General features: G+C 42.9%; 2 protein-coding genes across 3 annotated transcripts in view; both read left to right on the top strand.

Moving 5' to 3' along the window:
• The window catches only part of SUPV3L1 (Suv3 like RNA helicase), a 13,474-nt gene extending 1,297 nt beyond the window's left edge, over positions 1-12,177 (top strand). Inside the window, exons 2-15 of the mRNA XM_069979111.1 lie at positions 1,407-1,484; positions 2,037-2,144; positions 3,839-3,953; positions 4,241-4,409; positions 4,600-4,711; positions 4,796-4,873; positions 5,348-5,439; positions 5,883-6,063; positions 7,336-7,429; positions 8,827-9,046; positions 9,392-9,472; positions 10,400-10,576; positions 10,753-10,901; positions 11,752-12,177. Coding sequence (XP_069835212.1) covers positions 1,407-1,484; positions 2,037-2,144; positions 3,839-3,953; positions 4,241-4,409; positions 4,600-4,711; positions 4,796-4,873; positions 5,348-5,439; positions 5,883-6,063; positions 7,336-7,429; positions 8,827-9,046; positions 9,392-9,472; positions 10,400-10,576; positions 10,753-10,901; positions 11,752-12,151 — 2,054 coding nt within the window. The 3' untranslated portion in view covers positions 12,152-12,177. The remainder of the gene's footprint in view (positions 1-1,406; positions 1,485-2,036; positions 2,145-3,838; positions 3,954-4,240; positions 4,410-4,599; positions 4,712-4,795; positions 4,874-5,347; positions 5,440-5,882; positions 6,064-7,335; positions 7,430-8,826; positions 9,047-9,391; positions 9,473-10,399; positions 10,577-10,752; positions 10,902-11,751) is intronic.
• A 6,093-nt stretch (positions 12,178-18,270) lies between these two features.
• Positions 18,271-52,265, top strand: LOC138799372 (hexokinase HKDC1-like). Of its 2 annotated transcripts, XM_069980431.1 has the most exons (18): positions 18,271-18,444; positions 21,617-21,779; positions 24,379-24,527; positions 24,676-24,792; positions 30,436-30,531; positions 32,795-32,894; positions 38,924-39,107; positions 39,611-39,766; positions 39,878-40,111; positions 40,886-41,187; positions 41,750-41,898; positions 42,324-42,443; positions 44,900-44,995; positions 46,263-46,362; positions 47,403-47,586; positions 49,264-49,419; positions 50,309-50,542; positions 51,472-52,265. In XM_069980431.1, the coding sequence occupies exons 1-18, from the start codon at positions 18,382-18,384 to the stop codon at positions 51,620-51,622; spliced, it is 2,754 nt and encodes a 917-aa protein (XP_069836532.1). In that variant the 5' UTR covers positions 18,271-18,381; the 3' UTR covers positions 51,623-52,265. The 2 variants fall into 2 exon arrangements, with proteins under 2 accessions (XP_069836532.1, XP_069836533.1); XM_069980432.1 differs by lacking the exons at positions 18,271-18,444; positions 21,617-21,779; positions 24,379-24,527; positions 24,676-24,792; positions 30,436-30,531 and having other exon boundaries at positions 32,802-32,890.
• Positions 52,266-72,089: the final 19,824 nt, after the last annotated feature.

The raw sequence follows: 72,089 nt of genomic DNA, 5'->3' as shown, positions 1-72,089 counted from the left end.
GCAAACCTCTGGCTTGTGATAGCCCTTTACCCACAATACAAGGGTTGCATGACTGCATCGGCTAGAGGTTGCCTTGGTGTTTAAAGGGATATTTGCCTGGTAGACATTAATGATATAGCTGCTGGATATGACATGTGTCTGAGAGGCGGGGAGATGGGGCCTGTCTATTGTCTTCTATGTCTGAACAGGAAAGTGGTTTAGTTTACCTCTGTTTCTCCCATAGAAATGAATAAAATTAGTTTTACTGTCCCTTTAAAAAATAGTGACATGTCACACAGGTACCAAAAGAACGCACCAGGGAACTTAGTCCGATATGGCAGTCATAGTGGATAGATGCATGCTGGAAGACCCACAGTCCAGATGCGAGCCCTTAAAGAGTCACTTTCGTTTTGTTGTTTTTTTGCAGAAATCAGTAGTCCAGGCGATTTTAAGAAACTTTGTAATTGGGTTTATTTGGCAAATATGCCATTATCTGCATTCAAAAAGCCTTTCCCCAGCCCCCCCCCCCCCCCCCCTCTCTAATTCACTGCTCATTGTCAGGAAATCTCGACTAGTTTAGAAAAAAAAATGTAAAGGACAGTGGCACTTGAACATAGCAGAAAAGTCCTGTAGAATCTGTTGTATAGTAATTGAAGGTTTATTTACATGATCCAGTACAGAAATGCAACGTTTTCACGATAAAGACCTGTGGGATCAAAATGTTGCATTTCAGTACCAGATCATGTGAATAAATCTTTATTAATTATTCTACGGATGCTGCAGGACTTTTCTTCTGTCTTTGATTCACAGATGTGTCAAATTTTCAATCGGTTTGGGGGTTTAGATTCCCACTCATCACTAGATACAGCTGGTAGAAGTGCATGGCTGAATGCCTCACTCAGCTGCTATACCCATCTCATTGTAGGTTCTGTACTAAATCTATAGAGCCCAACTCCTCTAATTACACAGGGAGAGCAGCCTTTTTTAAAGTGACAGTAATGTTTTAAGGAAACAAAGAAACAGCTGTGTTGGCTGTTCATGTAATCATGGCTCCCTGTCTGTTCAGTCCCTGTCTGGATGCAGCTGCCGTGACAGCAGGTAGGATTACAGCAGGGAGCATGTGTTCTGGAGATAGATACAGGTCCCAGAGGTGGATTCCACATCAATATGTCATGATTATGCAAGTAGAAAGATATAGTCTCATTGTATATAATTAGTCCCTGAGCCAAGTCATTGATTTATACACAGTTACATATGAGTGTGGGACATGTTCATAAAGCTTATTGGAGAAAGACCCTTATCTTGGGGCAAAAGGGGAGTTTTATTTGTTTCCTAAGAGTTCTTTACTGGTAATGTGTATATGGTTCTTTGAACTTGCAATGAGCCTCTGTTACATTTCCCTTAATTCTAATATCATTGTTTTCTAGGTGAAGTATTGAACATTTTAAACAAGTTTTACAGAAGAAAAGAAATACAAAAGCTGGCTGCCGAGAATGGTTTGGATGGTAAGAAAGTTTGCGTAGTCCTTGTCTAGTAGTGTATGTAGCAGAGCTATTACACAGCTGTAGACAGGAGTCCTTCATATGACTTGGGATGGTTTACTCTCTGTACAGAATGTGTTTCTCTCATTCCATTCAGATTCAATTCAGAATTGATGTCACTGATTAGAAATGCAAGGCTGGTTGCACAGGTTGGTTGCACTTTTTTCATCCGTTTTATGCAAAAAAAGACGGGGGATGAGAAAACATCTGCATTTGTGTGCATTTTCCTTGACTTCCGTTGTAAAAAAGGATCAAAAAGCATCTGTCTTTCTAGCGAACACAAAGTGGTAAACCACTTCGGCTTTTTGGTTAGTTTTTTTTTTTTTTTATAATGGAAGTCAAAGAAAAATGGATACAAATGAATACATTCAAAGGCAGCCGTTTTTTCATCCATTTTTTGCTTAAAACAGATTGTAAAAAGGCAGTGTGAACCCTGTCTAACTACGCTATAACTCAAATGACTCCGCATTAAACATCACATGTGCTGAATTCCTATTTTATTTGCTCTTCTTCCAGCTCGTCTTTTCCATCAAGCCTTTATAAGCTTCAGAAGATACGTTATGGAAAGTGACCCTATACAAGTGGATTTACACATTGTCTTGAATGATATTTGCTGCGGAGTTGGTATGTCCACTGTAATTCATAAAGAAGCTTGTCATTTTTTTTTCGATTAGATTTGCTTATGTAATGTCTGCTAACCATCACATTACAACACAGAGGTATATAATAACATTGGGAAATCTGTAAAGAGGGAATCTCATTGACTGCTGTGGTGAAAGGCTCCAAAAAAAAAAGAGATATCCTTATAGACAAAAATAAGATAATAATGTGCATTTACATTTAAAACTTATTTAACTTTATGGGGGGCGCTATCAACAGGTTCTTGAAGGGATCATTGGTCTAAATATCCAAAGGTGGGACCACGTATTCCTTAGGTCTGAACATATTTTGACTTTTTAAAGGCTCAATTCTCTAAGGGGACCTGTCAAGTTAGTAATGCAGTGCACTCTACAGGCATATTAGACCAGAAACAACATATGATCAATCAATTCTTTTCTTTTTTTTTTTTAAATAAATAAAATAATCACATTGCAATGAAAGAGATTTCCAAAGTATGACATATTACGACACTAAGGCTGCATTCACCCGTTCCATATTCCGCGCACGTGCAGCATCTCTCACATGATGCTAAGGAACTGTATGAATAGGCGCCACGCTGTAATGACAGAGCTGTGTGGCTGCTTAAAGGGGTACTGCAGCGAAAAGCTTTTTTCCAGTAATTGAAACCCATTACAAAGTTCTATAACTTTGTAATATTCTTCAATCACCTATCTGCCCCCCTTCCCTATCTTTTTCCCCCTCAACCCCCCACCAGGAAGCGAAGTAAACTCATTCTTACCTAATGACTGTTGACCCCAGGCTTTTCTGTGGCAGCCATTTTGTGACAATGACATCATCAAGAGGGAGGCGGGTCTAAGCCCTGTAAGGCCAGCCTTCCTTTGTCAGATGACTCAGGTTACTCAACTCTGATTGGCTAAACAAGCTGTAAGCTATCTAACAGTTTTACAGAGTCAGTTGGACATCACAGGAGACAAAGGGCATCATGGGAAACCCCAAACCAGTAAGCTGTGCCTATGCAGATGATGTCATTGTCACAAAATGGCTTCCATAGAACAGCTTGAGGTCTACAGTCATTAGGTAAGAATGAGTTTACTTCACTTCCTGGTGGGAGGTTGAAGGGGGGAAAGATACGGAAGGGGGGCATATAGGTGATTGAAGTTATATAACTTTGTAATGTGTTTCAATTACTGGGAAAAAGCTTTTCGCTGGAGTACCCCTTTAATTACAGAGTGGCGCATATTCATAATGTTCCTTTTGTGGATCCGTGTGGCTGCTTCATTACAGTGCCACAAATATTCAAAGACTCCCAGCATCATATTGGTAGATGATGCCATGGGTACTCCATCACACGGCTACCACGGACAGCACGTCCGTAAAAAACACTCAACCTGTGTATAAGGCCATAGAGAGAGAAATGACAGTTGTTGAGCTTTTCCCACAAAATTCTATATAAATTTGCCTCACTCTTTCCACTTTATATAACCTGCTGTTTGCAGTTTGTACTGGATTCCCTTCAGAGATGATTTTCCACTTTTTTCATTTTTTCCGTCAATTTTTTTTTTTAATTAAAAAAAAAAAAAAAAAAAAAGCAACGCTGTTTCTGTAAATTGAAGCACTGTGCCAACACGCACCTCTTGCATTCTCAGAACCTCCTCTCCTTGATAATCAGTTCTGTTACCTTCTTTTTTTTTTTTTAGGCCACATGGATGATATTTTCCCATTCTTTATGAGGCATGCTAGACAGGTCTTCCCAGTGCTGGATTGTTTGGATGATCTTCGGAAAATAAGTGACTTGAGATTACCTCCTAATTGGTATGGTTGTCTTATTTCCATTTGGTCGTATTACTGTAAATACCTCTGTTATCGAACACAATCCATTTTGGAAGGCTGTTCCAGAACAGAACTGTGTTTTCCCATGGGGAACAATGTAAATGTATTTATTTGATTCTTACACTCCATGAGTCAGGTACCGAACAAAACTTCAGGGGAAAATGTGGTTTGAATACTGAACCGAGGTATTACTGTATTGTAGTTTTTTAATATTTGTAAACTTTGTAAATATGATGCTTACAGTTCAGTCACTTTGATTTTTGGTGCAGGTACCCTGAAGCGAGGGCCATTCAGCGCAAAATTATTTTTCATGCTGGACCTACTAACAGCGGCAAAACTTATCATGCAATTCAGAGATACCTGGGAGCGAAGTCTGGGATATATTGTGGCCCATTAAAACTGCTTGCACATGAGATTTACAAGAAGAGCAACGAGGCAGTAAGAATTGCTTTATACTTAATATTTTGGCTTTACATTATCTTCTATTACTAGCACTATGTACACTAAACAATAAAAGTATTTTTAATCTGTAGCCAGCTAGAATGCAAGTTATTACTTCTAGTGAAAGTACATCTTCCTTTGTTTTCTGAGATATTTCTTTATGTGACATGGTCTTCTCTTTTTGAAGGGTGTCCCTTGTGATCTAATCACAGGGGAGGAACTGATACACGTTGATCCAGAAGGAAAGCCATCGGCACATGCAGCATGTACAGTAGAGATGTGCAGCATGAACACCCCTTGTATGTACCTTTAGTGGTTAGTAAATACATGAGATCCCTATTTAGGTGGTAGGGATACCAGTGATGTTCTTTTTATTTTTATAGATGAGGTAGCTGTCATAGATGAAATTCAGATGATACGAGATCCTGGTAGAGGTTGGGCTTGGACAAGAGCACTTCTAGGTAACATTTTTAAACTACTTACTACAATTTTCCATTTGTTTTTATTAGTTTGTTGCTGCCTGGTAATAAGGATGGTCTGTTTTCAGATTGGTCATGAAAACTCTTGACACCACTGCTGATCAGCAGGGCCTTAACTTGTCGCTCTTGTATGCCCTGCCCCTTCTTTTGCCTATACTATGCATAGCACTGTAGGTACTACAGTGTTGTCCCATTCAAGTGAACTTTGCAGTATTTTGCATTTCCACTATTAAAAATTACAGCAAGTTAACATTCAAGAGGCTGCACGACTCACATGAGTGCTGTGGCCCCTTTAAACAGCTGATCAGCAGAGGTGTCTGAAGATTGACCCTTGCTGATCTAATACTGATGGCTAGATAACCCCTTTAATTTGTGCCTCCCCCCCCCCCCTCCTTTTCTCTGTTTTTAGCCATGTATCTTTTTTTTCAATTGAAGCAGCTTAATTTTCATTTTCAGGCATTTGTGCACAAGAAATCCATCTATGTGGGGAGGCAGCTGCTATTAATTTAGTGACTGAGCTGATGTACACAACTGGTGAAGAAGTAGAGGTAACATTACTTTATATCCATCTTTTGTTATGTTATTATAGTTCTCTATAGCTGCTTTTCCTGACATAGTAAATGGCTATTAACAGTGTCTACAAATTCTTTATAAAGAGAGACTGAAATGAAGCACATGTCAGTAGTTTACCATGGCTTCCATGATTAAGGTATATGTGTGCTTGAGCCCTTATGTTGACTATATGAACAAATCCACAAAACATTCAATGTCTGTCTCATATGCTCGATCAGATAAAGTTACTTCTTATGCACATGGAAGATGCTGTGACCAGAAAAGCATCATATCTTGAAAATAAATCTGCCGGCAAAGTAATTACTATAGCGGTGATTTCTATTATGTACAGTACTAGTACTAATCAGGGGAAGAAATGTTCATGGTTATGCTACTTTGTTATTATATAAACAGTATTTTTTTCTTTTTTTTTCTTGAGGTACGGAATTATGAAAGGCTGACTTCTCTTAAGATTTTGGATCATGCACTTCAGTCACTGGATAATCTAAGGCCTGGCGACTGCATAGTTTGTTTCAATAAAAATGATATCTTCTCTGTTAGCCGGCAGATTGAGGCGCGGGGTTTGGAATGTGCTGTCATTTACGGCAGCCTTCCTCCAGGTGAGTATTTCTGTGTTTGGCTTGAAACTTATGTACTTTCCCTTTAATATTGTGAGACAGTAGCGCTTTGTATTCATCCATTATCGACATAGCTGCACTCCGTTTGCTCCACACGCAGGCAAACACTTGCTCTAGTGCCTCCTCTGCTTGAACCATACCTTATGAATTCATAAGTAACAACTAACAGAGGTCACTCAGCGGTTTCACATAGTGACAGATAAAGTGTTCTCTTTTGTGGACAATTCCTGCAGTTAGAGCAGCTTATACAGGAGAATATATCTATTGACTAGTTAATTCCAACAAATTAAAGATGGGATATCTGTACTTTTCCACATGAGAACAGTCAGCTTTTTGGCTCTACAGGAGAAGGCAAAAGAAGATCTTTTCATGGTATTCTGGAGCTACTGCATTAATAATACCATGGAGACATACTTTGGGTTAACTATGGTAGAAAAGGCGAAGTGGGTGTGTAAAAAGCCAGTACTCCAGACCGGTATGGGAGCAGTTTAGTGCAGGGCCATCCTGGAAGATCCCTATCCCTTAAGCAAATTCTGCCTGGATTAAGATGAATGAATGTAAAAAATGTACACTATAGCACTTCCCCACACAGACCCTCTGGTCTAAGTGTACTATCAAGCACAAAAACTATATAAGGAGATGCAAAAGTTACCTGTCCCTGTGTCCTGTAGGGACAAAATAATTCAAGTCCAATAGCGTGGTAACAGCATCTCACTCAGGCGGAAATATGGAAAAAAGAAACTTTATTCCAGCATGGCAAACAGAGCGACGTTTCAACCTTATAGGTCTTTCTCAAGGCTTGAGAAAGACCTATAAGGTTGAAACGTCGCTCTGTTTGCCATGCTGGAATAAAGTTTCTTTTTTCCATATTTCCGCCTGAGTGAGATGCTGTTACCACGCTATTGGACTTAAGATGAATGAATGGCTGCCTTGCCACAGTGCTGTCACTCTTGCAGTAGAACCACTACTTATGCCAGCACCAGGCCTTGGCAGCTTCTTATGACACTGGTCAGAGGTAGCTGCTCAGAAACATCAAGGCTACAAAAACAGGTTTTCTCCAAGCCTTTTTGCGGATATCACTTTTAGACTTTTGCAAAACCCTTTTTTTTTTTTGTCTAATAGAGTGCTTTGCACCCAATATTCTAACTTTCAGTATTTTATAGATGTCCGTGCTTACAATGCTGCTGTTTTGTGTCATTGGCACGTTGCCTCTTCACAATAAGCGACTTTGTTAACAAAGACTTCTTATTTTAGGAACAAAAATAGCTCAGGCCAATAAGTTTAATGATCCAGATGATCCCTGCAAAATCCTGGTGGCCACAGATGCCATAGGAATGGGACTGAACCTGTGAGTAAATGTCATTATTTTTTTTTTATACAGTCATGTAGTACAGTAATCATTCACAGATAATAATAGTATAAATAAATATCTGACTTGACCACATGTTTATGATGTGTATTACCTATGTATGTGTAAGACCTCTTTTATTGTGTACGTGAACAGTGTATTGCTTTTATCCTCTTGTTGCGGCTAGGCACCCTTGCCGTGTCACCAGTATTCTAGTTTGTATGTAGCCATTAATGCTTAGTCAAATACATAGGAAGGGCATGGGTCACTTGATAAAAATGTATGTGCTTCTACAATGAAGTTCATTTCTACAGTTTGTTCAGGCAATCAGAAATCTTATCATAGTAGTCATTGTAAGCGAGAGAGGGACATTGTTGGCATGAACCAGTACTGTAGGGTAAAGGTTCTCCGGTGATTCACAGGGGTTATATATATTGTTATACTATTGCTGACAAATCCTACATAGTATATTTATTGCAGCTACTGAAGGAAACAAGCACGGTTATTTTATTTAGGAACCACTGTGAAATATACTTGGCCAACTCATACAGATTAACCCATCATGGTGGTTAGCAAAGTATACAGATGGCTGGGTGCTACACTGCCTAGCTGGCCACCCAATCTGATTTAATTGCCGTAGTCTATCTCCCTTGTGTGCCATAGTCTATCCGTGTGTGATGCCTGACTGCTATAAGTTGGATTGGGCAAGGGTTTATCACATACCCGCATGCCTCCATTGACTATTATTCAGTGTCAAAATTCAAAATTTACTGTCATTGTCATTTAAAAAAAAAAAACAAAAAAAACTTTTTGACATGTCAAAATTAACCAATCATGAGAGCAAGCCTGGAGAAGACTGCATTAAGTTGGGCTCATAATGTAAGTCTGTGAAGTCCAACACTTACACTGACACAGAACGGGGATTGGACTGTGCAGCAGTGCGGTTCTCTTCCCAGCTTGTTCTCTCCCGGACCAATCAAAACTTTTGACGTGTCAAAAGTTTTTTGTGTTTTTTTTTTAATAAATGACACTTTAATATAAATAACAGTACCTCCTTTAACTTTCAAGCCAATAATCCAGAAGTTTCTAGCAAAGAGTGCACGAAAAATGTTGACAAAATTATAAGGCAACACAGAGAATCATTTGTAAGCCTACGCTTGACCGAAATTGGCATTCACTTTGATTAAAAAAAGTCCAATAATCTGGGAAGAAGCCTCAGACCATTAATGCCAGTTTAAAGGTGGTTCCCTTACAAGCATGGTGGAGCAGCAGGATCCAGGAATACCTTTGCCCTTGGTCACAATGGCTAGCACTTCAGCAAATACCAATGTTGTGCTTATATTGCAATCTTTTTTTGTTACAAATATTACAGTTTACGTGTCATTTTCTGCTATTAGGAGCATCAAGAGAATAATTTTCAATTCATTGCTAAAGCCATCAATCAACGATAAAGGAGAGAAAGAGATTGATACAATTACCACTTCCCAGGCTCTACAAATAGCAGGCAGGGCTGGCAGGTTTAGTTCCATGTTTAAGGAAGGTGAAGTTACCACCATGGTCCTGGATGATCTACCTCTGCTGAAGGAAATTTTGAACAAACCGGTTCATGATATACAGGTATAACATACAATAAAGACTGAGGCTATAAGCGCCATGTTATAGCATCTCTTAGTACTTATTCTGTAAGAAATCATCTCCAACATTCAGCTTGTCACTGCTGGCCCAAAATCAGTTGAGGGCTCCATTTTGTCTATTCAAATAAATGGAAAACTGTATATTACTTGGCCAGGTTAACCAGAACAGATGCTGCTCTTTCATAGCAAAGGGCCCTCTCTGATACACCAGCTATCAGTGCTGGCTAGTTATTTTATTGTAGTGAATTACAAATACCCATTTAATCCTATAGAAATTGTGTAGCAGCTGCTTTTCTTTTGTTTCTCTGACTTTTTGCCTCTCTATTAGACTGCAGGGTTGCATCCCACAGCAGAACAGATTGAAATGTTTGCTTACCATTTGCCCGATGCCACTCTCGCCAACCTTATAGTAAGTATGCTGCTTTGTGATATTTGATTGTGTGATTTATAATTATGTCCAGGGTACCCCACACTAGGGTGCAGCCTACCCTTTTTAGTGTGTTAGTACTGACCAGTGTTAGGGGATACTGTGGCAGCTGCCATTCAGTTTTCAGACTAATCAATCTCCTGGCGCCCTACTGATCTTCGGTAGAAATTTAAGGTCACAAAATTATCAAGTCCCCATTCTCATCTCATCATTTGTCGTTGTCCATTTATTATCATTAGAAAGGGTACACCGGTGCTATAAGGGCAGGCAGTGCTTCTAACTGGTTCCCCTTAGTGCTACTAATGGTCTTACCGGATAATGCTGAGGAGGAAGGTTAAGAAAAATACCGTCCTTCTCAGCACCTCCTGTGCAGTAGGGACATATCTGCAGGTTAGAATCATCTAACCTGCTGATAGTTTTGCTTTACTACTTTCATGGGTGCCCAACCTTGTAGTGTAGCTTATCTTATGCCACCTATACACATTAGGTTATTATTGCAACCTAATGATGATGATGATGATGAACCATTTTCCAGATATCTGGGGAAATGAGAATTAAACATGTTGAATTTCAGTAGGTGCGCAGTTGCAGGGGGTGGTTTATCAGAAATGGGAGTATAACCTTTACCCTGGATGCTTAATATGGAATGGTCACAGGAATATATATATATATATTGGGTTTGTCTGAACCTGAGTGTTCGGCATTTGATTACTGGTGGATATAGCCCAAGGGGAGTCCTGGAAAACATTGGCTGCATCCATGTTTTCCAGACAGCCTTAGGGCTGCATCCAACATCTTCAACCACCAGTAATCAAATGTGGCTTGCTGGGTTTGCTCATCTACAATGTTTATTAATGATGGTTCAAGTAGTATTTGTATAGGTCATTTACTACTTCTCTCCAACTTTAGGACATATTTGTCAGTCTCTCTCAAGTGGATGGACGGTACTTTGTGTGCAATATCGATGACTTTAAATTTGTTGCTGACATGATCCAACATATACCGCTAAACTTAAGAGCACGTTATGTGTTTTGCACCGCACCCATAAATCGTAATTTGCCATTTGTTTGCACTTCACTACTAAAGGTGAGTATGACTTTCTTGTATCAAAACTGTTATCACTTTCCCTGTGTTTTTCTTTCTTTCTTCCAGTAATTAATAAAGCTTTAGCATTTTAACAATAACCTGATGCTTACAGAGTTAGTACAAGCATTTGTCAAAACAAGGATTTCTGTTATTTAATCTACAAACTCTTTTTGTAGTTTGCCCGTCAGTTCAGCAGGAATGAGCCACTTACTTTCCAGTGGGTTTGCAAGCATGTCAGCTGGCCTGTGTCTCCTCCGAAAACCATCAAGGATCTAATACATCTAGAAGCTGTACATGACATCCTTGATCTTTATCTGTGGTTAAGGTGAGGTGAAACACTATCCTCTCCATAGACATGCATGCTTGAGGAGGATGAGTTTTCATTTTTATTTCATTAGGAAACAAATTGCTGCCATTACACTTTTGACAGTTCCTACTGACAATTATTGAATGAGTATACATTGGTACCTTGGTTTTCAAACTTAATTGGTTCCAGAAGGCAGTTTGAGAACCGAGCAGTGTTTTCCCATAGGAAATAATTTAATTGTGTTTAATTGGTTCCAGCACCCACCAATAATTACCTACAGTACTCATATATTACATTGATAAGTGTTCGGTGTAATCTCTACAGTACATTACAGAACAGCACTATACTGTACAGGACATTATACACAAGAAACATTCAACAAAACCAGCAATTATAGTACAGTAGTCACTAACTCATCACTCATCCTTTACTGTATAGTGCACTGTAATGGATGGGAGATGGTGGTGCACTGACTGTACTACTACTGTACTGTATATGCACTACAGCAGTCTTATACTGTACTGTATGTGAAGCCTCTCCAGTGCTAAACTCGCCACCATCCACACTCGCAAAAATGTTCAGATACCAAGTAAATCAAGACTGGGGGCCTGAAAAGTGTTTGATAACCGAGCAAGAGTTTGAGAACCAAAGCAAACTTTCCTTAAAAATACAGTTTGAGTTCCAAGCAGTTTGAGAACCGAAGAACCATTGTTTATGGTTTAAGGCATATGTGCACCCATGGTTTAAGGTCATAGACATAAGATAACTATCCTTTTCCATTACTCTGATGAGTAGGGGGTAGAGTTGTACAGTGCAGACTTTTTCTGTCCATGCTGCATATTAACTTAAACATCTGTTTCTTTATCAGCTACCGCTTTATGGATATGTTTCCGGATGCAGGACTCGTCAGGGCTATTCAGAGGGAGCTGGATTCAATCATTCAGTCAGGCGTTCATAGCATAACTAAACTTATTAGAGCCTCCGAAATCAGGACAGCTCTCCAAATCATTGATGAAACATCCAAAGACTCAGAAAGTGTTTTGGCTGACGCTGAGAGACCTGGACCTAGAAGAATTAGGGGTGCTAAGCCAGCAAATTCTGAACCCCAGAAAAGATCTCTCACATCTAGATTGGTTCAAGATGGACTCCTTACACCAGACATGTTAAAACAGCTGGAGAAAGAATGGATGTCTCGTCAGCACAGCCGTGGAAGCCAGGCCAAATCAAATGAACTGGACATTTTAAAAAAGAACAGAAAGAAGAAATAGTATACTAGATTATATTCACTTTTTATATTTTATTATGTAAAATAAAAAAAACTGTATAAAGAAAATAGTTATGTTTTTGTTTTACGTTTTTGAAGGGGTTTAGGTTCAGAGCACTATATAGATGTACAGCCTAGGACCGCACTGTGCCGTAACATCCAGATGCAAGGTTGCCAAGAGGCAGAGCCAATCCTCAATTTACAGAACTTTCTCCTTTGTGCAATATTGTGGGTGACTGAAGTGTCTCCCCTCAAGGCCCTTAGGTTCCATATACAGACACATGAAATGTGCTGAATCCCATATTAATTTGATAGGTCTGTCCCTATTTGAGGTTAAAGCTCTTATATAAAACCTTTTATTCAAAGTAGTATTTTTCCTTCCGTTTTTACTCACCAGAAACTTCCAGAAGTTATGGCCAGAGCCTTTGTCGTTGCTGTGGAATGTGGTGTCGAAGCGACTCTGTACCCACAATCTGCCCCCCCAAACTGCTTGTACCTTCGAATAGATGCTTTTAATCCAAGATCTGTTCTGGGGTCCAATCAGCAGGTGATGCAGTTATTGTCCTAAAAACAACTTTTGAACTTGCAGCCCAAAGGCCGGGGCTTAGAATGTCTATGCATTAGGCTGGCACAACCTCTGTCCCTCCTCCCCACCCTCTTCATCATTAGGAATGCTCCAGGCAGATTGTCTCCAATTCCTCAGCTGTGTGAATACTGAACATGTGCTGGATCGTTAAGGCACCTGTGCAATGTTCAGACAGGAGAAAATGTTCCAGTGGCATTCCTAATGATGAAGAGGGTGGGGAGGAGGGACAGAGGGGTGGTGCAAAGTTAGGGCACAGATACTCCATTTGGGCACGGGGCTGCAATTTTGAAAGTTGTTGTTTTAGGACAATAACCGCATCACCTGCCGAATGGACCCCAGGAGAGATCTTGGATTAAAAGCAGCTATCCGAAGGTACAAGGGGTTTGGGGGGGAGGGAGGTCAGATTGTTGGTACAGAGTCGCTTTAACAGGACCTTTTTTGTCTTTCCAAAAGTCCCACCTTTCACTCAGTCCACAGAATTTGATCTCTGTGATCATCTAGTTGTGATAAATGCCCCATGCTTTACATTCTTGGTGAAATTTTGGTTGAATGGCAACTCCAGCTTGTGCATCACAAATGGTTCACCCTGACTCACTCAGCCTTACATGCACTACACTGTTTTTGAAAGTTGGCTGGAGCACTGTTGAAATATGCACTTTCTGCCATTAGTTTCAGCCCTATTTCCTCATAGATTGTAAGCTCTTGAGAGCAGGACTATCATGCCTCTTGTGTAGCTATTAGTGCGTATTTCTGTAATGCCTGATGTTGTCTGTACATATATATATCCCCTAGAATTGTAAAGTCTTATGGAATATATTGGCGCCATAAATTGTTCCCTTATCCATCTGGATAAAGTTGGCTTAAGTTAGATCCTTGTTCTTCACTGAGAAGCAAAGAGACATTGTGAATTTTATCTCTGTGCTCCATGTAGTTGTTGTGCCCACATCAGGAGTGTGGTGTCTCTTCTCTTCAGCAGAGGGATCGGGTAGATAAACTGGTTATTCAACCTACTGACTGATGTTGAAGGAGAGCTCTTTAGAAGTGAATGAGGGTAAAGTTCTCGAACACTGTCTTGAAGAAAAATAATATTGTCAATGGTTGCTAAACCCTCAATCAGGGGTGAAACTGCTGTGGCAGCTATAGCGGCTACTACGGGGCCCACCATATCAGGGGGGCCGGTGCCCTGCTTAGCCCTGTAATGTCCCTGGTTAGCCATTTAGGACATTTGTTCTAAATCTGGCTAACCAGGGGTGGTGTGTACTATAGCAGGGCCCCTACTACACTAGGGTGCCCGGCACTTCAGACTCCACTCCTCCCGACTCCACTAACTGGTGTGCAAACAATGCAGAAGCAGCACACAGAGAGGAGAAGGACCTGATCACCTGACAGGGCAGGTCCTCAAATTTATTGTGTGAAGATCGGCCTGACTGCAGAAGAGGGAAAAGCCTGAGGTGTAACTGCTGTGTGTTGGTGAGTATATGTATGTGTGTTTGTGTCAACCACTGTGTCAGTGGAGTGTGCTTGTGTATATCAGCAGTGTTTAAAGTGATAGGTTTGTTACTGTGTATGCTAAGCTCGGATTTTTAGTTGAAACCCCCCACCACCACCACCTCATTACACAAGGAAGATGTCTCCCATATACATTGCCCCATTTTGCATGTCAGTAGTATTTATCAGGTGATAGACTATAAAATGCTTCTGCTAATTGGACATCCCCCCCCCCCCGTCTCAATTTTGAATGTATCAAGAGGTGTATATCTTTCAATAAATCCAGCGCATCTATGGCTGCCATGCGGCAGTTTCGGGAATCTGCCACCTCACAACATTGTTGCGTATGGCGAGGCTTTGTGCAAAGTTTAGTGATTTTTTTTCCACTTTAGGGTGCCTTCACACCTACCGACTCGCAGCGTTAATAACGCTGCGAGCCGGCTAGGTCCTGGCAGATCACAGTCAGTACATACACACAGAGGTCTGAACGACCGCTGCGTGTATGTAAATCTGCTGGCCGCTTAACTCCTTCTGATGCCGCCCGCCTCCCGCTCCACTCTGTATACATACCTCCTCGCTCCACAGGGTCCCGGCATCCTGCTCTCCCACCCGGCCAATCAGTGTGTTACCCTGCCGCAGCCACTGATTGGCCGGGCGGGAGAGCAGGACGCCGGGACCCCGTGGAGCGAGGAGGTATGTATACAGAGCGGAGCGGGAGGCGGGTGGCATCAGAAGGAGTTAAGCGGCCAGCAGATTTACATACACGCAGCGGTCGTTCAGACTGCTGCGTGTATGTAGTGACAGTGATCTGCCAGGACCTAGCCGACTCGCAGCGTTAATGTCGGTAGGTCTGAAGGCACCCTTAAACTTATATGGGCTACTCTGGGCTGGGGTCTTTTTCTGTGCACGGCCAGGGAGGGGTGGATATAGAAGGCGCCGGTCACTTACCTCCCCGGTTCCAGTGCCAGGTCCCAGATCGTGCCACCGGGTTCTCCCATCCGGCTGCTGCTTCCTGGTCTGGGCTGCGGCTTGAGACATGACTTCTCAAGACAGCTCAGCCATTTAGTGGTCGTTTAGATGTCACGTCTTCTATATCCACCCCCTCCCCAGCCGTACACAGAAAAGGACCCCAGCCTGGAGTACCTCTTTAAGGGTGCATTCACACGTACAGGATCCGCAGCAGATCTGCAGAAGATTTGATGGTGCAGATTTGATGCTGCGTTCAGTTACTCAGCTCAAATCTGCTGCGGATCTGCAGCATGAAATCCGCTGCGATACAATATATGTGAAGCTACCCTTAGGGTGCGTTCACACATACAGGATCTGCTGCAGATTTAAAGCAAATCAATTCTGGGCCATCAAATCTGCTGCAGATCTGTTGCGGATCCTGTGGTGCGTTCACACGTACAGGATCCGCAGCAGATTTGATGCTGTGTTCATTTAAAAAAAAAAAAGAAATCTGCAGCAGAAAATACGCTGCGGGTCCAGTAAGTGTGAACTTACCCTAAGGGTGCATTCACACCTACAGGATCTGCAGCAGATTTGATGCTGTGTTCAGTTATTTAAATGAAATCTGCTGCAGAAAATCAGCTGCGGTGGTCCTCATATTGCAACCAAAACCAGGAGTGGATTGAAAACACAGAAAGGCTCTGTTCACACAATGTTGAAATTGAGTGGATGGCCGCCATTTAATGGCAAATATTTGCTGTTATTTTAAAACAACGGCCGTTATATTGAAATAATGGCAGTTATTTACTGTTATATGGCGGCCATCCACTCAATTTCAACATTGTGTGAACAGATCCTTTCTGTGTTTTTAATCCACTCCTGGTTTTGGTTGCAATATGAGGACCACAATACTGACTGAAATATAAGTAGTGTGAACATAGCCTCAAGGTGTATTCTCAACTGCCTGCTCCTGGTATGCTGCTTATTCTCTCCTATTGTTGACAGCTTGTCGTTTAGGTTACAGACCGCCACATATATATTTTATAGCCAAAATATAGATGTATAGAAATATAATACTGTATACCATTTATAAATCTGTGTATTATAGTTATATAAACACCAGCCAGACCACACATCTTTATTTTTTGCCATGCCTGCTGGTTGCTGCTGTTAACACAGGGCCTTGGCAGGTGAAAAGAACAGACTCCTAGCCTGTGGGGCCTGCCCCCTGGGTGACTTCATCTACTTCTTGCTCTGTTGTGGGTACATAGGAGGAGGGGCAGGGGAGCACCATGCTGGCTGTCAGTAGGAAGGGGGGACCTGTTAGCACATCAGATCTAAGGAGCTTATTCATGAAAAGTAAGTGACTGTTTGCTTTTGTCTTTGGGTGTGAATGCATATGTGCAAAGGGAGAGTGTGTATCTATATAGTATGTTTAAGTATTTAATGTGCACAGTGTGTAAAGAAATTATGAATATATGATATATGTACATAAAGTATGTGAGTGTATATTTATATTGCGTATGCATGCCTTATGTTTGTTTAGTATGTTTATGATGTGTGTATATATATATGTGTATGTATGTGTAGTAGGCATGCATATATAATGTAGGTTTGTATAGAATGTGTTCATATATGATATGTGCATATATTAATCAAAACCTAGAGGACAGCATCTACTTCATGCAAAAAATGTCTTTTTATTCTGACATATTGCACATACAATATTATATATATTCTGTATATGCAATATGGCAGAATATAAAAACACACTTTTTGCAAAAAGGAGATGCTGTCCGAGTTTATAGTCTGTGACCGGGATGCCATGGTCTGCTTGTAGTGTGCCCAGCCCAGGGAATTTGCAGTAATATAGTCTGTGACAGGGATGCCATGGTCCGCTTGTAGTGTGCCCAGCCCAGGGAATTTGCAGTAAACAGCTCTACACTGTGTATTAGACAAAGGTGCTGACATGTCCCAATACACAAACTGTAGCGTCAGCACAATCTGTTTAATGCCAGCTACTTGTGTATGTATGCACGGTGTGTGATGTGTGTGTATGATGTATGTATACCATGTGTGATGTATGAATGCGGGTAAGCAACTCTTTTTAACTAAGCTCATCCTACAGTGCTTACATCACTGGAATAAACTATATTTAAATGTGACTGTAATTGTGTGGTATGTAGGATTCCATAGACAACATTTTATATTGAATATCCATGATACAAGACGCTATTACCATTACATTCTGCACCTGTTGATAAAAATGGTGTCTTGCATTATGGATCCATTATATAGCTGTGAATTTTAATACCCCAGAATGAAGTGCTGAAACTTTGTCTGTGAGGCTATGTTCACACACACTTGTTATTAGTAATGGAGCTGTAGGAAAGGAATGGGACCTTGATTATAAGGGAAAGCTACCTTGATAATGTGGTGTAAGAGCTGCTTTGCAGTTTATCCAAATACCATGTGTCATGATCTGCAATAACATGCTGTTTAGGGTGCCTTTACACTGAGAGATTTATCTGACAGATTTTTGAAGCCAAAGCCAGGAACAGATCATAAAGGAAAGACTGAGATTTTGTCTCTTCTTAAATCCTTTCCTGGCGCTGCCTTCAAAAATCTGTCAGATAAATCTCTGTGTAAAGGCACTCTTAGTCCTGAAGGGTTATACAAGTGGCTGCTGCCTGTTTCGGTCACACCCTGTGCTCCAGCAAGGACATAGTTAATCCTGGATGTGTTCCTCCAGGCTTCATTCTGCTAATTCTTGTTACTCTTCAGGTTCTGCTACTAAGACCTCTTACCCTGAGCCCTTGCATGAGAGTCTGTTCACCCTGCAACCTTGGCTGAAAGCTCTAAGACTCTGTGTGTGCTTCATCTACAGCGTCCATAGCTGCCACCTCCAGATTTCTGGTCCCATCTGGTACTGAACATCCTGCAGACCTTACACCATGCATTTCTGTGCTGTACATGGACCCTAAGACTGTCTGCTGTGACTCATTCTATGGAGCTTAATCAATATCTAGTCCCAGCAATAAACCAAGAAAAGAGTGTTAATGATTGAACCAGCATAGTGAATCACTGCAGCCTTTGTCTTCATGTTTTCCCAGTCTTGTTGTAGCAGTTGGACGTGACCGGACTCTTGTGCTATATGAACTTCATAAGAACTTTTCTTTCCTAGAAAATAATTTTATATACTTTGGTTTAAAATGCTGGCTGTACATTTAGTGTCGTTTTGGTTCACGAAACTAAAAGAAGATCAGATAAAGAAGGTAAGCAATGTTATTCCTTGTTCACTTGTTAACGTATTGATCATTTCTAAGGTGGGACTAGTATTCGTGAACACCTGTGTTTTCATTGATTAACTAATACCAAATGCTTGATTAGTTTTGCTTAGGCTGGGATAACGCCTAGGTTTTTGCAATCCGTTTTTTGCAAAAAAAAACAAAACAAAAAACAAATGGATGCGTGTGTGTGCATCCGTTTTGATGTGTTTTTCCATTGAATTCCATTAAAAAAACATATCAAAACGGATCCTTTTTTTTTTAACTAACACAAAAATGAGGTTGACTACGTTTTTGTGTACATTAAGAAAAAACAATCCATTTTGATCCTTTTTTTTAATAATGGAATTCAATGGAAAAACTGATCAAAACGGATGCATACACAAAAATGTAGTGTGAACCCCGCCTTAGATCTTAGATTATATGCCACCTCTTTACATTACAGGCCATAGTCAGCCGCTCATATTCCTGCCGTCAAGACATCAGGTGTCTCAGAAAATGGTCATTGGATTTTTAAAGCCAAAGCTAGGAAACATGGTTTTTTATGTAATTCTTGTATACACATTGGGGAGTAATTTGGTGTTCCAGCTATATTTGTGCTAAATAATTCATTCGGCTTTAACTACATAAACAACCCTTAATACCTGCATGTCTGTTGCAGGCTACTAATAAGAGAGAACATAGTAATTCTCTGCCTATTTTAGCTGGCAGAACAAATTCTTTATATATCAATAAGTGTTATTGTCCTTTTCCTGGTAAGCCGTCATGTGGACCGAGCAAGGGATAATCACCTGATGTCTGAATTCTTTCCAAGGGCTCAACAACAAAAAGTACTGAAAACACTACAGAGATTTAGGCTCAAGTTGAAATGATAGTAAAACACAGTTGGTAAGAAACATCTAATCCTGCTGGAGATTCGTCTGTGAAATAATGCATGGTGGCTCAGTATTTGGCACTGGGGTCCTGTATGGATGGAGGTTGTATGTTCTGCGTCTGTCTGTGAGGATTTCTGTTCTCATGTAACAGGGAACCTGTCATTAATTTTTTGCCGCCCGAATCACGTACAGCATGAAATGCCGACAGGCTACTTATATGATTCACTCTGAGCAGCTGTGCCATTTCAGAGTAATCAGAGCTGTAACCACAGCCGACATGGGTCTCCAAGTCATTGGGGCAGTCCTCCATGTTTATGTATATGGGGATCAATCAGGATAAGGGACTGCTTCATATTTTCCAGTATCCAAAACCACCACATATCACTTAGTTCACCAAATTCTTGTTTCCATCTCTTCCAATTACTAAACTCTTCCCCATAACTGTATAATAAAAACGCATAGATCCATGACAAAGATAGATACTTGTGAAATTGAAGTGATAGTGACATTAGCATAGAAGGTGATTACACCATAGTGGTGGCCACCCCTCTCTCAAGTAGCTTGATCTCCGTCCAGCTCTTGGTCAAAGCAATGCAAACCCAATGTCAGTGGGTTGTTCTTAAATAGTAGGGAGTGATAGTCGCATATCTAACCTATGTGGAGTCCATTCTCAACAAGAATTTCATGTGTTCCAAATGTCTCTATACCTTCATGCATTGCCTTGCTGTCATCTGAATGACAAAACTACTAAGCGCTTCAGGCTGGTTTAACACTGGCTAAAATTTAGTCAGATGTTAGCTGTGAGCCAACGGAATTTCATGAAATTCATACTTAGCATTTTATTTTTCTGTGATGTTTTTCTCTCCTCTCCTTTTTTTGGCTCTGTAGCAGTTTTTCTAAAGCACAGCATGGTGAATGTTTAGCTTTTTTTAAAAAAACTATGGTGTTTCTGTGCCATAGAGATCAAGGGGATTTCTTCTGTCTACAAATATTTAAATACCGAAAAGACTTTATCCTTTCCTAACAGCACTTCTGCATGACATTGTCAGATACAATTTAAAGCTATATATCACATTTATTTATCCTTTTAGGGACAAGCCTTTTTATGATTATGTTGGGGTCATTTTGTAAATTGATGATAGACTGGTGGTCTTCTGTGGTCAAGTTGAACCTCTTTTGGAAGGTCTATATGTAGTCAGTAAGGAGCCATATTAAAAAAAAAAAAACAAAAAAAAAAACAGTAGACAAAGTATTTTTGCCTACAGCACATAATGGTACCTGACCATACAGGAAAGCTCAGCATTCCAGTGGTAGAATTAGGTGAGAGGTCATCCACCATCCACAACAGAGCACAAAAATTCCACTAAAGGGATACTTGTGGTGATATAAATGCTATCAGACTCAATGCACATAGAGCCATAATTAAACAAACATGATCAGTATGATCCTATAGGTAAGTGTAGAGGGTACCAGATGATTTGGTGATTTTAAAAAAAATTGAGGAAAAAAAGTAGTGTGAACCCAACCTAAGGGGTGTGTCTCAATAAGCATTGCACATTAGGAGGGCGTTTCTTGGAGTGAGTGAGTCATTGCCATAAACATGGAACAAGGGTATAAAAAAGGTTTGTGCCAGATAAAGAGTTCATGAGTAATACATATACCCTCTAGAACAATAGTGTGCGAACATCTGTCCACTTATTCCCACATGATTGAACTTGATATATATATTTTTTTTTTAAAGGCTATGGGTCCTCTTTAATAAATGATGCAAATCTTGTAGAATGTTCATGTTTTTTATTTTTAAATATTTTCTGGTGATTTAGGTTTCTGCTCTGGGTTACATCTATATGTACTGGCCATTCTGAAATCTGGAATAGTTTGGATACTCAGTGTTGTTAATGATCGTAATATTTTTCACATCTATTTTACTAGAACAAGATAGATCTGGATCACTATTCAGACAGTTTTTTTTTTTTAAATTAATCAAACCGCTAATTAGAACTTTGAATGATTCTGAATTTATAACAAAGCTGGCAAGCATGTGCTATACATATAGAATTAAATCTGGGGAGCATTATGAATACATATTTTAAAAGGAGTTTTTGAAATGATAGTTACCCTTTAAGTAACCCTTGCTAAACACACACAGACAAGTAATCCATTATTATTCATTCCAATGAAGCGTAAAGTGAGACCCTGTGCAGCCATCATAGTGGCTATGTCCTGATGACTGATAACATACTGATTTATTGTGAACAATTCTGTTTGTAACTATACACATACAGGTTGACCGATTCTTGTACCATATGCGTCTGTCAGATGAAACCTTGTTGGATATTATGGCACGTTTCCAAGCAGAGATGGAGAAAGGCCTGAAGAAAGATACAAACCCAACATCCGCAGTCAAGATGTTACCGACATATGTCAGGTCAACTCCTGATGGATCTGGTAAGTCCATCAATTCTACAAAGCTGGGTAACCCCATCGAAGGGAAGCTCTCAGCTCTGTATTATTTTCAGAAATTGTGTAATTGAGGCCGTGACACAAAGGCAGGGCTCCAGACTAAAAAATTTACCTAGGAGCCATTGGCTCCTAACCTGAAAAATTTAGGCGCCAAATAGAATATTTGGTCGCCAACATTTTAAACCATGTAAAATTAATGTTATGTTACATGGGACTTACTGTGTGCAGAGGCCACGGCAGCCTCCTCCTCCTTTAGATTCTCTCTTTTCTTAGTTTGAAAATGTTCAACATGGAAACTTGCAACCTGACAACCATATACAGTCTGACAACCATATACAGTCTGACAACCATATACAGTCTGACTCAGTACTTCAGCTTCACTTGGCTAGCCTTTTAATGAGGCTTACTCTTCTGAACTTGAACTTAAAGGGAACCTGTTGACCCCCGTGCCAGGGTGACAGGCTCCCAACCCCCCGTTAGAGCCCCCTATACTCACCTCATCGCGCCGGATCCCGCTTCTGAAGATGGTCGGGTCACGGAGATCTCAGCCGCTGCAGCCCGGCGCGCGCGCTGAGAGATGAGTCCAACGCTCAGAGAATGACAGGAGAGTCCAGCGCTCCGTCATTCTCTATGAGTGTTGGACTCATCTCTCAGTGTGCGCGCCGGGCTGCAGCGGCTGAGATCTCCGTGACCCGACCATCTTCAGAAGCGGGACCTGGCGCGATGAGGTGAGTATAGGGGGCTCTAACGGGGGGTTGGGAGCCTGTCACCCCGGCACGGGGGGTGACAGGTTCCCTTTAAAAGCTTGCAACAGTCTATACATACTGAGCTAGACTTATGACTGCAGCCATAGTGACCCCCCCACAAGATGAGTATATAGATAGATATATCTCTCACCTAGTGACTAATGCAAGTGACCCCCTACAATACAAACACCTGAGGGGCCCTGATAATAATAATTGTGCATATATCTATCTCCCAGTGTCTGCAGCCAGTTTGCCCTACACTTATAGATGACCCCCTCCCCTTATAGATGGCCCCCTCCTTTTATAGATGACCCCCTCTACCCCCATTATAGATGACCCCCTCCTCCCCCCCATTATAGATGCCCCCTTCTCCCCCCCATTATAGATGCCCCCTCTCCCCCCCATTATAGATGCCCCCTCTCCCCCCCCATTATAGATGCCCCCTCTCCCCCCCCATTATAGATGCCCCCTCCCCCCCCCATTATAGATGCCCCCTCTTCTCCCCCCCTTATAGATGACCCCCTCTACCCCCATTATAGATGCCCCCTCTCCCCCCCCATTATAGATGCCCCCTCTCCCCCCCCATTATAGATGCCCCCTCTCCCCCCCCATTATAGATGCCCCCTCCCCCCCCCCATTATAGATGCCCCCTCTTCTCCCCCCCTTATAGATGACCCCCTCTACCCCCATTATAGATGCCCCCTCCTCCCCCCCATTATAGATGCCCCCTCTTCTCCCCCCCATTATAGATGCCCCCTCTCCCCCCCCCATTATAGATGCCCCCTCTTCTCCCCCCCTTATAGATGACCCCCTCTACCCCATTATAGATGCCCCCTCCTCCCCCCATTATAGATGCCCCCTCTTCTCCCCCCCATTATAGATGCCCCCTCTCCCCCCCCATTATAGATGCCCCCTCTTCTCCCCCCTTTATAGATACCCCCTCCCCTTATAGATAGCCCCCTCTCCCCCCCTTGAACATGGCCCCTCTTCTCCCCCCATTATAGATGCCCCCCCTTCTCTTCCCCCCATTATAGATGCCCCCCCCCCTCCTCCTCTATGCTAAGCAGTATTTAAAAAAAACAAACACACAAACTCACCTGACAACCCGCTCCCCCGGCGATCCTCTTCTTCGGACGCTGTCCCTGGCTGATGCGCGGCTGCCGGGGGTGTCCCGTCCTATCCCCGGCAGCGCGGCGCATCAGTGAGCTCCCTGTACGCCGGGGCTGGGACTTCTGACACAGGAAGCGTCTCTGACGCGCGCTTCCTGTGCCGGAAGTCAGGGCCCCAGGCAGCTCACTGATGCGCCGCGCTGCCGGGGATAGGATGGGACACCCCCGGCAGCCGCGCATCAGCCGGGGACCGGACTTAGAGACAGCGCGCCGCCGCCGGGGCCAGTCGCAAATGGCGCCCAGATTAATAAATCTGGGCGCCATTTGCAAAATATTAGTCGCATTGGCGACCATTTTGGTCGCCATCTGGAGCCCTGCACAAAGGCACACCTTTCATGTCTCCTTTGCCTGCCTGCCATGCATGATTGGTGCACAGGACGTCAATCAGTCAAGGCAGAGAAAGCTGGTGGGGGGGAGGGGATGCACGCTGAGGCTTGGCAATGTATCCTTAAAGGGGTTTGCCACTTTATAGTAAAATTGATCAGCAGCTCCCTGTGTACCTCATAGAGCTAAGATCACACTACTCCGACATGGAGGAGCATGTGACCATGCCCCACCCCCAGTTCTATAAAACTGACAAATTTAAGAATTCTACTGCTCTATATTGGCATTGGTCCTGAAGACAAGGGCAAAACTAGTTATCAGCTTTCTCCATTCCCTGTCGTACAGAAAAGGGGGAATTCCTGGCTCTCGATCTTGGTGGTTCAAAATTCAAAATTCTTAAGGTAAAAGTAGCTGAAGACGGAAAGCAGAACGTTCAAATGGAAAGTCAGTTCTATCCAACTCCAGGTGAAATAATAAATGGAACCAACGCTGAAGTAAGTGTACATGTAATGTTCAATCTATGGAATAGTATATGTCAGTTACAATCACAGTCCGTGTCCTGCGAAATATATTTCTATATTACTGCCAACATTTACTGGAAAAATAAAATTCACAATGAAGACAATTTTATTACATTTGTAGCTCTTCGATCATGTGACAGACTGTCTGGGTGATTTTATGAAGAAAAGACAGATAACAGAAAAGATTCCATTGGGTTTTACCTTCTCATTTCCGTGCAAACAGACCAAACTTGATGAGGTAAGATATTACGTTTAAAAGACTTAACCATTAGGGTGTGTTTCTATGTTCAGATTTTTTATACAGTTTAAGGCTGGGTTCACACTATGTATATTTGAGGCTGTATTTGTGAGGCTGTATAGCAACCAAAACCAGGAGTGGATTGAAAACACAGAAAGGCTCTGTTCACATAATGTTGTAATTGAGTGGATGGCCGTCATTTAATGGCAAATTTTTGCTGTTATTTTAAAACAACGGCTGTTATATTGAAATAATAGCAGTTATTTACCATTATATGACGGCCATCCACTCAATTTCAACATTGTGTGAACAGAGCCTTTCTGTGTTTTCAATCCACTCCTGGTTTTGGTTGCTATGAGGACCTGACTTGAGGACCAAATACTGCCTGAAGTATACAGTGTGTGAACCCAGCTTTAGAAGCCAACGCCAGGAAGGGTTTTAAAAGTGGGTAAAGTCATAGGAGAGATTTATTAAGACTTCTTACACAGTGATCTTAACCCTCTCAGGGTTGGCCTAATTTTGGCCTTAGCGACAAGGGCCCATTTTTCAGTTCAATAAGTTTTTATCAAAGAATTTTTGAATACAAAATTGACAGACACATAGGAATACAGTACACAGGGTCAAAAACAGCATAACCATTGTAATGGAGTCCTGAAAGGCCGCCACTAAGGGCTGACTAGTAGTGGAACTGCATCGTCGTAGGCAAGTTAGAGGTGAAATACGTAATGAAACAAGGTACGAAACCTGGCAATGAGATAATAAGCTTTCAAGTCTGACAATTCAGACACATAATTCAGTGCAGTGATAACAAAAGACAGCTTATCAGGTAAGAGCCAGGTGAGAGGAAACACCACAAGACTGTTGAGGGACCGCTCGGGGGGGGAGGTGAGGGTTGTACACAGTGGGAGGAGGCTATCTACAGGAAAATTTCGAGTTCCTCATAGAGCCTAGCACAATAATGCGCTCATAAAGTAAAGTATTGTTAGGGGAAGCTATAACTTCAGATAAGAGCGAAGGAGTAGTTTTCCAATGCCTGGCTACTGCTATTTTGGAAATGGTCAGAAATTTGCAGCAAAACAGTCGAAGAGACCAATTTATGGGAACCAGTATCAGAGATTAAAGGAGATGTCTATATTTTCCCCAGTAGTCCCTGATGGACGCCCATGTCCAAAACACATATTAAAGGGTGCCTCCTTCAGAGCACAGCCGCCAGCACCGATCTGTGGAATCTGGGTAAATGACTGCTAGGCGGGCTGGCAGTACCAGCGAAGCATGATTTTTGCTGATACCACATGGGAGTTACACTTAAGAGTTTATGAATATTGCGAAAGCATGGGACCACTCAGAGCCTGAGAAAGTCAAACTGAAATCTTGTTCCCAGGACCTTAGCAGGTGGAGTTTATGAAACTGGGCGTCCATCCTGGCATACAAGAAACACAAACCCTTACCACCAACCACATAAAATTGAGCCACACCAGAATCATAAAACAAAGGGCCTATGTCAGGATGGGGAGGTAGGGATGAGACGAGACAATGGGCCCTGAGTCTGAACCCACCCACTGTCCCTACCTACTTGCCTCAAATAGCCCTAGGCAGCTGCGGACAACCACAAAGACGTGCCCTATACTGTATATAACACAGAACGAGACAGACAATCACAATACAGGAAAGTCAACAAGCCAAAGTCAGAACCAAACGAGCAATGCAGTACAAAATCAGGGAACAATCGGATAGTCAAAGGTTAGGCAGGAGGTCAGGTAACAAGTCGAGCAAGCAGAGGAATTAATTCATCGCCTCTATTATTATCCAGACCTGTTACGTATAATTAAGAAAATTGAGAGGGTCGACTGTCCGAAATGTGCAGAGCCTATTGTTAGCTATATTCACATGTTGTGGGGATGCTGCAAGCTACAAGAATTTTGGAGGGCGGTGGTATGGGAAGTAAATAACAGATTAGAAATTTCGCTTCCATAAGGTCCAGTTGTTATGATTTCAGGGGACAGCACGAATATACAGATGAAATTTAATCAAGTCATCAGTCACTCTTTCTGGCAAGACTTGTCACACTTAGGAAGTGGGTACAGACAGATGCCCCGGTAAAAGAGGAATAAATGTACTTGGTTAATAAGTTTAAACAATATGAGTACTTGTATTACACTGGAGGATCAAAGGGGAATAGGAAATATAAAGCTATTTGGGGCAAATGGGAAGAAGAAGGTTAATAGGTATAATGTTTTCTTTTTTTTTTTTGCTTTCTTTTCTTCTGCTCTTGTTCTCCTTGGGGGGGGGGGGGGTAGGATGGGTGATTGGGGTTGTAATTATGATATGTGGAAGTTTAGTTATGATAAATTTTAATAAAATAAAGATTATAAAAAAAAAAGGAAACAATCGGATAGTCAAAGGTCAGGTGAGAGGTCAGGTGACAAGTCGAGCAAGCAGAGGAATTAGGAACGGGGATCGCAGGAATAGACAGGGGGAGCTGGGATCAGGATATGAACCTTAATAGCCAGCAGAGAAGGACTGGCTCAGCTTTCTTTTATGAGAAACAAGAGCCCAGTCCAGATCCCCAATAGACCAGCGCTCTGATCCTCAAGGTTCAGGCAGAGGAATATGTCAATCAAAAGACTTGCTCAGCTGTAGCAATCGAGTCTTGCAGAGCTCAGTGTAACTCCTGCATTGCCGGAAGCTGAGAAGCAAGCGGGTGTGTCACACAAGAGTAAAAACACACCCAGTTCACACCAGGCTACTGCACATTCCTAACAGCCTATTTTTCAAATCTGACCTGTCTCACTTTATGTGGTTATAGCTCTGGGATGCTTTAATGTATTCAAGATATTTTGAGATTGTGATACATTGCACTTAAGATAAGTGGTAAGTTTTGTCCAATATCCTTGCAATTTTCTTGTGAAAAAATCTCACATTTCATGAAGAAAATGGCAAAATTCGCGTCTTTCTAACTTTAATATTCCCAAAGTTACCCATGCGGGTAAATAAATGATGTGATTGTTTTATTGCCAGCATTGTTACAAACTAAATATGTGTACTTTCTTTTTCTAAATTGATCAATTGCAGAGTGGGACATTATGTGTAATGGGCAAAAATTTCTGACTTTTTAACACTGGTCTCATCTGCACTCATATCACACAGCATGGCTTAGATATACAGTGGTGCCTTGGATTACGAGCATAATTCGTTCCGGGACCGAGCGTGTAATCCAAATCCACTCTTAAACCAAAGCAAATTTTCCCATAAGAAATCATAGAAATGCAGACAATTGGTTCCACACCCCCAAAATAATGATTTATTATTCTGAATAACATGTAAAACTAATGAAACAAACATTCAGAAACAGCAGAATATGTGATATTATAAGTTACTGCACAGTAATGGAGAGGATGGGAAACACAAGGGCTGACAGAGACTGCAGGGAGTATGAAGGAATGAGCAGGGCAGATGTGGGCACAATATAGCAACACTCTCTGTCTGGGCAGAAGGGGGTTACATCTATGAAGAGATTACCCCCACAGTCCTGTCCCCTGATGTAAGCCCCAGCCTGAAGTGGATGTGCTATGATTTGGAAGGTGAGGGAGACTTCCTGGGTCAGAGTACAGGGCTGTAGACCTCGCTATACAGACCATGCCCCTCCCCCACTCGCGCTCCCACCCAGTACAGGGAGCTCTTAAACCAAAGCAATGCTCTTAAACCAAGTCATAATTTTGAAGAACTGTGAGCTCTTAAACCAAAACGCTCTTAAACCAAGTTACTCTTAAACCAAGGTACCACTGTACTAGTATCAGACAGGGTAGCTGACATACGCTATTATCAAAGTGCTCCAAATGTTAACGGTCTGTGATGATGGGGACCACCTCCCAAACACACACACTGACACATACAGATAGACACACAAACACACCATATACATACACACAAACACACACCGCTGACACACAAACAGACACCACTGACACACAAACATTTTCATTGGAATGTGATTACACTAGTGCATACGTACTCACCATGAACAGACCGTACACAGGAAAATCATCTCCCAAGTGTAATAAGAACTTCAGATCTGTCAATCACAAAATTGTTGGACTAAGAGACAATCTGACAACAAGAGACAATATATGCCGGGAAGCATTTTGTTTTAAATGTGGGTTCTCTTATAAGAGTCCAGCATTAATAGAACATCTTTGGAAGCAAACTTGTCAATCACTTGAGACACCACTGACAGACACACATATATATACATACATACATACAATCAAAGTAGAGCTGATTGTTCCACACTTTAAGGACCTGCGGGTCATGTCATTCAGGTCCTTTACCACTCTCCCTCTCTGTGTGCATGCGATGCCCTGACCTGTGGGGGACCCTCCGCAGTGCAGGTGTTACTAGCAGGTAGGAAGCGGGGCAGCTGCAGGGTATAGAGTTGTCACGGTAATGGCACGAGGGTGGCACAGCTGGGGACCGGTCTGCGGTACTATGCGGGACAATGGGCATGCGATTCTTCGCTGTACCTTGTCGGGGCACCAGATAAGGGACACCAATGCCAGGGTTCAGTAACAGCGGTGGTTACAAGTTTATTGTAACTGAGGTAACTGGTAGCAACAGTCTCTTCCGGATGCAACCGGGTATATAGCAGGTTTGAACAGACAGAGCAAAGGTGGTGCTGCATAGGCTGAGGTGAAGCGTGCCGGATGATGGGAGTAGTAGTGATAGAGGAATAGAGAGGCTGGGTGGATTAGAGTACTTGCGGTGAATATCTTGAGTTGATGAGGAGATAGAGAGCAGGAACGACACCCAGATGAGAGGATACTCCAGGCACTTGAGCAGGCGGACAGCCAGGAACTGCAACAGCAGAGCACCGAGTCCACTCTTCTGAAGGTGAAGAGGGACACACACGCATGACCTCCTTGCTTGGGAGCAGGGGCCGGAACTGCGCAGCAAGGGGGAAGTCACATGGTACCCCTGGCCAAAGCTCGACGGCCATTGGAGGAACCATGGTTACGGGACACGGTCACGTGATCACCAGCCTTTGCATACCACTGCACATAGTTATGCACACAAGATATACACATGAACCTGAGAGTAATAGGAATGACACAGTAAACAGTTGCAGTGCATATAGTTTCCAGGACAGGCATGGCTATAGTAATAAAAGTAAACTTAAAGTGAGAAACAGACAGCCTGTTCTGGGACACTGCATGCAGAATGCTGGAGGCTGATTTGCCCCCACTTTAGTTAGAGCAGAGTGCCAACTGAGGCAGAGACAGGAGCTGCCCTGTCACTGCATGGGCACACAGAAAGGATCTGTTCACACAATGTTGAAATTGAGTGGATGGCCGTCATTTAATGGCAAATATTTGCTGTTATTTTAAAACAATGGCTGTTATATTGAAATAATGGCCGTTATTTACTATTATATGGCGGCCATCCACTCAATTTCAACATTGTGTGAACAGATCCTTTCTGTGTTTTTAATCCACTCCTGGTTTTGGTTGCAATATGAGGACCACAATACTGACTGAAATATACGTAGTGTGAACATAGCCTAAATCTATAAACGATTGTTGGTAAATTCATTGTACAAAGTGTGTATAATGGGTGCAAATTTCATTTACTAAAACCAATTTATTATAGGGAGTCTTAATATCATGGACAAAGGACTATAAAGTAAGAGGAGTTCACCAAACTGATGTGGTAACAACACTCAGGAGAACACTAAAGAAGAAAAAGGTATGCTCCAAATGACAATATGTAAACTGATCAAGATCTCAGTATTCACATAGTAAAATGTGATGCATATTACTTCTCTGGCCTCCGGTGTATTATGTACAGTGATCCCTCAACTTACAATGGCCTCAAAATACAATATTTTCAACATACAATGTTCCTTTTTGAACCATTGTAACTTAAGACTTGACTCAACATACATTGTTACAAACAGTCAGGATCTGCAGGACATGTAAATACGTAAGTACATGACTGATCAATAAAAACGGCCATTTTACTGGTAAAACCCCTTTATTAAGTTTATTTATGAAGTGCATGCAGTGATTGGCTGTCTAGTATCTCCTCTCTATAGTACAGTGTGATACTACATGTCCTGTACTGCTGTGTGTGTCTGATATCTCCTCTCTATAGTACAGTGTGATACTACATGTCCTGTACTGCTTTGTGTGTCTATCTCCTCTCTATAGTACAGTGTGATACTACATATCCTGTACTGCTATGTGTCTAGTATATCCTCTCTACAGTACAGTGTGATCCTACATGTCCTGTACTGCTGTTTGTCTGGTATCTCCTCTCTACAGTACAGTGTGATACTACATGTCCTGTATTGCTGTGTGTCTAGAATCTCCTCTCTACAGTATAGTGTGATACTACATATCCTGTACTGCTGTGTGTGTCTAGTATCTCCTCTCTACAGTACAGTGTGATACTACATGTCCTGTACTGCTGTGTGTGTCTGGCATCTCCTCTCTACAGTACAGTGTGATACTACATGTCCTGTACTGCTGTGTGTGTCTAGTATCTTCTCTCTACAGTACAGTGTGATACTACATGTCCTGTACTGTTTGCTGTGTGTGTCTGGTATCTCCTCTCTACAGTACAGTGTGATACTACATGTCCTGTACTGCTGTGTGTGTCTGATATCTCCTCTCTATAGTACAGTGGGATACTACATATCCTGTACTGCTGTGTGTGTCTAGTATCTCCTCTCTACACTACAGAGTGATACTACATGTCCTGTACTGCTGTGTGTGTCTAGTATCTCCTCTCTACAGTATAGTGTGATACTACATGTCCTGTACTGCTATGTGTCTAGTATCTCCTCACTACAGTACAGTGTGATACTACATGTCCTGTACTGCTGTGTGTGTCTAGTATCTCCTCTCTACAGTATAGTGTGATACTACATGTCCTGTACTGCTATGTCTAGTATCTCCTCACTACAGTACAGTGTGATACTACATGTCCTGTACTGCTGTGTGTCTGGTATCTCTTCTCTACAGTACAGTGTGATACTACATGTCCTGTACTGCTATGTGTCTAGTATCTCCTCACTACAGTACAGTGTGATACTACATGTCATGTACCGCTGTGTGTCTGGTATCTCTTCTCTATAGTACAGTGTGATACTACATGTCCTGTACTGCTGTGTGTCTGGTATCTCTTCTCTACAGTACAGTGTGATACTACATGTCCTGTACCGCTATGTGTCTAGTATCTCCTCACTACAGTACAGTGTGATACTACATGTCCTGTACCGCTGTGTGTCTGGTATCTCTTCTCTACAGTACAGTTTGATACTATATGTCCTGTACGGTTGTGTGTCTGGTATCTCTTCTCTACAGTACAGAGTGATACTACATGTCCTGTACTGCTATTTGTCTAGTATCTCCTCACTACAGTACAGTGTGATACTACATGTCCTGTATGCTGTGTGTCTGGTATCTCTTCTCTATAGTAAAGTGTGATGTACATGTCCTGCGCTGCTCTTTACCTGTGCCAGGATGAGTTGCTCCTTTAGGCACCAGTTGAGGGCGACTTCATTTTATTTTTCTGGGACCCTGTGTGATCTGTACCCTGAACACACTCCAGCCTTCTACAAAGGAAGTAATGTACAGCTTCCAGTATCTCTTTCTAACTGTTGTATGTAAGGATTTGCTTTATCCATATTAGTTAGATGCTTATTTTCCTTAAAATTTTCATTTCTTTCTCATTTTGTGATGACATATTGGGGGCTCCGAACCAATTACCAGTTTTCCATAGAGTTTTGGTCTCAGCATACAATGGTTTCAACATACAATGGTCGTCCTGGAAAAAATTAATATTGCATGTTGTGGGACCACTGTATAGTAGTATCATGACAACAAATCGGACATCAGCTTCTTAGGCTTTGGCTGTGGGCGTTAGTGTTGTCTTCATCTATATAGGGTACGGTTTTAGACAGCTTTGTTGTGTTGGTCTAAGTGATAAAATTTTCTCTTGTTAGCACACAAATGTGGACGTCGTAGCTTTGGTCAATGACACAGTGGGCACCATGATGAGCTGTGGATATGATGATCAGCTGTGTGAAGTTGGCGTTATTGTAGGTAAAAGAACTAATGTTTGAATCCAGGCTTATTAGGCATTAAATGAAAATCACAACTATCTGTTTCCTGTGGTATATCACCTTCCCTATGACTCCATACCAGTGACACTGATATTAAAGGGGAACTGATATGTCTGTATTGCACAGGAGACTCAGAGGAGGAAGGTTTGTCTCTTACCTTCCTCCTCGGTGCCGTTCTGGTGCAGTTAGTCGTGTTCCCCTGGGGCACCCGTTAGATCTGCCCATCCTCATAGCGCCGTTTTGACCCGCCCCCGGTCGGCTTACTCCATTCATTAAAATTAGAAAGGGTTGGGCCAGCCAAGGATAGATCGGTGCTATGGGGGCAGGTAGTGCCTTTAACAGGGGCCCCAGTGCTCCTAATGGTCTCACCGGACCGTGGAACAAAAGACTAACTGCACCGCAAAGGAGAAAGTTAAGACACACTCCTGTGCATTAGGGACATATAAGCAGGTTAGATTTGTCTAACCTGCCGATAGTTCCCCTTTAAGTGGATGTATATAAAACATCGTAAGAATTGTTCATGTTCCTATGATAGCTGTAGGAAATGTGTCATCACATCTAAAAATTACTTTGGTCATAAACGTTAAGGGTTGAAGGGGTTGTGCGGTGTAAAGCATTATTTCACGAACACACATTACAAAGTTATACAACATTGTAATGTGTGTTATTTAAGTGAATGGCCCCCTTCCCCTTCTTCCATGAATTGGCTCCAGCTATCTACTCCTACCCCCATTATCCATTGCATTGTTTAAATTTCATGGTATGAATTGGCTCCAGCTATCTACTCCTACCCCCATTATCCATTGCATTGTTTAAATTTCATGGTATGAATTGGCTCCAGCTATCTACTCCTACCCCCATTATCCATTGCATTGTTTAAATTTCATGGTATGATATCTGGCTCTCAGCATTGACTTTTATTGCCCTCTTTTCTAAGCAGTGAACCCAAACTGTTTGTTTACAATCTTCTCTCTATCAGTTACCCCTGCCCTCTTCCATCTCTTCCCCACCCACCCCATGTTTCACACCTGGTAGTTCTTCTCAGCTAGTTCTCTAACTATATAGTCAACTGCTCTGGTCATTCCTGACCACTCTAAGTGCTGATCAGTCAAAGTGTCTAGATGAATTAAACCAAAATTGGAACTGAAGGTAACTGCATTCCATATACTCCTCTGCTCTCCAAAAATGTTCACCTTTGCTATCACTTTTGCTTCCCTAATACTCAAACTCTGCTCCAAACCCCCAACTCCTATATCAAGCAATAGTATATGTATCTCTCCTTCCCTTCTACCTGCTGATCTAACCCCCCCTGCTATATTTTTCCCATACAATAAACCATTTCTTCCCATTCCCTCCAAACATCCTCCCTCCCTCTCTTACTCACACCTGCTATCTCTATCTCTGCTCCTGCTTACTGCTGGAGACATCTCTCCTAACCCTGGTCCTCCAACCTTTACTAACAGCTTCTCTTCATTGGCCTCCTACAGAAACCCTTTTAACCTGATTAAGATTCCCTGCATGCCAGACCCCATCTCCATTAACTGTGCTCTATGGAACTCTAGATCTGTCTGCAACAAACTCACTGAAACCCACGACTTGTTCCTCAATAAATCGCTCAACCTGCTGGCTCTCACAGAAACATGGCTTCAAGAGTCAGACACAGCCTCACCTGCTGCTCTGACCCATGGAGGCCTTCAATTTTCCCATACTCCTAGACCTGATAACAGACATGGTGGAGGAGTGGATGTACTTCTCTCTCAGGACTGCACTTACCAGGTCATTCCCCCTGTGCCCTCCCTCTCATTCTCCTCTTTTGAGGTGCACACCATTAGACTCTTCTGGCCCTTTTCCCTGAGAGTCGCAGTCATATATCTCCCCCCTGGTTCACAAGAACGCTTTCTTGACCACTTTTCTACGTGGCTTCCTTACTTTCTATCTTCTGACATTCCCGCCATCCTGACATTTTAATATCCCTATTGACAAACCACTTTCCCCATCGGCCTCTCAGTTTCTTTCCCTAACCTCCTCCCTTGGCCTCTCCCAGCATTCTGACTCTCCAACCCACAAGGGTGGGAATACCCTGGACCTTGTCTTCTCCAGACTTTGCCTAGTTTCTCGCCTTAATAACACTCCTATCGGGCTCTCGGACCACAATCTTCTCTCCTTTTCAATTACATATACTCATTCTCCTCCTGACACCCCAACCTTGGTCATGTACAGAAACTTACGTGCCATCAACACCCAACAACTTACAGACTCTGTACAGTCATCACTGCCTCCTATCTCTTCACTCTCCTGTCCCAATCTGGCTGCCAAATGCTATCACGACACCCTCAAAACAACCCTTGACAAAATGGCACCCCTCACACCTCAATCAGCAAAACGCAGACGACCACAACCTTGGCACACACCTTCAACTCGTTTTCTTAGACGGTGTTCTAGGTGTGCTGAACGTTCGTGGAGGAAGTCTAAAACTGATGCAAACCTCCTACATTACAAATTTGTGCTTAGAAGCTACTACTCCGCGCTTCATTCTGCTAAACAATCTTACTTTACCTCTCTCATCTCTTCTCTATCCCATAACCCAAAACGTCTCTTTGATACCCTCAACTCCCTCCTCAAACCCAAAGTTCAGACAACCGTAACTAACCACTGTGCTGAAGACCTAGCATCCTACTTCAAGGAAAAGATAGATACCATCCGTCAGGAGATTACCTCCCAGTCCCAAAGAAGTGTTGATCCCATTCCCTCTTGTATTTCCTCCTCTTCCCTCTCAGTATTTGAACCTGTAACAGAGGAGGAAGTCTCCAGACTCCTCTCCTCCTCTCGTCCCACCACCTGCCCTAGTGACCCTATTCCCTCACACCTTGTCCAGTCTCTCTCTCCTGTTGTCACTACTTACCTTACTAAAATCTTCAACCTCTCCCTCTCCTCTGGCATCTTCCCCTCGGCTTTCAAACACTCCATTATCACTCTCTTACTGAAAAAAACCTCCCTAGACCCCTCCTGTGCTGCCAACTATCGACCTGTCTCTAATCTCCCTTTTATCTCTAAACTCTTGGAACGTTTGGTCTATTCCCGCCTAACCCGCTACCTCTCTGACAACTCTCTCCTTGACTCCCTTCAGTCCGGTTTCCGTCCTCACCACTCTACAGAAACTGCCCTTACTAAAGTCTCTAACGATCTCCTCACCGCCAAATCTAAAGGTAACCATTCACTTTTAATTCTCCTGGACCTATCTGCAGCTTTTGACACTGTAGACCACCAGCTCCTCCGCTCTATCGGCCTCAAGGACTCTGCTCTTTCCTGGTTCTCCTCCTATCTCTCCGACCGCTCCTTTAGTGTATCACTTTCTGGCTCCACGTCATCTTCTCTCCCCCTTACAGTCGGGGTTTCTCAGGGATCAGTCCTGGGCCCTCTCCTTTTCTCACTTTACCCATCGGACAAATCATCAGTAAGTTTGGTTTTCAGTACCATCTCTATGCCGATGATACCCAGCTGTATACCTCCTCCCGTGATATCACCCCCGCTCTTCTACAGAACACCAGTAACTGTCTGTCTGCCGTCTCTAACGCTATGTCCTCCCTATTCCTAAGACTAAACCTTGCTAAGACTGAGCTTCTTGTCTTCCCTCCCTCTGCTAAACACCCTCCACCTGACATCTCCATCTCTGTCTGTGGTGCAACCATAGCCCCTACACAACAAGCCCGCTGCCTTTGGGTTATGTTTAGGGTTAGGGTTATCTTTGGGTTAGGATATGTCCTTTACTCCTCATATTAAATCTCTTTCACGTTCCTGTAATCTGCATCTAAAAAACATCTCTAAAATCCGTCCCTTCCTTACTGTTGAATCTGCTAAAACTCTTATTGTCGCTCTGATTCATTCCCGTCTTGACTACTGCAATTCCTTACTAATCGCCTTCCTTCCTCTAAACTCTCCTCTCTCCAGTCTATTCTCAATACAGCGGCCAGGCTCATCCCCATGTCCAGCCGTTATACTGATGCCTCCCCCCTGTGCCAGTCACTACACTGGCTCCCTGTTAAACACAGGATACAATATAAAGTCCTCCTGCTCACCCACAAGGCTCTCCACAGTGCTGCACCTCCATACATCTCCTCCCTCATCTCTGTCTACCGCCCTACCCGTGCCCTACGCTTCTCTAATGACTTACGACTAACATCCACCTTGATCCGCACCTCTCACTCCCGTCTCCAGGACTTTACCCGAGCTGCACCAGTTCTATGGAATGCATTACCCAAGACTGTCAGACTCACCACCAATACCCAAAGCTTCAAACGTGCCCTCAAAACACATCTGTTCAAACAGGTTTACCAGGTTCCCTAATTTTGACTCAACACTCAACCCCCCCCCCCCCACACACACACACAGACACCTCCACCACGCACACACACACAGACACATACATACACACACACACGCCAAGCATTTAAGCCCTTAGACCTGTGCATGTGGGCATTGGCTGGTGACAGGTTCACCCCCCCTTACCCGCACTGCCTTATTTATAAAGATGGCCGAACCATAAGAACAACGATGCACTTTGCCTCTCTGCCATTTTGTCTTGCACCCCCTCCTGATAGTATGTAAGCTCATGCATGCGAGCAGGGACCTCACTCCTCATGTATGGATAATTATATGTATATCTGTAATGTCTATTTTTTGTCTATGTATGTACCCCAGAATTGTAAAGTGCTGCGGAATATGTTGGCGCTATATAAATAAAAATTATTATTATTATTATTCCCCATGTCCCCCTACACTAGACCCGGAAGTGGGATGCTGTATACTTACGGAATCACTGAACATAACTATGCACATACCCTTAGGGTACAAACCCACTTGCCGGATCTGCAGCGAGTCTCCTTGCTGCGTTTTTGCAGCGAGACTCGCTGCAGATCCCAGCCCTATACTTTCATTAGCAGAGAATTTGTCTGCAGCCCTCCCCATTAACCCCCTAGCCGCCGGACAATATACATTACCGGGTCCCCTGCTCCTGCTTGCTTCGGGGCTCCCGGGGTCTTCACGGCCCGCCCGGCCAATCAGTGCGCGGCGGCAGAGCAGCGCACTGATTGGCCGGGCAGAACGTGCCGGGAGCCGCCGAAGCAAGCAGGAGCGGGGACCTGGTAATGTATATCCTGCCCGCTCCCCCTGCAGCGCCGATCGCCCCCGGCCGCATGATCGTCCCCCGCACCCCCCGGCCGTACGATCACCCCCTGCAGCCCCCTGCAGCCCCCGGCCGCATGATCGCCCCCCGCAGCCCCCGGCCGCATGATCGCCCCCGCACCCCCCGGCCGCATGATCGCCCCCCCACCCCCCGGCCGTACGATCGCCCCCCGCAGCCCCCGGCCGCACGATCGCCCCCCACAGCCACGATCGTGCGGCCGGGGGCTGCGGGGGGCGATCGTGCGGCCGGGGGCTGGGGGCGATCGGGGCTGCAGGGGGGCGGGCAGGATATACATTAGCAGGTCCCCGCTCCTGCTTGCTTCGGCGGCTGATTGGCCGGGCGGGCCGTGAAGACACCGGGAGCCCCAAAGCAAGCAGGAACGGGGACCCGGTAATGTATAATGTCCGGCGGCTAGGGGGTTAATGGGGTGGGCTGCAGACAAAATGTACATCCCTGCTGCGAGTTTCTCTGCTAATGAAAGTATAGGGCTGGGATCTGCAGCGAGTCTCGCTGCAAAAACGCAGCAAGGAGACTCGCTGCAGACCCCCCAAGTGGGTTTGTAGCCTAAAGAAGGATATGTATAAGAATGTTATATGGACCTGTAGGGAGTTTGTGTGCCACTGTACAGGTTCTATGTATATGTTCTTTGTTCCATAGTTTGGGCGAGAAGCGATATTATATCATTTGTGCTCTGCTGTTTTTTTATGCAGCTATTGTCTTCTATACTCTATTCTCCAGCTTTTAAATATAGGAAATCTGGTATTCAGTTTATACTGGAAAATGTATACCTTGCATAATAGTGACATCTCTATGTTCCTGCTGTGTAGGGAGTGGTACTAATGCCTGCTACATGGAGAATCTGAGTCATATTGATCTAGTAGAAGGCGATGAGGGGAGGATGTGCATCAACACAGAATGGGGAGCGTTTGGAGATGATGGTGCCTTAGATGACATCAGAACCAGTTTTGACAAAGACATAGACTTAGGATCATTGAACCCCGGCATGCAACTGTACGTATTTTTATATTTATATAGGTGACATAAACTTGGGTTAAATATTAATTAGATTTAAAGAGGACCTGTCACCCCCCCCCCCCCTGACAGGCTCCCGACCCCCAGCTAGATCCCCTTATACTAACCTCGTCCCACTCCCGGAGCCGGTCCCAGGACGTGCAGGACTGCAGAGATGAGTCTGGCTCCATTTATTCTCTATGGACGCCGGACCTATCTCCACAGCGTGCGCCGGCTTCTGACCAGGATATCTCCGTCCTGGGACTCGGCGGGATGAGGTCAGTATAAGGGGATCTAGCTGGGGGTCGGGAGCCTCCTTTAAATAAGGCAATGAAATCTGTATCGTTCAGTGGTGGTGCCAGGAGTAGGACCACCACTCTCTATTCTCTAATGGCCTTATGTTTTATGTGCTTGTTATTTCAGCCAAACCATGGCACTTCATGTCATTGGAGAGATTTTTTAAAATTGCTAAAGATATGTTGTTGTGTCTTGTTTTATGAAAGCTTTGAGAAGATGATCAGTGGTTTATACATGGGAGAACTCGTGAGACTTATTCTGCTGAAGATGGCAAAAAGAGGTCTTCTGTTTGGTGGCAAAATCTCAGATTCTCTCCGTACCAAAGGGAAGATAGAAACAAGTCATGTGGCTGCCATGGAAAAGTAAGTGTTACATGTTACAAGTGTTGCATGTGTTACATATCTAGAAGTACATAGTTTAAAAGATTGGTAGCCATTTCTGCCTATACTTTTGGCATTGGCTTTCTATTGCAGATATAATGAAGGGCTGTATAACACTAGACATATATTGCTGGAACTCGGTCTGGAGCCTTCAGAAGATGACTGCATTGCTGTCCAGCATGTTGCGACTATAGTATCATTCCGTTCAGCCAACCTTTGTGCAGCCGCTCTTGCTGCCATTCTAACAAGACTTCGTGAGAACAAGAAGTTGGATAGGATGAGGACAACAGTTGGAATGGATGGAACAGTTTATAGAACACATCCCCAGTAAGTAACGCATCGTATAAAAAACAACTTCATTAGTGATGAGCGGACTAGCCAAACATTTGGGTTTTAACTCCCAGTGGCTGGAGAAGTTGAATGCAGCCCTAGAAAACATAGATAAAGCCATTGGCTGAATCCATGTTTTCCTTGCAGCCATAGGGCTGCATTCAAGTTCTCCATCCACCGGGAGCCAAATGCAGAGCGTTCAGGTTCGGCACGTTCTCTCATCACTAAACTTCATAAATACATATATCATTGTAAAAGCAATAGTAAACTATATTACTCCAGTGCCTACTACACCACTAACTATCAGTGTTTAGTTATATTCTTATCAAGTATACAAGGAAAAGACTGCTGGTTTCTTGGAGGGTACAGGATAAATCTGACAAGTGTTCCTCTCATTTAGCAAAACGTCTTCCCTGGGGGTCGGAACACTGACCCTGATTAATAAAAACTTTTGGTCTGTTTGGGGTGGTAGGGGTCAAGTCTCACTAGGCCGCATCATGGTCAGTGAGGTGTTGTGTATGTTATAAATGCATTTAACTTTCTGACCCCTGCATTTACGTCAATAAATATATATTTTTTATTTCGATTTATTTGAGAGGTTGTTCAGTTTCCATATCTCTATGAGAAGTCAAACATTTTGTTGAATGAAAGGCACACTTTAGAAACCTATAAATATGACACCTGATCTGTATTCATGTTTTATTAGGCATTTATCACGTAGATATAAAGGGCATATAATGAAGAATAAGACCAGATTAATTTTGTTTCCAGGTACGCTAAACGCCTACACAAGGTTGTAAGGAGGCTGGTTCCCAATTGTGATGTGCGCTTCCTTCTCTCAGAAAGCGGCAGTGGTAAAGGAGCAGCTATGGTGACAGCAGTGGCCTGTAGGCTGCTCTCTCAACGCAAGCAGATCGATGAGGTTCTAGCTCTGCTACATATTGATGAAAAGCTAGCAGATATTAAATTAAGGATGATGGAGGAGTTAAAATATGGACTGAAAAAGGAAACCCATGACTCTGCAACTGTAAAAATGTTGCCAACATATGTTTATGGGACACCAGATGGGACAGGTAATTTCTGTATTTTAACCTTTTATTATGGACTAGGTACATTGGAGAACATTTACTATTGCTAATGTGCCAGAATTCTGGTGCAATTTCCTCTGAAGAAATGGACATACGTGATTTTAGAGTGGTCCTGTCAAACAACCATACAGTAGACAGTCACTACTGATTTAACAAACTTTCACAGTAGTATGAATATAGGTTAGAAACTTGTTAATATTTCTTACCAGAGAAAAATGCCTCTTTTTCTACTCCACTCTGTCTCCCACATTGATCAGTTCTGTCTGTTCACTGCTAAAATCTGCCTTGAGAGAAGCAGTCCTCTTTTCCATGTGTATGCTCAGAAGATCTACAGACAGCAGAATTGTAATGAACTCTTTGCTGTTTTGAAATAACAGGCGTTATTTGCCATTAAATGACAGCAATGCACTCAATTTCAACAGTGTGTGAACATAGCTTTTCTGTGTTTCCAATCCACTCCTGGTTTTGATTGCAAAATACTGAGCAAAAATACTGTGTGGGAGCATAGCCCAAATCTGTATATAACTTAGGTTAATCTATTTTATAGAGACAGGAAAGTTTCTAGCTCTGGACCTTGGAGGAACAAACTTCCGAGTCTTGTTAGTAAAAATCAGGAGTGGGAGAAGACGTTATGTAAAGATGTACAACAAGATCTTTGCTATACCTCTAGAAATAATGCAAGGCTCTGGTGAAGAGGTAAGTACAGAAACTATTATACTGTATATAGTATAACTGAACCTTCATACTGTCCCATAATAAAATTGATGCTCTGCACACAGTCTTCCCTTTCATATGGTGTACAATATCGTGCTTGATGCCTTTACTTTTTATGGTGTAACATATATAGTGCTTATACAATGCTTATACAATGCCTGTAAACATTGTCAAACATTGTCATCCTGTGCAGATGATATTCCATATGTTTTGGGGCTACATGTGGGATTAAAGGTGCAAGCTCCTGGTACCAAGGTCATCTGGATCAGTGACATTACCTTCACTAATAACATGAGATACACCCTGTGTGACTGCAATGATGAAGCACCCTATAACACCAGCTCATTATGTAACAAAGACCTTACTAAGTGTTACCAATATCAGCAATTTACATTATTTTATTCTAGCTGTTTGACCACATTGTAGAATGCATCGCAGAGTTCCTAGACTACATGGGAATTAAAGGCGCCCCATTGCCCCTGGGATTTACATTTTCCTTCCCATGTAAACAAGATCGCATTGACAAGGTATGGTTATCTTAAATGCTCTATTATCTATTAAATGCTCTATTATCCAATATTACAGAAAATTGGGTGATTCACAAAATAATACTGCAGTTTATTTTTACTGTCCACTAAATCCAGAAGTGACAGATATATTCTACAAATCTATGGACAGCCTGAAGTGAAGTCATGGATTTGCAGTGTGTGTTCCATACCTAAAAATCCATAGCTACTCTGCGTTATCTGCACAGGGCCTAAGGGCCAGTTCACACGAAGTAAAAGCTGCTAAATTCTGTGACGGAACTCACCACCGCGGAATCACACAGGCTCACACAGTGTCTCTATGGGAGGGCTCGCGTGCCTCCGCTTCCGTTGCTCCCTCCTCAAAGAATTGAGGGCGCGAGTCCTTCCATAGAGACACTGGGGGAGATTTATCAAACATGGTGTAAAGTGAAACTGGCTCAATTGCCCCTAGCAACCAATCAAATTCCACCTTTCATTTTCCAAAGAGTCCGTAAGGAATGAAAGGTGGAATCTGATTGGATGCTAGGGGCAACTGGCAGGTGAAATTCTGCGACGGAACTCTCTGCCGCTTTTGCTCTGTGTGTGAACTGGCCTTTGTACTTTATGTCCAAAATTTCTGTTTCTCAAAATCATTAAGTAACTGGTAATACTGTATAGTTGTGTGCAGTGGCGGTCTTTGGCACCAAGCACCCCAAGCGATCGCTTGGGGCCCCCAACATCCAGGGGGGCCCCCACGCCCCACTCTTGTGCTCAACACCGCTGGACAGGGCTTCTGCCCCGCTCGCTGCTGCCATCTGAACTGTAACTATGAGCACTCGTAATGAGCGCTCATAGTTACATGCAGCAGCACTGACAGGGAGGGAGACATTGGCCCCCTTCCTGTCAGTCACTCTTGTGGCCGCAGGAAGGGTTTTCCCTGCGGTCACAAGTGGCAGCTTTGTCCTTGTGGTGCCGGCGCTCCAGTGACATCACTAGAGCATCGGCGCCAGGACAAAGGGAGTGCGGCCTCTTGTGATTGCAGGGAAAACCCTTCCTGCGGCCACAAGAGTGAAGAGAAGAGGAGTCGCCCGGACTCAGGTGAGTATAAGTGTTTGTTTTATTGTTTTATATACTATATGGGAGGGGGAGCACACAGGGGTCTGTTTAACTGGGGGAGCACACATCGGGGGTCTATATAAATGGGGGGAGCACACAGGGGGGCTATATAACAGGGGGAGCACACAGGGGGGCTATAGACTACTGGGGCTTCACACAGGGGTCTATATACTACTGGTGGGGCACACAGGGGGTCTATATACTACTGGGGGAACATACAGGGGGTCTATATACTACTTGTGAGGCACACAGGTGGTCTATATATAACTGGGGGAGCACACAGGGGTCTGTATACTACTGGGGCAGCACACAAGGGGTCTATATAATACTGGTGGGGCACACAGAAGGTCTATATACTACTGGGGGAACCACACAGGGGGTTTATATCCTTCTGGAGTAGCACACAGGGGTCTATATCCAAGTGGGGCAGCACACAGGAGGTCTATATCCAAGTGGGGAAGCACACGGGGGGGGGCTAAATACCCCTGAGGGAGCACACAGGGGGCCTATATACTAGTGGGGGAGCACACAGGGGGTATATATAACTGGGGGCAGCACACAGGTGGTCTATATACAACTGGGGCAGCACACAGGAGGTCTTTATACTTCTGGGGGAGCACACGGGGGGCTATATATAACTGGGGGAAAACACAGTGGTCTATATACTACTTGGGGAAGCAAACAAGGGGTATATACTACTGGGGGCAACACACAGTGGTCAATTGTTTTGGAACACGTGTCGAGGGGAAGGGGCCCCAGACATAACTTCGCTTGGGGCCCCAGAAATGCCAAGACCGCCCCTGGTTGTGTGACAAGCGGGACAAAATAACGATAACAAAAACCTTTTGAGTTGTATGTGATTCATCTATACAGCCACATAATACAACTGGTTGATCTAACTTGTATAGTCTACTTTGTAATATAAATGCATAGCCTGCTGTCGGCATTGATGCAAACAGAAAATACTTATTGGTTGATACACACTGCATTTTTGAAGTCAGTTTTTTATTTCATTCGTTTTTTTTTTTGCAATTTGAAAAAATACGGACACATTTATGTGCATCCATTTTGATCCGTTTTTCCATTAACTTCCATAATAAAAAAAGATAAAAACAATCAAAACACATTTTTTTAGTACACACAAAAACGTGGTCGACCATGTTTTTGTGTACGCTAAAAAAACAGACTGCATAAACGGTGTAAACCCAACGAGAAGCCTGGGTGAACAAGACATATAAGACTTGGTTTGGAAGGATAGCATATGAAATCTTTTGTCTGAGATATTCCTTATAAGATCTACACTCAGCTGATATTCTAAAATATAACTCATTGATGTAATACAATTCTGTTGTGTTTCATAGGGAACATTAGTTGGGTGGACGAAAGGCTTCAAAGCCACTGACTGTGAAGGACAGGACGTAGTAGACATGTTAAGAGAAGCCATCAAGAGGAGGAATGTAAGTCTCAAAACACATTTCAAGATTATGCCACCACATCCTTAAAACTAATAGATTTTGTGACTGTAAAAATAATTTACAATTTGTATTAACAGGATATGGTGAAGAGAATTTTCAACATACAAAAAAAAAAACAGACAAACACAGCATATTTCTGTGTTTCCTTTTATATTATGTTTTCTTGAAAGTTGAAATCATGGGTTTATATATAATATATGCATGAGATTACAGACTGTGCTTTTTTATTATCATAACTACAATGCAGTCAAACAAAAGCTTAAAAGTATAAATATCTGCTTAATTTTTTATTTGCAGAAAATTAAATACTTAAAAGTTTATAATGATGACAACCATGTGGTCACAAATACTTATTAGTAGAGATGGGCACAGCATGAGCACGCTCGAGTCTGTCCAAATATAGAAGTCTGGGCTTTTGATTACCGGTGGCTGAAGAAGTTTGATGCAGCCTTAAAGTGTCACTGTTGTTGTTTTTTTTCTCTTTTATTTTCCTTTCAGAAATCAATAGTTCAGGCGCCTTTAAGAAACTTTGTAATTGGGTTTATTAGGCAAATATGCCATTATCTGCATTCAAAAAGAATTTCCCTAGCCCCCCCCCCCTCCTCTCTCTCACTCACTGATCATTATCAGGAAATCTCGACTCTTTCACATCAGTCAAGCCCTGTCTAACCTATGGAAAGGGGAGAAGGGAGGAGGGAGATTAGTCACCACCAGAGAGCAGAAAACAAAGGATTGCAAAGTGGAAGCTGTGTGAAAGCCAGTATTCAGAGGTCACAGAGGTCAGTGCTGACTTCAGAGGAGATAGCTCGGTGATGTAGCTGTAAATTAACTCTTTGTTGTCCTGTTTTGGTGCCTCATCTCTCCCCTCTCCATAGAAAACCATAAAGACAGGGGGGAGAGCTTCAAACTGCTTTTTCATGATAAAAATGCATTTATCAGCTAATAAACCAAATTACCAAAGTTTCTTAAAACATGAGGAAACATGAGGGCAAGGTATAGATTGGTAGAAATCAGTAGCGACTAAGACAAGGCAAAGAAAAAAAGAGCAAGCTAAAGAAATGTGCTTATATTCAAGTTTTAGTGATCAGGTAATATATGAGATGATGGGGTAATATTTGCAGCATGGTAATGATATAATTTGTTCAGTAGTTACTGTAATAACCCATGTCCTGTGCATTGGCTTCTAAATCATTTCTCATGGTCTGTATACCAACATCTGTATTTTTTTCTACCTTATTCTGCTTTAAAGGAGTTTGACCTAGACATTGTGGCAATTGTGAATGACACGGTGGGAACCATGATGACATGTGGATATGAGGATCCGGACTGTGAGATTGGGCTCATTGCAGGTACTTATTTGTAGGAGATATGGGAATAGCTGTGTAGTGTGATAGAGCCCTCAGAGCATAACTCTAATTCAGTGACATCTATGCCATATGAAAGTTTCTGCATTAAATTAAAACTATAGATGAGCGCACTAGAACATGCTCGAGACCGATTTGAAGACCAATAGCCGAAGAATTTGGATGTAGCCCTAGGGAGTCCAGGAAAACATGGATACAGCCTATGACTATGCTTACACATAGTATTTCCAGCAGTCTTTTGGTCAGTAGAACTGACAGGGCAAAATTATAATTGATAGATTTGCACAGTTTCTGTTTTCAACCCACTCCTGTCTTTGGTTGAAAAAATACTAGGTGTGAACATGTTTTCCAGGCAGCCTTAGGAACCTATTACACAAAGCGATAATCTGCCAAATCAGACCTAATTTCCAGATTATCGTTCTGTGTAATAAAGACAACGATCAGCCGATTAAACTATTGGCTGACCATTGTCGTTTATTCCAGCCTAAAAACCATTAGCCGCTGAGCATGCATTGCTATGTGTAATAGTAATGCACAGCCGATGACTTATAACTGTGTATACATATGACTGTATACATACCTCTCTACGCTTCTGGTGGTCTCGCTTCTGCCCGCAGCTGCCGCTGGAATTTTAGAGGCGGTCTCTGAAGTGACAAGCGGCTCAGCCAACTACAGCCTGAGATGGGACTGCCTCTTTGGAAACCAACTCTGAAGTTCCAGCAGCGGCTGCGGGGACCAAGCAGAAGTAATAAAAACACCGGGAGCGTAGACAGGTATGTTTAAACTTTTTTTACACTTTTAAAGCAAGGGCTGCATGGACATGGCTAATGATATATATAGCCCTTGCTACACAATTATCGAGCAATGTAGTAGGCTCAGTAACGAGCACTCACTTACATTAGTGATTGTCCTCACAATACGGCCCTTAGGGCTGCATCCAACTTTTTCAGCCACCGGTATTCAAATACTGAACTACACACCAGTATGCCAAACTACACACTCTGTTGTGTGTGTTTCATTCCCAGGTACTGGGAGCAATGTCTGTTATATGGAAGAAATGAAGAACATTGAATTTATAGACGGAGATGAAGGAAAAATGTGCATTAACACAGAATGGGGGGGTTTTGGGGATAATGGCCGCCTCTCCGACATTCAGACGCAATATGATATACGTGTGGATGAAAACTCATTAAATCCTGGAAAACAAAGGTAAATCTACTCTACTTGCCTTGCATTAATTTAAAAAAATCTCTGAAATATTTCAAGCACCTTGAAAATGAGAAATAAATTAAACTGGACTAAATGTGTTAAATATTTGACATTCTTATGGTGCGTTTACACGAAACGATAATTGGCCCGATCGCACGATTAACAATGTCGGAGTAACGATTTTTTTTCATGGTTTTTTAGATGTTACAATATATCGTACGGAAAAATCGTTTTGCGATCGCGCGGCCGCAGCCTGGCCCTCCGCTCGCAGCCCGGCCCTCCGCTCGCAGCCCGGCCCCACGGTCAACTGCAGCCCCCTGCACCGCCCCGATCGCCACCCCCCCGGCGCTCTGATTGCCACACCCCCCCCGCCGCCACCCCGATCTCTCCCCGGCCGTGAGCATACGTTACCTGCTCCGCGTAGCAGTCTTCGAAATCCCCGACTCCCCTCTTCAGCGCATTGATTGGCTGAAGAGATGAGCCGGGAATTTCAAACTGATTGGCTGAAGAGGAGCCGTTTGAAATTCCCGACTCCCCTCTTCAGCCAATCAATGCAAGGCAGCACTTATTGGCTGAAGAGGGGAGCCGGGAATTTTAAACGGCTCCTCTTCAGCCAATCAGTGCTGCTGTGCATTGATTTGCTGAAGAGGGGAGCCGGGAATTTCAAACGGCTCCTCTTCAGCCAATCAGTGGTGAATCAGTGGAGCCGGGGATTTCGAAGACCAGCTACGCGGAGCAGGTAACGTATGCTCTTGGCCGCGGCGGTGGGGTCGATCGGAGCGGCGGGGGGGGGCGATGGGAGCGGGGGTGGCGATCGGAGCGGCGGCGGGGGTGGCGATCGAAGCGGTGGCGGGGGTGGCGATCAGAGCGGCGGTGGTGGCGATCAGAGCGGCGGTGGCGGCAATCAGAGCCGGGGCAGGGGACTGCGGATGAGCGGGGGGCCGGGCTGCGAGTGGCAAGCAGCCGGACTTTTGCACGACGACTGTTTACACAGAACGATCAGGGAATTTTTTGCGAACGACGATTTGATAACATGTTGAAAAATCAAAATTAACGATTTCTCGTTCGTCGTTTGATCGTTCGCTTCGTTTACACGTACGATTATCGTTCGAATTCGATCGTTATTGCGCAAATTCGCACGATGATCGTTACGTGTAAACGCACCTTTAGAAAATTAATTAATTAATCTGCAGCGTGCAGATAAATTATAGGGTGACTATCAGCAAATTTGTGCAAATAAACGTATTGATATCTCCCTGCAGCGCCCTACCTCATCTTTCCAGCGATTCTTGTTTTTTTTTTGTAGGTCATGCTGTTTTGGAGAGCTTTAAACCAAAACAAGATATGTAAATTAAATTGTTTGCGGCACTGGGGGCGTTCCTCAGTCTGCCTGCAGACTCCTTCAGTCACACCTACCTATGCATATTCAATTATGCATAAGCAGGCCAGTCTTAGGTAGTTATGACTGAAGGAGGCCGCGAGTGGGCTGAATAGTGCACTGGGGTGAGGGGTCGAGGTACAAGCTAATTTACATATTTCATTTGGATTAAAGCCATTTGGATTAGGGGCCTACAAAGAAAACAAGATCAATGCTGGAAAGATGAGGTGGGTGGGCAGCTGCAGTGCTGCAGGAACCTCCTGATAGTTTCCATTTCTCTTCACATATATTCCACACAGGTTTGAAAAGATGTCGAGCGGAATGTACCTTGGAGAAATTGTGAGGCAGATTCTGATTGATCTAACTAAACGGGGCCTCTTATTTCGAGGACAGATATCTGAACGGCTGAGGACAAAAGGAATATTTGAAACTAAATTTCTTTCTCAGATAGAAAGGTAATGTCTTCTGTGATCTTTTACATACAAGTTTCAGCATATAAATAAATCTAATGGTATAGTAAGGAAGAGCATTATGCTTGTAGCATGAAAATGAATAATTTAGGCAATAGTCAGGGGAGTTCTGATCTCCTTACATCACTAGAAACTTAGGCCCAGATTTATCCAAGGGTGTAAAATACCCATAGTAATCAATTGCAGCTCAGCTCTCATGTTACCAGAGCAGAAAGCTGAGATGTGATTGGTTTCTGTGGGCGGTTTAGTCACCATATCACCTTTGTTCTTACCGAGGACTATGGCCTCTTCATACGCAACTCCTTTAGTAATTAAAATACTTATATTTCCCATAAAATAATAATTCAGGAACATCTTTTCTAATAGCATTTTTCCTATGGACTTCTTACTAGAAATGTATGAGTAAATAGCCTAAAGTTGCTAGTGTGTCCCTACACTGTCAGGCTGTACAATCAAAGTTGATAGTTTCAGACTGTGCAGGGACACGCCCTTTAAATGGTAACACCTAGTTGTCTATTTACTCATACATTTCATTAAGCTTGGAGGAAACATGTTCCAGACAGACAGGTCAGGAGAAGCCTAATAATAATTAATAATACAGTTAGCTATTTAATATAATATAGAAAATATTCATTGACATCTTGGTGAATAATACACGTATAAACATCCAAATACTGCTGCAAACAATTAAAAGATCTTTTTCTCTTTAGAAAGAGGTTCTGTAGCAGCAGAGTTGTGCTTTATAAGGAATGATGTACCCCCCATATATCTTACCCAAAATACAGCCTCATATTTTTATATGGTCATATCTGCCTTAATAAACGCAATATCATTTATATATATTTATCATTGAGTTTTGTTTTTCTTTATACAGTGATCGTCTAGCTCTCCTTCAGGTCCGGAAGATCCTTCAGCAGCTTGGTTTAGATAGTACATGTGATGACAGTATTATTGTGAAGGAAGTTTGTGGTGCAGTATCGAGGAGAGCAGCAAAGTTATGTGGAGCCGGCTTAGCTGCAGTTGTAGATAAAATAAGAGAAAACCGTGGTCTGGACCATCTTAAAACTACTATTGGTGTTGATGGGACCTTGTATAAGTTACACCCACAGTAAGTATATATACTACAAAAGGAAAGAAATTAAGAAACCATGTGGGACATTTATTAAGACCAACGTACTCGTGCACTGGTCTTAAATTAGGCCTCGCACCCATTCTCCCTGCCGGATTTGCTATTTCATCTTAGGTAAATCCGGTGGGACCTGCAGGCGCAAAAAAATTCAGGGACTATTAAAACAAATGTTTTTCAAGTAGAATTGTAATGGATTCACTCTGTTGGAAATCCCACTGTAAAAGGGATCACCCTGTAATTTGTATTCCTACAACAAACACTGATAAAGTAACTGCAGTTAAAAGAATGTGCATACAGACCATACCAAGGTTTTGGCTTGGATGACTAATAGAATTAAAACCAATGGAAAAACTTTTATTGCACACTTTAAAAGGGGTTGTACAGCAATTTATTTTAATTTTTAAAAGTGTCCATTAGTACCCAGTACCCATTCTTGCTGCTTGCCACTCCCTGCTCTTTACAAAAGGAAGTGCTTGACAACAGCGAATCACTGGTCACTCTGGTAACACTCCGTCCTAACCACTGAACTGACATGACTGTTGGGACAGAAATCAGAAAGTGTCGAGCAGCAATTTCTGGCAACCCTGGAAAGGCAATGGCAGGGGATTGCAGTTGGTTAGTAAACTTTAAGTAAAAAATTTCACCCATCTAGTCTCTTTTAAAAGTAAAAATAAATACACGGACAACCCCTTTAACTGCAAAATTCTAGATTTTCCCTGCTAACCACAAAACTTGGACAACCCCAACTTTTTAAAAGGAATATAAAAAATTCTGCATGTTACACACCTTCTTCTGGTTGTGCGCATAAATTTGACTACAACTATTCCATTGTCAAGGACATAGAAGATTGAGAAGACTCATTAGCATCCATCTTCTATAGATATATTCATTCTTTCTTGTTATTTCAGCTTCTCTGGAATTTTGCAAGAAACTGTGAAGACATTGTCACCACAATGTGACGTTACATTTATCCTCTCAGAAGATGGCAGCGGGAAGGGAGCCGCACTCATCACTGCAGTGGCCAAGCGGTTTCACAGTCAAGAGGAGGACAAAAGTTAAAGATTGGTTTCCAAATGAGAATTTCTCCAAGAAAAATTTCTACAAAACAATTAACACTCAACAATTAATATAAGCAAAGTTCACAACTAATTAAAAGCGTTACTGTCATCACTTTTGCCATCATCACTCCTGAGACACACTCTACTCACTGTCTGGCAGAACATCTGACTTGTTCACTCCGTAGACTATAATGAGGCATATGAGTTGGATTTGATTGACGGCTGATGAGAGACGCCCTCAAATGACATGTCAAAATTTAGTACACGTGACAGTAACACTTTAAGTGTTAGGGTATGTGCACACTATGGAACCCGGGCAGATCACCCGCAGCGGATTCCGCAGCCCGCCCCCGCGCAACCGTGAGCGGGGGCGAGCCACGGGATCCACCCGGGTTCCGTAGTGTGCATATACCCATACTGGTGCTCAGAAATGAAGTTTAAACTATTAAAATACTGTATTGGATGATAATATGTGAAAGGCTATAGACACCTTTTAATTATTCACTTGCTTCCAAAATGCAAATTGAAGCAACTGTAAATAGTCTCCATTATTACGTACTAGTACGCTGCTGCAGAGGCTGTGTAACTCCTTCACATTGTTGGTTTTGCTGCTTCTGACATAGATTAAATGCTCCAGGCTGTCAGCTCTGCCCGTTATTTTTATTTTTTCTTTCAGTGTCAGATACAAGCAGGGATAAGGCCTCATTATCATGTTCAGTAATTTTTTTAGGATCGTATATATTATGTCCGCAATCCACAAAAAATTAATCTGTAGTTCATTTGCAGTGTAGTATTTTTTTTGTGGAAGGTGATTTGTTAAATTAAGGTGTTATGTGTTATGGGCTGAACATCAGTAGTAAAAGTTTTTTGTTACTTTTCACAAACGTTGTTTAAACTATTTACATACAGAATTGATGCTTATTAGTGGGAAAACTGTCATTTTATCTCTCTCACCAGCCGTTTGAAATTGGGTTCAAAGGGGGTGACTGCCCCCAGTAGTATATAGCCCCCCTGTTGCTCCCACAGTAGTATATAGACCCCTGTGCGCTCCCAGAGTAGTATATAGCCCCCCTGTGCACTCCCCCAGTAGTATATAGCCCCCTGTGTGCTCCCCCAGTAGTATATAGCCCTCCTGTTGCTCCCCCAGTAGTATATAGACCCCTGTGTGCTCCCCCAGTAGTATATAGCCCCCCCTGTTTCTCCCCCAGTAGTATATAGACCCCTTTGTGCTCCCTCAGTAGTATATAGCCCCGATGTGCGCTCCCCCAGTAGTATAAAGCCCCCCTGTGCTCTCCCACAGTAGTATATAGCCCCCTGTGCACTCCCCAGTAGTATATAGCCCCCCCTGTGCGCTTTACCAATAGTATATAGCCCCCTGTGTGCTCCCCCAGGAGTATATAGCCCCCTGTGCACTCCCAGTTAGTATATAGCCCCCCTGTGTGCTCCCCAATAGTATATAGCCCCCCTGTGCTCTCCCCCAGTAGTATATAGCCCCCTGTGCGCTCCCCCAGTAGTATATAGAAACCATGTGCTCTCCCCCAGTTGTATATATCCCGCCTGTAATCTTCCCTAGTAGTATATAGCCCTCATGTGCACTCATCAGTAGTATATAGCCCCCCTGTGCACTCCTCCAGTAGCATATAGCATATACATGTATACTGAGCTGCAGCAGGGGTCCGCCAGTTGAGGACCCCTGTTCTAGTGTGTTATATAAAGGCATATATAGTTTCCAGTCATATGCTATGACTTTTTGTAATACATTTGTTGGGTCCATGATGTTTCAAAATGCAGAATGGTGTAGGTATAGTATATTGTAAGTGTTTATTTCCTATTCATAAACCTATGGTAAAAAAATGCAGACTGAGGCTATGTTTCACAGTACGTAGAAAACACGGCCGTATTTCATAACAACGGCCGTATTTGCGCAAACAACAGCCGTTGTTATGAAATGCGGCCGTGTTTTTAACGTAGCGTGAATATCTTAGTTGCGCCTGCCGGCTGCATTTAGGGAAAAAAAAGCTGTAAAGGGGATTTCTAGGTAAAAAATAAACTGATGAGCAATCTACATGATATCTCATCCATATTTGATGGGTAATTGTACAGATATCCTGCTTCCCCAATGATCAGCTATTTGGCATCTGATCACTGTGTAGTGATGTGACCTGTAACTGCAGCTCAGTGACCATTTAAGTGAACAGGAGCTGATCATGTGGATAGTTCACCAGTCTATTTAGCCAGGAAAACTGCTTTAAAATTTCAAAAAACACCAAAATATTTAGTAAAAAAGAAAACATTAAACATGTTTAACATAAACAGCAAGCGGGCCTCTGTAAGTGGTATACCTGGGCTTCTCCAATGCCAGGGCTGCATTTTAGCCCCAGTCCAGTCTTGGTTGATGGTTGGGTACAGAAGAAGGATGGCAGACCTCTTTCTTTTGGGTGCCTTGCTTAGTCTGGCCTCTCCCCATTGACCTGTCTGGCACGGGTGACCCCCCCAGGAGTATTTCTCCAGCTAGCTTAGCTCAGTGGATCACCAAGGCATGCAAGCTCCCTCACCATGTCAAGGTGAAGGCACCAAGAGGGAGCCCCTCCACCCTAACCCGATTTACCCATGCCAACCCTTAATTTACCTTACCCCAAAGTTTACATAAAAACCCGTTCAAGATAGATGCTATAGCCCCCCCCCACACACACACACACACTTCCCCACACAACAGCATATATAAGGTTAGGTAGTATAATATATACTACAAAGGAATGAGGCAAAGCCGAAGCTACAGACGGTTGTCTCCATCCTGTATGATCTAAACCCTTACTATATTGTTTTTGTACAGAAAGCCACATTTATTTTTTATATTACTTTAATAACATTGATGAAACATGTAACATCTAAACTCATCGGAAAATATGCAGTTTGCACATGGGGTGCTAAGGCACAGAGTCCACTCCGGGTCTAGGTTCAGGGAAATCACCATCCCTCTAGGCCTTCTAGTAGTGGAGTCCAAACTTCCTCAGCATCACAGGGGAGCCCATTCTAATGGAGGCAATGTCATCCACCCGTTTCCAGAACATTGAGGGGGCAGTCGAGCCGAAGCTGCAGACGGTTTTCTCTATCCTGTATTTTTATCTAAAACCTTTACCATACTGTCTTTGTTCAGAAAAGCACATTTATTTTTGATAATAGGTTAACAACATTGTTGAAACACCAAAAATGGGGTGCCTATTCTAATGGAGACAAAGGGGGAGATTTATCAGACATGGTGTAAAGTGAAACTGGCTCAGTTGCCCCTAGCAACCAATTAGATTCCACCTTTTATTTTCATTGTGCGTCTGTGAGAGATGAAAAGTGGAATCTGATTGGTTGCTAGGGGCAACTGAGCAAGTTTCACTTTGCACCATGTTTGATAAATCTCACATGTGCTCTGTTTTTTGTATTTGGCTGAATTTCTTTCAACCTTTTGAACCTTTCAGTGTTTAATTACAATGCAGCTATTTAAGTAATAATTGTATTGTATTGCAATAGTCAAAAATAACTTGAAAAATATTCAATAGAAAAAACAAAGGCATAGATTAAGGAGTATGAATAAATTCTTAAAAACACTAATCTTTATTACCAACTCAAGGCTAGCTGCTCACAAAGTCTACACAGTGCATTCTAGGTAGATGCCAGCCTTCTGTGAGTAGGGATCGGTGTACTGGCAGCCGTCACATTCAGCTTCTGGCTGAAAATAATCAATTAATAACCACACTTGGGTCATTTTAGATTTATTTAAGATCCACAGAGGTCAAAAATATATATACAGTATGTATATGTTGGTCTTAACAGTGAACATCTAAGGTATACATCAGTACAATCCCTGATATATACGGCCCCACACAATATACATGACAAAGCCATCACTACCACAAATTTAAAAACATTTAGGGTACTATTACACAGGCCAATGAAGGCCTGATCAATATTGTTCATTGCTCCTCGCTGTCTGTGCGTGTAATAGCATAGGCAGCGAGTGAGGAACGAGGGGGAAGCAAGCTCTGAGCTGACCGGTGGGTGCCTGCTTCCTTCTCATTATCATATTGTGTAATACAGCCTTTGTAAGGGAATGTGTCATCAAATTTTATTTTACTGATTAGTCACATAAAAAAAACATGTCTCTTATTAATTAATTTGTTTCTAATTCATATATATATATATATATATATATATATATATATATATATATATATTATTTTTTTTTGTACATTTTGTATGATTGCTGCCATATTGCCTGGGCTGTTCTTACCAGCATTTAGAAAAATAATGGAATATTATTTAACCCCTTAAGGACCGGGCCAATTTCGATTTTTGCACTTCCGTTTTTTTCCTCCTTGTGCTTAGAAGGCCATAGCAGTTGCATTTTTTCACCTAGAAACCCACATGAGCCCTTATTTTGCGCCACTAATTGTACTTTGCAATGACAGACTAAATTTTTTCATAAAGTACACTGCAAAACCAGAAAAAAAATTAATGTGTAGTGAAATTGAAAAAAAAAAAAAAGGATTCTGTTTATTTTGAAGGTATTTGTTTTTACGCCGTTCACCCTGGGGTAAAACTTGTTATGCATGTTCCTCAAGTCGTTACGATTACAACGATATGTAACATGTATAACTTTTCTTTTATCTGATGGGTTGTAAAAAATTCAAACCATTGTTAACAAATATATGTTCCTTAAAATCGCTCCATTCCCAGGCTTATAGCACTTTTATCCTTTGGTCTATGGGGCTGTGTGAGGGGTAATTTTTTGCGCCATGTTGTGTACTTTCTATCGGTACCTTAATTGTGCATATGCGACTTTTTGATTGCTTTTTATTACAATTTTTCTGGATTTGATGCGACCAAAAATGCGCAATTTTCCACTTTGGGAATTTTTTACGCTTACGCCGTTTACCATGCGAGATCAGGAATGTGATTAATTAATAGTTTGGCCGATTACGCGCGTGGCGATACCAAACATGTTTATTTATTGATTTATTTCTTTTTATTCATAACATGGGAAAAGGGGGGTGATTCGAACTTTTATTAGGGGAGGGGGCTTTCTATTAATAATAACACTTTCTTTTTTCTTTTAAGTAAATATACACCCGTGGTCGTTAAGGGGTTAAACAATAAGTAATTTTCTGATGACACATTCCCTCTAAGGGTATGTGCACACTGAGTAATTTGGACTGAAAGTCCGTCGCGTAATCCGTCGCTTGCGGATAGCGGATAGTGTCATAGACTCCATTCTATGCACGGGCAGATTCCTTCCTCTGTCCAAGGATGATCAAGTTCATTCTTTGGAGGAAGGGCGGAATTCTGTGACGGAGGTTCCGTCTGAATTGCTCAGTGTGCACATACCCTAACACCAACCTGGTGTAGTGTAGCATGTTAACTATAGTAACTGCAATCTATGATTTTGCCAGCAGGTGGCAGTAAGACTGAAGAAAATAAGATTTCTATTACAGCTCTGTGTACAGTACAGTATTTGAAATGTAATGTATAGTTCTTAAACATTTTACAGTATTTTTCTGCTTTCAGTACTGTACAATATTAGTATAGGCATTAGAATTGGGGAAGCAGCCTGTGTCACAGTTAAAGGGGTAGTGTGGCGCTAAGAAATTATTCACAAAATAACACACATTACAAAGTTATACAACTTTGTAATGTATGTTATGTATGTGAATGGCCCCCTTCCCCGTGTTCCCTACCACCGCCCATGAACCCGAAAGTGTAGTGCATTATACATACCTGATTCTTGTCGACTCCCGTCCGCCGTCTTCTGACAATGATGTAATCTTCGGGAGGCCGGCTGACCTGCTCCTGCCGTCCCTCATGCCGCCCGCCCCCCCCCCCCCCTCAGCCATGTCATAACTGTGCTCAGCTGCGATTGGCTGAGCATAACTGCTCATCCAATCGCTGCTGAGCAGCTGATGACGTGTGCCGCGTCATCAGCTGCTCAGCCGCGATTGGCTGCGCATCACTGTGCTCAGCCAATCGCGGCTGAGCACAGTTATGACGCAGCAGAGGGGGGCTGGCATGAGGGATGGCAGGAGCGGGTCGGCCAGCCTCCCGAAAATTACATCACTGTCAGAAGAAATGCGAACGGGGGTCGACACGTATAAGGTATGTATAATGCACTACACTTTCGGGTTCACGGGCGGGGGTCGGGAACACGGGGAAGGGGGCCATTCACATACATTACAAAGTTGTATAACTTTGTAATGTGTGTTATTTTGTGAATAATTTCTTAGCGCCGCATTACCCCTTTAAGCAGAGATCGACAGTTATCCCCGCTCGCTCTGCTTCACGGTGTTGTGGCTGCAGTGCTAATGACCCAGGCTGCTTCCCCAACTCTAATTCTAATATGCATTAGGATAGAAATTAGGGAAGGCTCAGTATCGCTAACAATGCATGTAATAGCTACCTGTTCAGCCACTTCGGCTTCAGTTCCTGACACAGCCACTGGTTAGAATTTTATGAAAGAAATGTAAAAGAAAAAATGTAAAAGAAAAAAAATAATACTTTTGTTTTACCGGAATACCCCTTTAAATAAAAGTATGTTTTTTTTTAGCCTGCATAAATTCAAAATGGTGTCTCTCAGGTCTGCTAGTCTTTTAGGGCCATATTACACCAAGCGATTATCTGCCCGAAATGGCCAGTAAGTACGGCCAATAAACGTTTGGTGTAATAGGGCCCTAAGAAAGTTGCAGACCAGGGAGACACCATTTCTTCTGTGAAGACTGATATTGAAACCCTTCAGATATTGTATTGCGGTATGCTTTATCAGGAATTCTTGTAGCAGGGAGGCAACCTAAAGATGATTGGCAGAGCTAATGATAAGATTATGTGGCAGATACAGGTGAGATCAGGTCAGTAACCCTCCCAGATTGTGCTCAGCACCCACGCATTTCATGCAAAAGTTTGCCAGGTGTGAAAAAAAATGCATTGGTCAACCAGTGAGGGTAAAATTCTGGCTTCAAAATTAAAACTTTACGACTGAAGCCTCTGACTTTTTGCAGTTTTTGTCAGTTTCAGGTTTACCATCTTTCTGTTGGTTTTTTTCTTTTCTGCTGGTTCGTTTGCCAAAAGAGTGAGATGGTCATCTTCTGCTGGAAGATTCAGAGACTCAGGATACTTGAAATCTCTTCTTTACTGTAGAACGCAGAAAAAATAGCCCTTTTCCTCATTAAAGCGACTCTGTACCCACAATCTGTCCCCCCACAAACCGCTTGTACCTTCAGATAGCTGCTTTTAATCCAAGATCTGTCCTGGGGTCCATTCGGCAGGTGATGTAGTTATTGTCCTAAAAAACAACTTTTAAACTTGCAGCCCTGTACCCAATGGTCGTGGCTTAGTGTATCTGTGCCCTAACTTTACACCACCCCTCCGTCCCTCCTCCCCACCCTCTTTCCTTATCCTCTTTTACACCAATATGATACTAATAAAAACTAGAGATCATGGCGCAAAATATGACACCCCAACCAGCCCTGCAGGTGGAAAAATAAAAGCGCTATGGCTCTTAGAAGACGGGGAGGAACATTGCATTAATTTGACCCGGGCATCAATTATCTCGGTCATGAAGGGGTTAATTAACATGGTGTCGTCGTCATGGGGTAAAGGATGCAGACCCAGCTGCAGGAGAGCATAATAAATAGCTTGCTATTAGTCAATTTTTTTTTAGTTAGCAATTAATAAGAACCAGTTACTGGAAACTCTCACTTTTTAGCTTTTGTCCCATTCTCTTTCTGTCACTCCCTGGTATACACTTTGGGAACCAGTCCTTTATTGTGTGAATCAGGCCTGTAAAGCTATGAGGTCAGGTTAATACAACCACCAAAGAGATTTTGTATTGAGTGCCAGTATTGTCATTGAGGAGGAAACTAATGTGTGGTACTTGGCAGTGCTGCTGATCATGGATGTGACCCAGCTGGCACAGATTAATACTAAACTCCATCACCCTTAATGTAATTCTATATATACAACAGATATAACCATTCATACCACTATGTGTTCGGCCACCAGAATTGTTCAATGAGTTAGTCATAAAATAATACATTTGGTCAAAAAAAAAGAGAACACGTAGGCCCAAAAGAGTTCCTCAGCACTGGGCACGGATCTTGTTGTTATAAAATGTATTCACAGTGCCGCTGAAATTTGGATAATCTGCAAGGTCATTTATTTTATACAAAAAGCAAAATGCCATTCCAAGCAGAGGGCTGAACAGCCGAATTGTTAAAGAATGAACTCTGCTTATTCAATAAGGTCACTTCAAGGCAGCTCACAGGACCAAAACAAAATGTTATTTCCAGTAGACTACTGTAGCAGTAAAGCAGGGAGTCCGTGACCTGTATGTGAGCAGCTCTGGCCACTAAACTCTATCATATGACAGAAGAGGTAAGTGCTGCACGTCTTTTATATTATTATTATTATTATTGTTTGATAAGACATCACAACCATCAGCCATACAATACATCTAATGCTGGGAGTGTGCTTTGACATGTTTTATGTATATAACAGCTATTCCATTGGTCCAAGGTCTCTGCTGGTTGACCTTCTGCAAGGAAGGGCGACTTGGGCAAATGATTTCCTAACTTACTGCTTTAAATTCCGAAAGATCTTAAAGGGGTATTTCCATCTCAGCTAACACTGTTAAATGTTTAGGGCACGTCAGCTAATATTATTTTTTGCACATTCTCCTGATATGCTGCTCTTTTCCTCCCGCTGTTGACAGCTCATTGTCTAGGTTATTGTCCACTATTCTGTTCTAAAAGCAATGGTCTGGAGGTAGTATGAATCCTAAAAGGTTAAAGTGTACCTGTCACGATGGGATGCTTCTGGATCAGTGGTGAGATCAGTTAATGCAGAAGTTTGGGTCTCAATGGATAAGGAGATGCAATGAAATCATAATGTGCCGACCCCCATTGGCTCCAACAGAGGTCGCGCACATTATGGTCTCATTGCAATTATGTTAGTCGCTAGAGATGAGCGCATCAGATTAGTTTTGCTTTGTATGAAGCAAAACTGATCGGTGCTCATCTCCCTCAGCTATATCTAGCAATGGGTGATCTCTCAGCACTGAGATTCTGACCAATCAAAACGTTTGACATGTCTGTGTGACAGTAATGATTCAATGCTGCCAAAATTATTCATGAGGGAATCTATAAGGCCAGCACACTGTCCTTGTAGACAGATGATACAATACTCTTTGAGGATTTTCTTTCCCATATATGCAATTAGTTAGCAATTAGAAATCAACAAAGACTTTCCAGTTCATCACTCTGCATAATCAATAAAGGTCTCCTGTGCTATTGTTATATCAGAAGTTTCCATGCTATCATTAGGTTGCCTACAATGAAACCTCTGCAGCATTCTAATAATTATTATTATCCACCCAAACAAATCAATTATTTATGATGTGGAGCCGAGGTATGGAAGTAGTTATCCACAGCATTGCACTAGTGAGGCACCATTGCTCACCACAGACAAAAACAAACCTCATAAAAGTGGTATAAACACTGTAAAAACTACTTATGGTTAACCCCTTAAGGACCGGGCTAACTTTCGTTTTTGCGTTTTCGTTTTTGCCTCCTTGTGTATAAAAGACCATAGAACTTGCATTTTTACACCTACAGACCCACATGAGCCCTTATTTTTTGCGTCACTAATTGTACTTCGCAATGACTTGCTTAATTTTTCCATAAACTATGCTGCGAAACCAGAAATAAATTATATGCGCAGTGAAATTGAAAAAAAAACGCAATTATTTTTCTTTGGGGGGGGGGGGGGGTCATTTTTACACCGTGTGCCCTATGGAAAAACGTACTTGTTATATATGTTCCTCAAGTTGTTACGATTACAACGATATGTAACATGTATAACTTTTATATTATCTGATGGCCTGTAAAAAATTCAAACCATTGTTAACAAATATATGTTCCTAAAAATCGCTTCATTCCCATGCGTATAGCGCTTTTATCCTTTGGTCTATGGGGCTGTGTCAGGTGTCATTTTTTGCGCCATGATGCATTTTTTATATCGATACCTTGATTGCGCATATGCGACTTTTTGATCGCTTTTTATTACAATTTTTCTGGATTTGATGCGACCAAAAATGCGCAATTTTGCACTTTGGGATTTTTTTGCGCTTACGCCGTTTACCATGCGAGATCAGGAATGTGATTAATTAATATTTCGGGCGATTACGCATGCGGTGATAGCAAACATGTTTATTTATTTATTTACTTTTATTTGTAAAATGGGAAAAGGGGGGTGATTCAGACTTTTAATAGGGGAGGGGATTTTTTATTAATAAAAACACTCTTTTTTACTTTCACTCACAGTAATATGAAGCCCCCTGGGGGACTTCTATATACACAGAATTGATCTCCCATTGAGATCAATCCTGTGTATATAATAGAGCAATGATCCATCAGATCATGGCTCTATTATAATGGTCTGCTGCAGACCATCCGAATAGATTACCGAGTCGGGAACAGCGACGCTGAGCCCCGGCTGGCTCAGTACAAGTGATCTCCCCTCCGCGATCGCATCGCGGGGGGGGGGGGGGGGGGGGAGATCCCCCACTAAACACCAGGGACAGGGGGCACAGCTGCTATTCAAAAGCAGCTGTCAGCTTTGACTCAGCTGTCAGCTAATACCCGCGGTCCCTGGCTGCACATAGCAACCGGGGACCGCGGGCTGCAGAGAGGGCTCACGCCGGGAGCCCTCTCTGTTTACACTTAACAGCCGCATGGCGGGTAAACAAGTCATGCGTTGTTAACAGGTTAAAGGACAACTCCCACAAATTTTTTTTTTAGCTTATTTAACACACATTACAAAGTTATATAACTTTGTAATGTGGTTAAATAATCGGTCTGGCCCCCTTCCCCCACTTTCGGACCCCCGACCCCCCCCCCCCACACACACACTGAAGTTAAAGAATGTATACATTACCTATTACCATCGTCACGGTCCTCTTATCCCGGACGGCATCTGGTGACGACAATGTCAGAGCCGGGGGGCGGTCCGGGTCTTCTTCCTCCTCGGCGTCTTCAAAGAGAGTGAATGGGACGGAAAAGGCTGCTGGTGCACATGCGCACCAGCAGCCTTTTCATTGGCTGGAGCGCATCACATGGCTTCCAGCTTGCTCAGCCCTGATTGGCTGAGGTTGCTGGAAGCCATGTGATGCGCTCCAGCCAATGAAAAGGCTGCCGATGCGCAAGTGCACTGGCAGCCTTTTCCATCCCCAGGACCCGAAGTCAGAGACATCGCTGGACGGCGGCGATGGAGAGGCGGACGGTGGGCGAATCGAGTGGCGATCGTCACTGGAGGGATGGTGAGTATGGTGTCTGTGTATGTCTGTGTTTTTTTTTGGGGGGGGGGGGGTCCCGTGGGAGTTGTCCTTTAACCATGATTAACCCATTAAGGTCAAAGCCAATTTTCATTTTGCACTTTTGCTTTTTCCACTTTATGTTTAAAAGTCCATAGCGCTTGCATTTTTTCACCTAGAGACGTATATGAGCGCTTATTGCAATTTTACTTTGCAATGACAGGCATTATTTTTCCATAACATATGCTGCGAAACCGGAAAAAAATCATTGGCGCTGTCAAATTGAAAAAAAAAAGGAATTTGTTTTGATTTTGGGGAGTTTTGCTTTAAGGCCGTTCGCCCTATGGTAAAACTGACTTGTTATGCATGTTCCTCAAGTCGTTACGATTACAACGATATATAACATGTATAACTTTTATATTATCTGATGGCCTGTAAAAAATTCAAACCATTGTTAACAAATATATGTTCCTTAAAATCGCTCCATTCCCATGCTTACAGCGCTTTTATCCTTTGGTCTATGGGGCTGTTTGAGGTGTCATTTTTTGCGCCATGATGCGTTCTTTCTATCGGTACCTTGATTGTGCATATATGACTTTTTGATCACTTTTTATTAAATTTTTTCTGGATTTGATGCGACCAAAAATGTGCAATTTTGCACTTTGGAATTTTTTGGCGCTTACGCCGTTTAATGTGCGAGATCAGTAATGTGATTAATTAATAGCTCGGGCGATTACGCACGCGGCGATACCAAACATGTTTGTTTATTTGTTTATTTATTTATATTTATAAAATGGGAAAAGGGGGGTGATTTGGACTTTTAATAGGGGAGGGGATTTTTTATTAATAAAAAAAAAAACATTTTTACTTTTTTTTTTTTTTTTTTTTACTGTTACTTGAAGTCCCCCTGGGGGACTTGTATATACACAGCAAAGATCAATGAGATCGGTCATAGATTGCTATGGCCTGCTGCAGGCCATAGCAATCTATTGCCAAGCCGGGATCAGCGTCATTCTGACGCTGACGCCCGACACGGGCAGAAGAACGGATCTCGGGGGGGAGATCCGTCCCACTAGACACCAGGGACGTGAGGTCTGAAGCCTCTAAGTGCAGCTGTCAGGTTTGACAGCTGCACTTAGAGGCTTAATTAGCCGGCGTGGCAACGGGACCCACGTTGGCTAATAGAGGCACTGCCTGGCTGCACATGTCAGCCGGGATCAGCGCCGCTCCGAGCACATATCTGTACAGTTCCCCCACTCCCAGCATCTTATCACAGATGCTGTCCGGGCGGGGGAGAGTCCCTTACAGGCATTCCACGTCCATGTTCTGTGCAGAACACGGAACATGTGAATGCGACCATACAGTAGCTGCTCATAAAGTCCTAAAAGGTCCATAACAGTTTAATATGTTCAATTAAACTTGATATTAAAATGGCTGTTTGCGAACACATGTAATGACTTTATGGTCATAATCATCACTACAGAATTTAAAAGGATTATCCAGAATTAGAAAAACATGGTTGTTTTATTTCAAAAACAGCGCCACCCTGTCCTCAGGTTGTGTGTGTTATTGTATTAGAACTCAGCTCCATTCACTTCCCTGGAAATAAGCTGCAGTACCGCTCCCTCTTTGCAAAGTGACACTAGTTGAGGGGCTATGCAGCTTTTAATATATCATCCGGTCATCAGTATTGTTCTATGGATAGTAATCTGCAGCTACTACAGTATAGGCAGGGCCTGTGTGGGCCGCCATATCTATACACTTCATATACTGGTGACCTGGAGTGTATTTTTAATAGTGTCACCTTCATCTTCATGTTAAATTTATTCTTTTATTGGGTATTAACAAACACTAAGTTTTAATAATAGGGTCACATCCAAGGTGTGAGTGAGGCATTGGCCCTTTTGTTAGGGGGGCCCCAGACACTTTGGCAAAGGTAACTGTGTGAAGCAATACACTTGGGTATGATGCTGGAGCAAGGATCCTAAAATGTTTGTCTGGTACAGTAGATCCTACAGAGGGGAGTCACAGACAGAGAAGTCTTCATGATAGGCGAGCAAGAAAAAGAGAACAACTTTAGCAAAAATGTCAATTGCAATTCATGCAGAGAAGACGCCTCCTGTAAATCACTGGATGTAATTGCACTTTCTTCTTCGTATAGAGGCAGCACACATGGGATATAGATCCCTCCTACTCACTCTCAGGACCGCCCACCTACAAAAAATACCTGACAACAGGTTAACCAATTAAACATAATGACACCCCTTAAGTACTCCTTCACACCATCCACACACTGTGTTTTTTTCTGTCCTCCTATTCAGGAGGGCAGGTGAGGTTTGTATCTCACCTGCTAATGCCCACCTTTTAGTAACTTATGTTGTTTTCTATTTGTTACAGGGTGGCCAATGTGGGTAACCCTGGCCAGAGCACCTACTGCATGACAGTAATAGTAAGGGTAACCATGCCATTTCTGGTGCTCTGGCAGTTATATGGCCCCTTACATGCATCGGCCAGTGGCTTTGCCTGGCTATGTTGCTATACAGTACTCAGCAGGGCTGGATGGTTTCAGTACCAGGATTATAGCTGCCCTGCAAGGAGATGGTGAGTCTGTATATTTGTTCCTGTCTTTTTTAGATGGTACGCTTTACCTGGCTTAAATCCTGCGCTTCATGCTCCGGCCGGCGCTCAGGAGTTCGCTTGCGGTCCAAACGGCGGCCATACTACTTCCGGTCTGCGTTCCACGGACCGGAAGTACGTCATCTGAAGCCACGGCTCCCAGTACGGCCGGTAAGGAGGAATGCCTTAGACATCGCGGTGAGCGGTGAGCGGTTTAGGCGACAGCTATGATCATCGTCTCACCTGGCCGATGTCAAGCCATTCATCTGCCAGTAAGAGGAGAAGCAAAACTAGACACAGATTCTGTGATGTTTGTGAGCAGCCCCTCCCAGATGATCTCCCTTCAGCCACCTGTGACCTGTGTGTGGAACAAGAGGCAGAAAGAAACAGAGCGCCTCAGGAGGAGACCTCAGCATTTATTAATGAGGCTAAGGCCTTTTTTTCGTGGTTCAAGACGCACATGCCAAGTGCTTCAACGCCAGCTCCTTCCACTTCAGGGCTCAAGAGGAAATCTAAGTCCAGAATAGCGGAGAGATCTCCGTCTGAACATTCTTCTGATTCATGGGACTCTGAGCTGGACGATTCCACGGATTCAGAAACTGAGCCCCCAGTATCAGAAGATTATTTTCTATTCAAAAAAGAAAATGCGGATGGACTAATAAAAGCTGTTAAAGAGATTATAGAAGTAAAGAGAGACAAGACTTCATCAAAAGAGAGAGAAAATTTATATTATTTTCCACGTAAGAAATCTACAGTCCTCCCGGGACACCCAGTTCTAAAAACGATCATGGAAAAGGAATGGAAGAGACCAGATCGCCGCATAGAGTTAGGCTCTAGGTTCAGAGCCGTATACCGCCTTGACCCTACGGAGTCGGAATCCTGGGAGAAGCCGGCCCAAATAGATCCAGCTGTTTCAAAGCTATCGAAGAATATTCTGCTACCATCAGATGATTCTTCCTTGCTGAGAGATGCGAGTGACAGAAAGACCGATGTCTTATTAAGACGGGCATATTGTAACTCTGCAGATCTCAGTAAGGCGGCTCTCTCTACAGTTCCAGTGGCAAGAGCCATGAGAGTTTGGTTGAGCACGTTGTCCAGAGACATCGAGGATAAAGTTCCAAGGGAAGAGTTGCTGGAGCAGGTTAAAAGTATTAAACTTGCAGCGGACTATCTTTGTGATTTCCCAGTGGATGTGCTAAAAATTGCATCAAAGAACTTGGCGCTTACAAATTCTGCCAGACGTTCTGTCTGGTTAAAACCATGGAGAGGAGAGGTCAGTTCCAAAAATAACTTCTGTTCGCTTCCATTTGAACCTGGACAATTAATTGGCGCTCAGTTGGAGAAGATCCTAGAAAAATGTAAGAAAGGCAAAGGACTAGCTTTTCCACAATCAGAAAGGAAAAAGCCTTATAAATTTTTCAAAACGAAAGGTAGAAATACTTTTCGTAAAAGAAACTTTTCCGGCAACTCCAACAGACGTCCCCAGAAGACTGCACAAAATCGTAAACCCAGACAAGGGCAATCAGGACAGACCAAATCTGAATTCTGACGCCAGGAGTTTAGTCACTCAGCCAGTCGGTGCAAGATTAAAGAACTTTTTCCGGCTTGGGAGGCAGTGACTACAGACAGATGGGTTCTCGACATAATAAAGACAGGCTACAAGATAAAGTTCATAAAGAGACCAAAGGAGAGGCTAATCATAAACCGTCCCAGGGATCATGTAGTGCCCACTCTGTTACAAGAATTTCTTCTAAAAAGAGCGTTGGAACCAGTGCCAGACGAGGAAAAAGGAAGAGGAGTTTATTCGATGCTCTTTCCCGTGCCCAAGACCGAGGGAAAATGGCGTTTAATCATAGACTTACGTTATGTCAACCGGTTTGTAACAAAAGAAAAATTCAAGATGGAGACCATCAGATCAGCAACAGCATTGATACAAAAAGGAGACCTCATGGTCTCACTGGACTTAATGGACGCATACCTCCATATTCCCATTCATCCGTTGTCCAGGAGGTTCTTAAGAGTAGCAATTCAGGTAGGCGCAGAAGTACGTCATTACCAGTTTTGTGCCCTCCCATTTGGTCTCACCTCCTCCCCAAGGGTCTTCACAAAAGTAACCATTGTCTTAGTAGCCCATCTTCGCCTGCAGGGCATACAACTGATTCCTTACCTCGACGACTGGCTGTTGATTGCATCCTCTCGAGAGCATCTGCTACTACACCTCCAGAGGACGACTCAGTTATTGCAGGAGGTGGGGTTTCTCATCAATCTGAAGAAATCAGATCTACACCCAGCTCCAATAAAGAAATTTCTGGGCCTCATAATAGATGCGAATCAGTTAAAACTGTTCTTACCCAGAGACAAACTCAGAGACCTACAGAGTCAAGTCCGTCACTTAATTCGCGCCAGTTCAGTGACGATAAGGCAAGCGATGAGAGTACTGGGACTGTTTACAGCAGCCATGGACGCAGTGCCCTGGGCGAGGACACACATGAGGCCTTTACAGAGAGAAATTCTCGACTTTTGGGACAGGAGTCCGACGTCACTGAACCAATCGTTGGTCATCTCGAAGTGGACGAAGAAACAGCTGGAATGGTGGCTGGTGCAGAGCAATTTGTCCAGCGGCAACACGTTTGCTCTAACCGAGTCAGTAGTTATAACTACGGATGCATCTGCAACCGGTTGGGGAGCCCATCTCGGAGACAGCTGGGTACAGAAGACATGGTCTGCTGCAGAATCTCGACTTTCTTCGAACATGAGGGAAATGAAAGCGGCTCGTCTCGCGCTTCTACACTTTGCACCTCTGATAAAAGGAAAAGCAACCCTGATACAGTCCGACAATTCAGTCACCGTATACTATATAAACAAGCAGGGGGGGACGAGAAGCCCCGCGCTCGAGAGGCAGTGCAGAATGATAATGACTTGGGCAGAAGAGAACCTTCTCAAGATTTCAGCTCTTCACATAAAGGGAGTCCAGAATGTGAAGGCCGACTTACTGAGTCGAGAAGCACTGAGTCCCAACGAATGGGTGCTGGACCAAAAATATTTTTGGCAGATAACGGACAGATGGGGTGTGCCAGATTGGGACCTAATGGCAACCAGACAGAATCGCAAGGTGGAGAAGTTTGCATCTCTGAATCCGAAGGACAATCCTCAGATCCTGGATGCATTTTCAGTGACATGGAAACAGAAGTTCGTATATCTCTTTCCTCCAACAGCGATTCTGGAGAGAGTCTTGAGGAAGATTGTGCAGGACAAACCCAGAGCAATACTGGTGGCACCCTATTGGCCTCGGAGACCGTGGTTTCCACTGCTCCTGCGTCTATCCAGAGGAGAGTTCTGGACTCTCCCCCTGCACAAGGATCTTCTCTCTCAGAAGCAGTTCCTTCATCCTCAGCTGTCACGCCTGCATTTAACGGCGTGGAACATGAGAGAACTAGATACAGATTAAAAGGATTGTCAGAAGACGTAATCAGCACGTTATTATCAGCTCGTAAACAATCTACTAACAAGCTGTATGCGAGATTATGGAAAAAATTTGCTTCTTGGAGACAGCAGAATAATCATGAGATTGTATCTCTACCAGCGGTGCTACAATTTCTCCAAGATGGCTTTCAAAAAGGTTTAAGAGCTAACACGCTGAGAGTACACATGACGGCCATAAACTCTTTCACGGACGGTGTATTTGCAGGAGAGCCTATAATAACAAAGTTCTTTAAAGCTCTAAGGAACTTGAGGCCAGTAGTAAAATCACCTACCGCTGCATGGGATTTGCAGATTGTGTTACAATCATTGATGGACTCTCCATTTGAACCGTTGGAAGAGGTGGAAGTAAAGTGGCTAACCCTAAAGGCTTGTTTTCTAGTAGCCATAACATCGGCAAAGAGACTGGGTGAGATCCAAGCTTTATCATCCAGAGAACCTTTCATTAAATTTGTTCCAGAAGGCGTACTGTTAAGGACCATCCCGTCCTTTATACCTAAGGTAGCCTCAGTACAGAACATCAATAAGGAAGTTCTACTACAGTCTTTCTACCCTGATCCGTCCAGTGAGGAAGAACGAAGACTACGACTACTGGATGTTGGTAGAACTCTCGCCTGCTATATCTCTAGGGTAGAAGCCTTCAGGCGAGATGAAAATTTATTCCTACAGTTCACTGGTGCAAACAAGGGAAAAAAGGCTGCCAAGGACACAATAGCGAGATGGCTGAAAACGGTAATCTTGGAAGCGTACAAAAAGACAGGCAAAGATCCACCTACCGGCTTGAAGGCTCACTCAACGAGGGCAATGGCGACTTCGTGGGCAGAGAGAGCCCAAGTGCCTGTGATAGACATCTGTAATGCTGCATCGTGGTCTTCATCATCTACGTTCATATCGCACTACAGGATTGACAATCTAAGCAGTATTCCAGCCTTCAGCACAGGGGTACTAAGTGCTGCAATCTGACCTACCCTCCCCTATTTCAGTTAGCTATTTAGCTCCCATGTGTGCTGCCTCTATACGAAGAAGAAAGCTAAAATTTTAATTACTTACCGTAATTTTGCTTTCTTCGAGGATAGAGGCAGCACAGATATACCCTCCCAATAAATGTGTGTTGAAGCATCATATCGGCTATTTTATTGAACACAGTGTGTGGATGGTGTGAAGGAGTACTTAAGGGGTGTCATTATGTTTAATTGGTTAACCTGTTGTCAGGTATTTTTTGTAGGTGGGCGGTCCTGAGAGTGAGTAGGAGGGATCTATATCCCATGTGTGCTGCCTCTATCCTCGAAGAAAGCAAAATTACGGTAAGTAATTAAAATTTTAGCTATAAGCACTCCTTTTATAATCATCCTTTTTATTACCAGCTGAAGTGTCACAGTGACAGCCGCAGCACCTCCATGTATGTAAATCAGTCAGAGCAGGAAGGCTCCGCCTCTGTGACACTTCAGCTGGTTAAGAAAAAGGATGATTATGAAAGTTTACACTGGACTAATCTATTGCGGATTTGGTGCTGCTGAAATACATAAATATGCACAAAAGATTTATTTTTTTTATGTGTTGATGGTAGGGTTCAATATTTAAGGAAGTAGTGAGTAGAATTCGCTACAGCATGTATAGTACACTGCTATTTCTAATATATAAGGGAGGTTATGGTATGTGGGCTGCTGAGGTTTGAGTGCCAGGGCTGATTTTAAGTCCCAGTCCGGCTCTGTAAACAAGTGACAGAGAAACTGAGAAGAATGATAGATCACTTATATTGTTTTGTGCAGCTGATTCAGAGACATCCTCCTAAATAACAAGGACAATAAGTAGTATTTTCCATTATGTACACTACGGTTCAAAAGTTTGGGGTCACCCAAACAATTTTGTGTTTTCCATGAAAAGTCACACTTTTTCACCACCATACGTTGTGAAATGAATAGAAAATAGAGTCAAGACATTGACAAGGTTAGAAATGATCATTTGTATTTGAAATAATATTGTTTTTACATCAAACTTTGCTCTCGTCATAGAATCCTCCTTTTGCAGCAATTACAGCATTGCACACCTTTGGCATTCTAGCTATTAATCTGTTGAGGTAAGCTGGAGAAATTGCCCCCCACGCTTCTAGAAGCAGCTCCCACAAGTTGGAATGGTTGGATGGGCACTTCTGGCGTACCATACGGTCAAGCTGCTCCCACAACAGCTCAATGGGGTTCAGATCTGGTGACTGCGCTGGCCACTCCATTACAGATAGAATACCAGCTGCCTGCTTCTGCTGTACATAGTTCTTGCACAATTTGGAGGTGTGTTTAGGGTCATTGTCCTGTTGTAGGATGAAATTGGCTCCAATCCGCGCTGTCCACTGGGTATGGCATGGCGTTGCAAAATTGAGTGATAGCCTTCCTTATTCAGAATCCCTTTTACCCTGTACAAATCTCCCACCTTACCAGCACCAAAGCAACCCCAGACCATCACATTACCTCCACCATGCTTAACAGATGGCGTCAGGCATTCTTCCAGCATCTTTTCATTTGTTCTGCGTCTCACAAACGTTCTTCTTTGTGATCCAAACACCTCAAACTTGGATTCATCTGTCCACAACACTTTTTTCCAGTCTTCCTTTGTCCAATGTCTGTGTTCTTTTGCCCATCTTAATCTTTTTCTATTATTGGCCAGTCTCAGATATGGCTTTTTCTTTGCCACTCTGCACTGAAGCCCAAATCCTGCAGCCACCTCTTAAGGGAGTAGTACACACCGTTGTAGGAAATCTTCAATTTCTTAGCAATTTCTCGCATGGAATAGCCTTCATTTTTAAGAACAAGAATAGACTGTCGAGTTTCAGATGAAAGTTCTCTTTTTCTGGCCATTTTGAGCGTTTAATTGACCCCACAAATGTGATGCTCCAGAAACACAAACTGCTCAAAGGAAGGTCAGTTTTGTAGCTTCTGTAACAATCTAGACTGTTTTCAGATGTGTGAACATGATTGCACAAGGGTTTTCTAATCATCAATTAGCCTTCTGAGCCAATGAGCAAACACATTGT

This window comes from Dendropsophus ebraccatus, chromosome 8 (genome assembly GCF_027789765.1).
Source record: "Dendropsophus ebraccatus isolate aDenEbr1 chromosome 8, aDenEbr1.pat, whole genome shotgun sequence".
Taxonomy (NCBI): domain Eukaryota; kingdom Metazoa; phylum Chordata; class Amphibia; order Anura; family Hylidae; genus Dendropsophus; species Dendropsophus ebraccatus.
This window is presented reverse-complemented; position numbering and strand designations above follow the sequence as displayed.

Excerpts from the sequence above, each read along its gene's own strand:
- LOC138799372 (XM_069980431.1), top strand. The coding sequence starts at position 18,382 with ATGCTGGCTGTACATTTAGTGTCGTTTTGGTTCACGAAACTAAAAGAA. Across the intron at positions 24,528-24,675 it reads TAAATGGAACCAACGCTGAA|CTCTTCGATCATGTGACAGA; the intron begins GTAAGTGTACAT and ends TTACATTTGTAG. Across the intron at positions 30,532-32,794 it reads GAACACTAAAGAAGAAAAAG|CACACAAATGTGGACGTCGT; the intron begins GTATGCTCCAAA and ends TTCTCTTGTTAG.